Source organism: Narcine bancroftii, chromosome 5 (assembly GCF_036971445.1).
Source record: "Narcine bancroftii isolate sNarBan1 chromosome 5, sNarBan1.hap1, whole genome shotgun sequence".
NCBI classification, from domain to species: domain Eukaryota; kingdom Metazoa; phylum Chordata; class Chondrichthyes; order Torpediniformes; family Narcinidae; genus Narcine; species Narcine bancroftii.
Genome location: NC_091473.1, coordinates 149748447 through 149820535, shown reverse-complemented (window position 1 = coordinate 149820535; position 72089 = coordinate 149748447).

Here is a 72089-nt window from a genome sequence, read left to right as displayed (position 1 = left end):
GGTTGAATTTCATGTGATAGATGCTGTTTATTCAGAGATATCGGTTATAAAAGATTACGGCGCAGAATCAGGCACTTCAGCCTAACATGTCCATAGCAACCAAGTTTTTGCCTGCATCTACCACCAACCTCAAGTTCAAGTTCAAGTTTATTATCATCCAATTTTACAAGAATAACCCAACAAAACAATATTTTCCACTGCTCAGTGCAAAAACACGTAAGCACACATGCAGACATAACGCACCTAGACACAAACAGTTCAAATGCAGCTGTAGATAGATATATAAAAAATAAATAAAAATTGTAAAGACTTGTATGAGCAGTTCATTTCAGTCATTGAGCATTGCTGGTTTTGATGCTCTTGTATCTCTTCCCCGAGGGAGTAGCTAAAAGATGCTGCAAGTCTTCGGCAATTTTGCAGTCCCTCTCCAAACAACAATCCCGGGAGATCGTGTCGATGGGGGAAGAGGGACCTGCACTTGAAGGAGCACAAATTTGGGTTGCTTTCTCTGGATGGCTGACCTGACAGAAGTTTATAAAATTATGAGGGGCATTGATGGAGTGGAGAGTCCCTCATAATCGAGGACATGCATTTAAGATGAAGGTGGGGGGCATGGGGTGGTTGTTTAAAGGAGATGTATTTTACGCAAAGGGTGGTAATGCCTGGAATGGGTTACTACAGATCGTGGTGGCAACAGATACTGTACAATAAAAGTTTTTAAGAGGCTTTCAGAGAGGTATGTGAATAGGGAAGGAATGGAGGTTCATGAGCTTGCAAGGGTTTGGTATGACACCAGATTCATTTCGGTGGTGGAGCATCTAATTTTTTTCCCAGACTCAGACGTGCCACTGTATTGGACAACCATTGGATGTGAGTGGGAGGGACAGCATCTTCCCATCTCATTAATACGGCCCTTCTAGTGATAAGGGAGATTAGGGAAACTCTATGGGATTGTGAAGAAGTCAGTATCAAACTTGGTGGCCAGTTATTCCAAAGAGAGCAAGAAAAGGATTCGGAATCAAAGTAATGTTAAGAACTAAAGACAAGGTACAAAATACCCCTTCCTAAAAATTGGAAAGAGAAGGTCATAACCAAATATGTAGGGATGGTACTTTCCTTATTCTAATATATCCTAATTTCAAAGTATCATCTTCCAAAAGTGTGAGCTACGATATCCCAAATTTCAATCTCTTTAATCTAATAAATCCAACTCTGCAACTGTTTTACATTGTTGAGAAAGCAGATGAACCATTTAAACCATATAAACCATTTACGGAGCGGAAACAGGCCCTGTCGGCCTTTCGAGTCTGTTTCGGTTCACTAGAACAACTCCACTAGCTCAAACCGTCCGCTCTCCGCCAATACCCCTCCAACCCCCTCACCTCCATGTACACATCCAACCTTCTCTTAAATGACAGAAGGGACCCTGACGCAACTATCTCATTCGGAAGATCCTTCCATTCTGCCACCACTCGCTGAGTGAAAAAGCATCCTCTAATATTTCTCCTCAAGTGTTGCCCCCTTACCCTTAACTCATGGCCTCTTGTTCCAACCTCCCCTGCCCTCAGGGGAAAGAGTCTGTTTATGTCTAGTCTATCTATTCCTTTCATAATTTTAAATACCTCTATCAAGTCCCCTCTCAGTTGTCTACGTTCCAATGAATAAAGTCCCAGTCTCCTTAATCTCTCCCTCTAATCTAGATGCTGTAAGCCAGGCAACATCCTTGTAAACCTTCTCTACACCCTCTCCACCTTATTTATAATCCTTTCTATATTTTGGAGACCAGAACTGAACACAATACTCCAAACCTGGCCTCACCAATGCCTTAAACAGCTGCAGCATCACCTCCCTACACTATGATTTATGAAGGCTAGCATACCATATGTCTTCTTAACCACCCTGTCTACATGGGAATCCACCTTCAGTGAACTCTGTACCATAGCCCCCAGGTCCCTCTGCTCCTCTAGATGCCTCAATGTCCTCCCCTTAACTGTATATGTCCTATTCTGGTTATTTTTACCGAAATGCAACACCTCGCACTTGTCCACATTGAATTCCATCTGCCATCTTTCAGCCCACTCTTCCAAACAAATCCTTCTGTAATCCAAGAAAATCTACCTCACTATCTCCACCACTCCCCCTAGTTTCGTATCATCCACATATTTTCTTAGCCAGTTAACCACACCCTCGTCTAAATCATTAATATAAATGATAAGCAAATATAAAGGACACATTAAGAATTTCATAGCTATGAATAACAAAGCATTTGTAATGATACAAAAGAACTGTAGAGATGCTGTCTTAGAGAAATGTCTTAGAGACAAAAAATGCAAAGAAAATTTTCTCGTGCTCACGCTTCCTCTAGATCTTGTTGAACAATGAGCAACCCGTTATTCTGGGCAAATATTACGACATTTTACATTATTGTCACTACGGTAAAACAGAATCCTGTGAACTTCTTTAGTTATACATTAGTAACATTCAGAAGAGGGATTAGGAGAGAATTTAGAAGTAAAACACTTTATTGGAGGAAAACACCTTATTTTCCATCTGAGCAGCCTCCAGGCAGATGGCATGAATATCGACTTCACGGCTCTTCATTAAACCTGCTTGCCTTTCCTTCCCCCTCCCACATTTCCTGTCTCTCACCCACCTAGCCCTGCCTTCCCCCTCAGTGCTGCTGTGCCCTCCCTCCCTTCTCCACCTATCATCTCTTGCCCTGCCACACCCATCCCCCTCTTTCGTTCTGACATTCGCCGGCATTTTCTCAATCTTTGATGAAGGAATCAGCCCAAAATGGCAGTTATGTGTCTTGGCCTTTGCTACATAAAGGACAATGATTGACCTGTTGAGTTTCTCCAGCGTTTTGTGTTTTTACTTAGAATAGAATTTAGCCAATTGGACTTCAGAACAGTGCGCCTGGTCTACTACCTTAAATTGTAATCATGTGTGTTTAGCACAAAGAGGACAAATGTACTCTTTACAAAATAGGTAATGGTTGCATTGTCACCTAATACTACATTTGGAATGTAATATACATGAAATTGTTTAATTTTTTCTACCGCAGTGGTTCTCAACCTTTTTCTTTCCACTCACATACCACTTTAAGTATTCCCTATACCATCGGGGCTCTGTGATTAGTAAGGGATTGCTTAAGGTAGTTTGTGGGTGAATCGAAAAAAGTTTGAAAACCACTGCTTTAATCATCCTTCATTGACTCGTTATGTGCAGGGTTTTCAAACTCCCAAGGAAATGGCCCAATGACAATTTTTCTCAAGCAAAATATTTCAGTAACAATTGGGTCCAGAGCAGTGATTCTCAACCTTCTCTTCCCGCTCACATCCCAGCTTAAGCCATCCCTTACTAACCACAGAGCACTGATGACCTAGGGATTACTTAAAGTGGGATGTGAGTGGCAAGAAAAAGGTTGAGGACCACTGGTCTACCTTAAGGAAAACAGAGCTTTGTCCAGCACACCTCACAGCTATATGGCCCCCAACAAGGAATGAACTCAAAGCTACTAGTTTTACAAGACCAGTGCTCTAACCATTGAGCTATCAGAACCTTGCATGGCTCCATGTTGTTTCAGGGCACAACTGTTCAAAATCCTGTTCCCATAGTTTTTTAACTTCTAACCGGGGAACTGGACACTCTAATATGTTAAATAGTGCCCATGTCATCCCAAGTATTCAGACCAACATCCTGATGTAGATAAAGATAAAGCAGAAAGTATATGGAGAATATTTTGATGCAGGACTGGTGTCAGGGGCTGAGTACCAGGCTGTTTGAGGCTGAAATAGGATATCACGCGAACGTTAGCATCCTAATGAGAAACTGGCAGACTGAGGTGGTGATAGATTCTTTGCTTCACCCTTCCAGGCTCAACTCGACCACCCACTTCCCTTACTCCGCACCTCTAATCGTGAATCACAAATTCCCGATACTTTTTTCAGTCAATTAGAGAATAACATTATCTTGATTAACCTGGGGGACTAAAACTAAAATCTGATGTGCGCATCTTACTTCAAGGGTAAACAACCTGCTGCAGGAACAGCAAAGGGATTAATGAATGAAGAGCCTATTAATTAAAGATTGTACGATAAAATTCAGGTCAAATGTGTGGTCTGGGAACTATTTAAGTACGTTCCATGTTGCCACAGTCATTAATGTAATTATTTTTGTGACATAGATTGGGATTATAATGGTGCTTGGACTTCAATTGAATTGTTTGTTGTCAGGCAATACAGTGACATTTTAATTTAATATGAATTTAGACATACAGTACTGTAACAGGCCCTTTCAGCCCATGCTGCTCAATTGCACCCAGTTGACCTACAGCCCCCAGTATGTTTTTGAATGGTGGGATGAAACGGGAGACATGCAGTGTTAAACCACGCAAACACAGGGAGAACGTACAAACTCTTTACAGACCGCGCGTGATTCAAACCCCGGTCCCGGTCACGACCGCTGTAAACAGCGTTGCGCTAACTCTTAGTTCTGCATATCGTACACTCTAGATCTATTTTGCACCCACAAAAAAAGGTTAAAGAAAATGGGAATCGGACAACATATACCAGTGGTTCTCAACATCCCACTTTAAATCATCCCTATGCCATGGGTGCTCTGAGAAGTAGTAAGGGATTGCTTAAGGTGGGATGTGGGTGGAAAGAAAAAGTTTGAAAAGTACTGTTTTGATCGTCCCTCATTGACTCGTCATGTGCACGGTTTCAGAACTCCAAAGGAAATGGACCAATGACAATTTTTCTTAAGCAAAATATTTAAGTAACAATTGGGTCGAGAGCTGTGATTCTCAACCTTCCCTTCCCACTCACATCCCACCTTAAGCCATCTCTTACTCATCACAGAGCACCCACGGCATAGGGATGACTCAAAGTGGGACGTCAGTGGAAAGAAAAAGGTTGAGGACCACTGATATATAACAATGGAGGCATTTAACCTTAACAGTAGCATTCACACCAATATCAGAGGAAAATTACATTTAATATCTAAACCAAGAATGGGAATCCACCATGGCCTTTGGCCCAGCCCTCGCCTCATACAACCGCATTCATGGGTCAACATTGCAAGAGATGGAACAGGCTCAGAGAAACAGGAAAATTAACATTGTGAATTTCTTGGCACTAAATTTTATTTCATTTATTCACTGACGGGTGGTGGGTGTCACTTTGCACAATTTTTCTGTCCCATCTCCGTATCTTTGAACCAGCTAATGTCCAGAACCGGTCTTAATTTGTTAATTTAAACATGCCACATAGTAAACACACCTCTTCGACACCCGAGCCTGTGCCACCCAGATATGCCAATTAACCTACAATGCCCATACATTTTTGAAGGGCGCGAGGAAACCAGAGCACTCGGCAGACATGGGGAGTTTGTACGAACGCCTTACAGACAGCGACAAATTCAAACCCGGGTCGCTTTGATTGAACTTTGTGCCTGGGGTAAAGTCCCTACTCTCTTTACCGAAGTTGGTGGGGAAGGCTGATGAGTCAGAGATGTTGGATTGCCATCCTTTAAAGTTCACTCGGAAACTGGATTTTTTTTTTGACAACCTGCTCAGTCTCCATCCAGATGGCATTAACATTGACTTCTCGGTCGGTGTCTGTTAGGTCCCTCCCCAACTCTCTCTCTCTCTCTCTCTCGATCCCTATCCCTCGGTCTCCTTTTCTCTGCCTGCCCATCTCCTTCCCTCTCCATTCAGAGCTACTCTCTCCTCCTACCTTCTGCCCTCTCACCCACATCCACCGCTATCACCTGTCCCCTGTGCTCCTCCCCTTGCCCCTCCCCCCCACCTCTCTGATTTTTGTTCATTCCTTGACGAAGGGCTCAGGTCCAAAATGTTAATCATAGCTCCTTGCCTCCTGTAGACGCTGCAAGACCTTCTGAGCTCCAGCAGCACTTTATTGTATTAAACTAAATTTCCTGGCTACTCGTTTTTTATTCCAGATGTATTTGAGCCTATGGCTTGGTGGGACCTGAATTCAGTTCTCCTGATCAATAATCTGGACCTATAGGCTGCAGTGGAGAAAGAACATGAAATACATTCCGGGAAGAGGCCTCTGTGCCATTGTTTGGTCTTTGAACAAGACTTTAAATTTATCCTGCTTCCTTCCTCTGTCCCAAAGCCCTCTACAGTACATCTGAGGCACAACAGGGCAGCACGTTTAGCTCAGATTTCAGATTTATTACATCATGTACAATCCTGAGATCCCTATTCCTGCAGCCCAGGCAGAATTACCATTTCTTGGCAGTGCAAGAAAAACTGTACACTATCTACATCTGTAAACAAATAAAGAAATGTAAACAACCAACTGTACAATTCAGAGAGAGAAAGAAAACCCCACAACCAACAAAATACAAAAGTAAGCGACATTTAATGAGTCCCTGATTGGGTTTGCTTTTGAGGAGCCTGATGGTGGAGGGGGAGCCGCTGTTCATGAACCTCGAGACTTGTGGCACATACACCTCTTTCCCGATGGCAGCAGCGAGATCAGAGCGTGTGCTGCATGCTGTGGGTCTTTGATGACTGCTGCTCCCCTCCGACAGCAGTGTTCCCCGTGGATGTACTCAATAGGGAGGGAAGGTTCTGCCTGGGTTCTGTCCACAACCTTTTGCAGGGCTTTATGCTCGGTGACCCCATATCAAGCCGTGATGCAGCCGATCTGCGCACTTCCCACCACACATCGGTAGAAATTTGCCAGGGTTTCTGGTGTCAGGACAAACCTCCACAAACTCCCGAGGAAGTCGAGGCGCTGGCTTGCTTTCTTCACGATAGATCATTGCGCCAGCAACCTGGGTTTGAATCCGGTGCTCTTTGTTGTATGTTCTTCCCGTGACCTACGTGGGATTTAGCCAGGGGCTCCAGTTTCCTCCAGCCCTCCAAGTTTGGTAGGTTAATTGAGTGCAATTGGGCTGCACAGGTTTCAAAGTGAAATTGGCTTCTATCGTGTGATAGGTGGACAAAGAGAAAGACAAAGAAATAAATTGAGAATTGTCTTGAATGTGACCTCCAAGGCATCACCATCAACACTCTTGGCAATCTGTGTCAAATCATAATGAGTCACGGCGCATAAAAATATTTCTTTACCATCTGTAGCCTGTGGTTACTGACCCTGATGCTAAGTAAAACATAAAAGTCTGAAGACCTCCATGGTTGAAGTAAAAACAAAAACACAACGCTGGAGAAACTCAGCAGGTTGAACTGTGACTGTACTTTATCCTACTTTGGCTTGGCTTCGCGGACGAAGATTTATGGAGGGGGTAAATGTCCACGTCAGCTGCAGGCTCGTTTGTGGCTGACAAGTCCGATGCGGGACAGACAGACACAGATGCAGCGGTTGCAAGGGAAAATTGGTTGGTTGGGGTTGGGTTTTTCCTCTGTCTTTTGTCAGTGAGGTACTTTATAAAACAGAGATAAAGATGCATTACCAACCTCTTGGGCTCGAACCCTTCGCGTAGACCTTGTTGAAGGGCTCAAGCCTGAAACGTTGATAATGTACCGTTATCTTTAATATCTAAAGTACACTCTTTGATCTGCTGAACTTCTCCAGCATTGTGCTTTTACTGACCTTGGTGGTTCCAGGTGACCCTACACTGTTTCGCTTCATCGATCCAGTAGAATCCAACATCCAATCTTCTGAGAGAGGAACAGAGATCGCATTTCAGGTCAGTCTGATTAAAAGTCATTGACCAGAAAGGTTTACTCCACTTTCCTCACAACAGAGGCAACCTGGACCTGTTGAGAATCTCCTGCATTTTGTGTTTTAATGGTTGTGTGGCGGCCCACATCGCGGTGCAGGTGATCCGGCTCCATATGTGACAGCTGCGGTAGCGGAGCAGCCATGTTAAGATGGCACCGTCAGGTTCGTGGATTCCTCGTAGCCTCGGCCATAGTGCGCGCTGTAATGATATAATATTTTGGGAGAATTTGGTAAGATTTAGAGTAGGTTACATACATACACACATTTTAAAACAGATCTTATTTGAAAGATTGAAGAATTCACATTGCAGGATTTCTGGAGAATGTGATGCACCTTTCACAAGTAGGTGTTAATTGAACTGATGTCATAAAATGAATGACCATTGTTTGGAACTGGAGCCAGGATAAATATAAGTACCCTTTCTGCAGAGTGCTCACAGAAAGGTCACTCCTGGGTTTTCTTTATACTTAAGATAACCATTTGAGCAGAAGAAAGAACTCCTGTTGTTTGCTGGAGAAGGTGGGGGTTTGCAAGTCACATGAGTCACATGGGGCTTTCGAGAAGCCAGTTGGAGAGAGAGGGAGGGAGAGAAGAGAAGCCCTCTCAGCTTGTGTGTGTGTGACACAGAGCAAGCCCGGAAGAGCTGGTTGAAACTGATGAAATGTTCCAGAGCAGTGGATAGCTGGAAGTGTTATCTGTCAGATGTTTCTTTTGGAATAAGGGAACAGAAAGGAACTATGTGGTAACTTGAAGAAAGAAGTTATCATCTGGAAAACCCTGATGGGGCAGGTTTCATCAGCGAGACCTTGAGGTGACTAATGGTGGTACCTCAGTTGTGGAAATCCTGGAACAACGCATCTCTCTCTGCAAACCCTACAAGAGCCTTCCTGAGCAGTACACATATACCTTTTGAGCACCAAAGCCTGGTGAACTTTATACATGTTAAATTCTGTGCACAGTATAGTAATTGCCTGCTTCCAGAGAATTTGGAAGAAGAAGTGAGATTGAACTGTGAACCAAAGAAGGGGGTTAATTTGGGTTAGTTAAATATAGAGTTAAGGTTTGATTCTATTTTCATGTTTAAAGTTGATTAAAAATAACTTTTGTTTTGAAAACTACTTGTCTTGGTGAATGTCTGTTGCTGCTGGGTTTTGGGGTCCTTTGGGCCCGTTACAGCACCCTTTTGGCTGCATCATGAAGTCACAGCCAACGTGGCGCAAGCTCGCCCTTAAAGAGCAGCGCGCGAGCTTTCATTTAAACAGTTTAAACTGAAACGCACCTTAGTGTGTGGTTCTTTCTGATTTTGCTCTTTGTAGCTACCCCTACAGTTTCAGCCCCTCCAGCCTGCAACACCTTTCAGTACAATTCTGCTTTCTCTCTACGTGCATAGTAATCACCTCTGTGTAGATCCTAACAAGATGGGAGATCTTAAACAGTTTTTTTTGCATCATTATTTACTCAGTTCTTACTAGCCCAGAGGACTTCAAAAACCAGCAGAAACATAAATTCACCAAGACAATGGTTACTTAAACAAAAATGCTTTGAATTTTCTTCAAACATAAAAACAAGATCAAACTTTAACTTATTAATATTAGCAACCTAACTTAACCCCCTTCTAATTCTAAATGCATGTGTATGTAATGTGTATGTGATCACTGTCCAATCATTCACTTTTCACTTCTCCAAGTTCACTGGGATGAGGAAATTTTCCACACTGTGCGCAGAATTTAACATTTATTATCTTCACCGAGCTCTGGTGCTTTAACTTAGATTGTTACTGCTCAGAGAGATATTCGTTGTTCATTGGACACACACAAACTGATCTCCTTCAATCAGCCACTTCAGTGTCTTGCCAAAGAAACATGCCCCCTCGTGGGTTTTTCAAAAAAATAACCTCTTGTTCCAGCTGACCACAAAGAGTTTTTCTTTCTCCCCTATTTCAGGTGAAACGCATTAACCAGCCACATCCTCTTGTAATTGTCTACAAAGGTTTAGAATAGGTTTAACTCAGAACTCAAAACCTATCTTCAAATGGGGCCTTTACAAAGTCTTCCAATTTTGCAGCCTTCACCACAACCCTGCTGCAATAAAACTGACTCTCTCTCTCTCTCTCTCTCTCTCTCTCTCTCTGTCTCTGACTCTCTCTCTCTCTCTCTCTCTCTCTCTCTCTCTCTCTGACTCTCTCTCTCTCTCTCTCTCCCTCTCTCTCTCTCTCTCTCTCTCTCTCCCTCTCTCTCTGTGTTTGCAAAACCACATAACCCTCTTAGATTAGTCACCTTCTACCAGGAATTTTATCTTCTGGCATCACTCTTAATAGAAAGGATGTATCATTTTCTGAGTCTGGACATCTGTTCCTTTAAGGACAATAGTTCATCTTGATTCCACAGCATCAGTCTAATTAACACCTACTTGTGAAGTCTTCATAAGCAGTCTTCAAAGTCACTGTAGGCTTGAAGTCTCTGCTTAGACATAGCTCTTGCATTGAAAATGAGATGCAGAGGCCGACAGCATCGAATCCACGCTGCTGAAGATCAAACTGCGCTGGGTAGGTCACGTCTCCAGAATGGAGGACAATTGCCTTCCCAAGATCGTGTTATATGGCGAGCTCTCCACTGGCCACCGAGACAGAGGTGCACCAAAGAAGAGGTACAAGGACTGCCTAAAGAAATCTCTTGGTGCCTGCCACATTGACCACCGCCAGTGGGCTGATCTCGCCTCAAACCGTGCATCTTGGCGCCTCACAGTTTGGCGGGCAGCAACCTCCTTCGAAGAAGACCGCAGAGCCCACCTCACTGACAAAAGGCAAAGGAGGAAAAACCCAACACCCAACCCAAACCCACCAATTTTCCCCTGCAACTGCTGCAACCATGTCTGCCTGTCCCGCATCGGACTTGTCAGCCACAAACGAGCCTGCAGCTGACGTGGACATTACCCCTCCATAAATCTTCGTCCGGGAAGCCAAGTCAAAGAAAGAAGAAGAAATGTTTGTTTGTGAAGTGTAAACTAATACCTAATCTAAACCCCCACAATCTAGACCTTTTTAAGATTTATTTTATCATAATTTTATTAACCCATTCTGTGACATCAGGAAACTGGCAATAGTGTATAAGGAAGTACAGTTGGGGGAAGGCGTCCCATATAAAAGGAGAACGGCAAAGAGAAGGTTTGTCAGCAAATAGAGAAGGCTTGTAGACAAAGTTTAGGGGTGGAAAGGCAGGTGATTGAGAAAGAAGAAGATCAATGCCATTGTGTGCAGTTCTGGTCTCCAAATTATAGGAACATCAATAAGGTAGAGATGGTGCAGAGAAGATTTACTAAAATGTTGCCTGGATTGCAGTGTTTAGAATATAGAGAAAGACTGAGTAGACTGGGTCTTTATTCATTGGAGCATAGATGGTTGAGGGGGAATTTGATCAAGGTATATAAAATTATGAGGGGGATAGATAGAGTAGATGTGAATAGGCTCTTCACCTGAAGGTAGGAGAGATTGGAACAAGGGGTCACAAGTTAAGGATTAGGGGGCAAACGTTTAGAAGTAACATGAGAGGGAGCTTCTTCACTCAGAGAGTGGTGGCTGAATGGAATGATCTTCCGGAAGAGGTGGTTGCAGCAGGGTCAATTCTGTTATTTAAGAGAAGGTTGGATAAGTGCATGGATGTGAGGGGACTGGAGGGTTATGGGCAGGGAGCAGGTAGGTGGATCTAGTGGAGTTCAATTAAATCGGTGCGGTCTAGAGGGGCCGAGATGGCTTGTTTCCGTACTGTAATTGTTAAATGGTTATATGGAAACAAGCAATAGTGGCATTGAACATATAGAGATTAAAGAGAAGGAGATGGTTGCTGCCTTACAGGGAATAAAGATAAATAAATCCCTCGGGCCTGATATGGTATTCCTTTGGACCTGGAGGAAGACATGTAGAAATTTAGGAGGCCTGGCAGAAATATTTAAAATGTGCTTATCCTCAGGTGAGGTGCTGGAGGATCAGAAGGTCATTCATGTTGTTCTGTTGATCAATAAAGACTCCAAAAATGAACCAGGAAATTATGGGCTGCTGAGCCTGACATCAGTGGAGGATGTTCTGAGAGATCAGATATTCAAGTATTCAGACAGCCAAGGGCTGATTAGGGATTGTCAACATGGCTTTGTGTGAGGTAGGTTGTGTTTAACCAATCTTATAGAGTTTTTTGAGGAGGTTACCAAGAAAGTAGGTGAAGGAAAGGCTGTGGATGCTGTCTTTGACAAGGTCCCACATGGGAGGTAAGTTTAGAAGGTTCAGATGTCCATGGAGAGAGACTGTAAACTGGATTTAAAATTGGTTGAATGGGTGAAGACAGAGAGTGGTAGTGGATGGTTGCTTCTCAGACTAGAGGCCTGTGATTAGTGGTGCCTTGGGGATTAGCGCTGGGACCATTGTTGTTTGTCATCTATATCAATGATTTGGATGATAATATAGTAAATTGGATCAGAAAGTGTCCTAATGATACTAAGAATGAAGGAGATGTGGACAGCGAGGAAGGCTTTCAAAGCTGCAAAGGGATCTGGACCAACTGGAAAAATGGGCCAGAAAATGGCAGATGGGATTTAATGCAGACAAGTGTGAGGTGTTGCATTTTGGAAGCACAAACCAAGGTAGGACATAGGGCACTGAAGAGTATGAAGGAACAAAGGGATCTGGGAATACAGATACATAATTCCCTGAAAGTGGTGTCACAGGTAGACAGTGTTGTAAAGAAAGCTTTTGGCACCTTGGCCTTTATAGGATAGGAGTTGGGACGTTATGGTGAGGTGGTATAAGACATTGGTGAGGCCAAATTTGGAATATTGTGTGCAGTTCTGGTCACCAAACTACAGGAAAGATATCAGTAAGATTGAAAGAGTGCAGAGAAGGTTTATTAGAATGTTGCTGGGTCTTCAGGAATTGAGTTACAGGGAAAGATTAAACAAGTTAGGATTTTATTCCTTGGAGCATAGAAGAATAAGGGGAGATTTGATAGAGGTTTACAAGAGTATTAAAGGTATAGACAGAGTAAATGCAAGTAGATACTTTCCACTTAGATTAGGAGAGGTAAATGTGAGAGGACATAGCTTTAGGGTGAAAGGGGAAAGGTTTAGGGGGAACATTTGGGGGAACTTCTTCACTCAGAGAGTGGTGCAAGTGTGGAACGAGCTGCCATCTGACATTGTAAATGCGGGCTCAATCTTAAATTTTAAGAATAAATTGGATAGATACATGGATGAGAGAGGTCTGGAGGGTTATGGGCTGGGTGCAGATCAATGAGATGCGGAATAACATCTTAGCATAGACTAGAAGGGCCAAATGGCCTGTTTTCTGTGCTGTAGTGTTCTATGGTTGTAAGGTGTCTTTATCCCTTAAGCCATAAGGGCCGCATCTATTGCGCTTTTAATATATCCAATGAACTGCCCTCAACAACTCTCTGTGGTTGAGAGTTACACAAGTTCACAACTCTTTGAGTGAAAAAGTTTCTTCTCATCTTAGTCGAAAATGGCTTCCCCTTTATCTTTAGACAGTGACACCTTGTTCTAAATTTCCCCATCATCTGCTCCGGTCTGAGTTTTATTGTTTCCTATGAGATTCCCTCTCATTCTCCAAAATATAACCCTATTCCAGAGGATCTCAACCTATTTTTTTCCACTCACATACCATTTTAAGTTATCCCTATGCCATCGGTGCTGTGTGTTTTGAATGGGATTGGTTAAGGTGGGATGTGGGTCAGAAGGGAAGGTTGAGAATCACTGCTCTAGACCCATTTGTTTCTGAAATATTTTGCATGAGAAAAAATTGTCAGTGGCCCATTTCCTTTGGAGTTATGAAACCGTGCACATAACGAGTCAATGAGGTACAATTAAAATAGTGGGTTTCAAACTTTTTCTTTCCACCTACATCCCACCTTAAGCAATCCCTTACTAATCACAGAGCACAAATGGCATAGGGATTAAAGTGGTACATGAGTGGAAAGAAAAAGGTTGAGGACCACTGCCCTAGTCTTTCTTCATCCATCAATCCTGCTGTCCCAGGGATTTGTCTGATGAATCTTTGCTGCACCCCTTCAATGGAAAGAATGTCCTTCTAATGGACTAACAGCTTAATAACTTCCCAAGAGATAGGATCTCTGACACTGCTCCCTTCCCTCTGTTCTGCACTGCCTCCACCTGCAAATTGGAGAAGCAGCACCTCATATTCCATCTGGGCACCCTGCACCCAGATGGCACTAACATTGACTGCTCTGGTGTTTGCTCGGCCCTTCCCCTTCCCCTCTTTCCCTATCACTTTGTCTCCTTTCATCCATCTAAGGGTCTGTCTGTCTCTCTCTCTCCCTTTCCCTCTGTTTCCTTTCCTCCAGCTTTGAATTCACCGATCGATTCTCAGCTTTTATCTCCTGCCCTCTATCCATGTCCACCTATGGCCTCTTAACTGTTGGCCTGTGCTCCTCACCTTGCCCTTGTCTCCCATTCTCCCCCCATCTTTTTATACAGGCATCTGCCTGCCTTTTGCTCAAACCTTGATGAAGGGATTAGGCCTGAAAAGTTGATGGTATACCTTTACCTCTGGTGGATGCTACAAGACCTGCTGAATTTCTCCAGTCTTTGGTGTGTTCTCTGCAATCATGGCATCTGCAGACTTTATTGCTTTGGTTGGCAGGACCCAACCTGATCCAATGTGTTATGCCTCTCTTCTCGTTCTTCAAGCTGAGAATTGTCACTTCTCGTTTCTTCAATTAGAATTCATTTGTCACATGGCATTTCACCATGGGTATTTTGTGTCTTCCTAGTGTCAGAGGTCATGGAACACTAAAGCACACAAACAGCTCCTTCAGCTCAGGAGGTCTGCACCAAAAATGATGCCAAACAAATTAAATTCCTCTTGCTTGCATGTGTTACATATTCCTCCATGCCCTGCATCTCCATATGTCTATCCAGAAGCACCTTAAACCTTGTGATTGTATCTGCTTCCACCACTACTGCTGGTGGCACCTGGCCCTCTCTCTGCTAAAATCATGGCCCTCTCTCACCTTAAAGGCTATGACATTTATTTTATATTACATTTATACACTATTTATATTATTTTCTATATATTTATTATATTTATATAAAATAAAAATAAAATGTTAAATTTATGATATACACATGTATGTATGTATGTGAGTGAGTATATAGAATATGTACACACACACTCACCCACACAACACACACACACACACACACACACACACACACACACACACTCACACACACACACTCACCCACACAACACACACACACACACTCACACACACACACTCACACACACACACACTCACCCACACACACACACACACACACACACACACACACTCATCCACACAACACACACACACACACACTCACACACACACACACACACACACACACACACACACACTCACCCACACACACACACACAATCTATATACATATATACATGAGGGGGGAAAAGATTCTGATTGCCTCACCTATCTATGTCTCTCATAATTTTATAACTGTTTATCAGGTCTCTTTTCAGCCTCCAATGCTTTAGAGAAAACTATCCAACAATCAACTTCTCCTCATGGCTCCTATTCTCGAATCGAGGCAACATCCTTATCAATTTCTTCAATTTCTCTAAAGCCTTCACTTCCTTCCTCTGATAGATGAGACCATACAATAATATAGCACAGAAATAAGCTGTTTGGTCCACTGATTCAACGCTGACCATTACCCATCCATTTAGACTAAACCTTTTCCTTCAGTCATTTCTTCAAAATTTTCAGACTCAAGTATAAATAGAGAAATAATAAAGATCTTTCTGACTTCTGTGAAGTTAGTTCAAAGGTGGATACAGGTTAAAAATAATATATTTTATGGAGCAAAAACCAAAACGTGTTCACTCCATGAGCGCCACCTGGAGACTCCTACACTAAACCTTTTCATTCTCCCCTCATTCCCACTTCCTCCCGCCAATCCACCTCCCAAGCCGCACGTCTTTGGGCTTTGGGAGGACATCTGGCAGAAGCCCACGAGGTCGCCAGGAGAACATGCAAACATCACCCAGACAGCACCTGAGGTCAGGATTGAACCTGGGTCTGCTGAGCGGTGGGGGTAACAGCTGCACCAGCTGGCATCACTGTGTGAGCCTTGTTATTGGAACTTTGACTCCTTTTATATTCTTAAGAGGTGACACACTCAAACAAAAGGGTTGACGCGATTAGCGTGACACTATTTCAGTGCCAAGAGACTATTTCAGTGACAAGAGAAACTTGACCGTGAACTACTCTTTGCAGATGATGCCGCTTTAGTTGCCCATTCAGAGCCAGCTCTTCAGCGCTCGACGTCCTGCTTTGCGGAAACTGCCAAAATGTTTGGCCTGGAAGTCAGCCTGAAGAAAACTGAGGTCCTCCATCAGCCAGCTCCCCACCATGACTACCAGCCCCCCCACATCTCCATCGGGCACACAAAACTCAAAACGGTCAACCAGTTTACCTATCTCGGCTGCACCATTTCATCAGATGCAAGGATCGACAATGAGATAGACAACAGACTCGCCAAGGCAAATAGCGCCTCTGGAAAAACAACCAACTGAAAAACCTCACAAAGATAAGCGTATACAGAGCCGTTGTCATACCCACACTCCTGTTCGGCTCCGAATCATGGGTCCTCTACCGGCACCACCTACGGCTCCTAGAACGCTTCCACCAGCGTTGTCTCCGCTCCATCCTCAACATTCATTGGAGCGCTTACACCCCTAACGTCGAAGTACTCGAGATGGCAGAGGTCGACAGCATCGAGTCCACGCTGCTGAAGATCCAGCTGCGCTGGATGGGTCACGTCTCCAGAATGGAGGACCATCGCCTTCCCGAGATCGTGTTATATGGCGAGCTCTCCACTGGCCACCGTGACAGAGGTGCACCAAAGAAAAGGTACAAGGACTGCCTAAAGAAATCTCTTGGTGCCTGCCACATTGACCACCGCCAGTGGGCTGATAACGCCTCAAACCGTGCATCTTGGCGCCTCACAGTTTGGCGGGCAGCAACCTCCTTTGAAGAAGACCGCAGAGCCCACCTCACTGACAAAAGGCAAAGGAGGAAAAACCCAACACCCAACCCCAACCAACCAATTTTCCCTTGCAACCGCTGCAATCGTGTCTGCCTGTCCCGCATCGGACTTGCCAGCCACAAACGAGCCTGCAGCTGACGTGGACTTTTTACCCCCTCCATAAATCTTCGTCCGCGAAGCCAAGCCAAAGATTTCAGTGCCAGGGACCCGGCTTTGAATCCGGCGCTGACTGTGTCCTCATGTACTCGTGTGTCCTCATGTCTGCGTCAGCTACTCTGGTTTCCTCCCATCCTCTAAAACATACGGGGGTGTTGTAGGTTCATTGAGGTGTGATTGGGCAGTGGAGGTTTAAATCAGCTTCTACTGTGCTGAAGGAGGGAGCAGACAGGAGCCCACTCCACCTTCTCTGCTCAATGCCCCTAATTACAATATACATAAACTAAGGTGAAACAAAATTATTTATTCTTATTCAAACATGCCATATATGTTAGAATGGCTCCAGTGAAAACTTCCCTCACTGACTGACCAGAACTAATCTTTGCCTTTATTCAGCTGCTACCCAGGCAATGCTTTTGTGAAAATATTTATCATATCACATAATCAATCTTTCATAATCCCCTGCATGTTCTCATCACTATTCAAAATAGAAAACTAATTAAAAAATCCCAAAACAGGATCAGTGATGGAATAAAATAAACACCTGAGTATTGTTGATAGGTTATGTGAGCCAGTGGTCGATAAATCCTCTTGCAAGCCGTTCCTGATTTAAATAAACATTTTTTTAAAAATGGACGGAGATATATTTCACTGGGAGTTGGAGAATATAATCATTCTCAGCAAATCCCCGTGTTTAACTCCTTTTCAACCTCTTGACACCTCATTTGGGAGTCTCTTTCAATAGAGGAAAAATAGCAAGCAGGCTGTTTATCAGTTGGGAGGACTTGAGGAGGAGAAGCAAGTTGTCACATCCTGATCCCGGATGAAGCTAATTCAGTTGCGATAGAGCTCTCAAATCGCAACGCCAATCCAATAGTAGTGCATCGCGATCTGGCATGCGGGGTCACCAATCCCCCCAAGGTGTAAAGTCCTCCCAAAGGAGGTGGACACAGCCCAGGACATTATGGACAAACCCCTCCCCATGATCGAGAAAATCTACAGGAAGCGCTGCCGTCAGAAAGCCACAGCAACCATCGAAGGCCCACACCACCCAGCACGTGTTCTGTTTTCGCTGCTGCCGTCAGGAAAGAGGTCCAGGGGCCACAAAACTGGCAGCTCCAGGTTAAAGAATAGCTGCTACCCCTCCCCCATCAGAATGCTCAATGACAAAGTCAAAATCAGAGCTTCATTTAAGGACTCTCGCTTTGCACTTTATTGATTGATTTTCTTTGTTCCCTCTGCATTGCTCAGTTTGTTTACATTTGTTATCTGTTCTCTTGATTGTGTACATGTTCACGCTGTGTGCAGTTTTATTTTTTCACTACCAATTAGTGGTCATTCTGCCTGGCCCGCAGGGAAAGGAATCTCAGGGTTGTCTGTGATGTCATGTGTGGACTCTTACAATAAATCGGAAATCTAAAGTGGAAGCAGAAAGTCTATCCTGACCATTCCCTTAATCCGTACATTTTCTTTACAAATGTAAGTCACCAAGTCAATTCTGTTCTAACTTTCTGGTAAAATTGAGATGTAAACCTGCTTCTGAATTAAATGAATTAAGCCCCAGTGTAGTGTGGATTATGGAGGGTCACGTGACCTCTCCGACTGGAATCTAGTTGGAAGTTGCATCACCTGCCAATCAAGATTGGGCCCAGCCCACCCATTAGTGCACAGCTGACCACTGACCCCCTTAAATTACTAATTAATTACCTGGGCTGCACTTCCCAGCTTCTTTCTTTGGCTTGGCTTCGCGGATGAAGATTTATGGAGGGGGTAAATGTCCACGTCAGCTGCAGGCTCGTTTGTGGCTGACAAGTCCGATGCGGGACAGGCAGACACGGTTGCAGCAGTTGCAGGGGAAAATTGGTGGGTTGGGGTTGGGTGTTGGGTTTTTCCTCCTTTGCCTTTTGTCAGTGAGGTGGGCTCTGCGGTCTTCTTCAAAGGAGGTTGCTGCCCGCCAAACTGTGAGGCGTGAAGATGCATGGTTTGAGGCGATATTAGCCCACTGGTGGGCGATATCAGCCCACCATGTGTCGCAGTACAGTCTCTCTGCTTCGTGGTCCTGACTGCGCACACCGTGAACTGTGGGCGTTGCTGGAGGAGCTGTTGGTAAGGTGTGCACTATACTGAGAGTGGGTCTGTAATATTGTGTGGGAAAACCTAGCATTGAGCCACACCCCATTGGAACAGGGAACTGGGAGAATGTGTAGAAGTCCCAGTCTTGTAAGAGTGTGTTAGTAACTGTATATAATTGCACGAGAGAGACAGACCCCACAGGTATCGGAGATCACTGTATCCAATGTGAATGCCTATGTCGTTTTCTAATTAAGTTGCTTTGCGCCTTCCCTGTTACAATTTCACCATGTGTACAATAAAAATTACTCCTTGTTTGTCAGCTTGTGTCTGTACTCACTTCTCTGTGAACCCTACTGAACCTGAAATGGTCGGGAGTAGAATTCAGGATCCCTGGGTAAACCGACTACAGCTAGTGGCTTGGTGGGTGAGCCATGTGATACCGGTCAACAGGCTTGACCCCCTGCGGTGAGAAGATTGGAAGCCACATGGCATTCCACTTGGAGGAATCAGAATTTCCTGAAGCCGGTTGGTGTCGTGGGTGAGCCCTATGGTTGCTAATATCCCTTCTGAGGCACCATTGGGATATCACTCCGGATTTAACCAAACAGGGTGCTCAGAAGGACAAGGAGATAAACTCCCTCTAAAGCACCACCTTAACTCACTTCAGGGGGCTCAGATGTTCATTGATAGCCTCGAGCCCCAAATATACTGAGGCTGCCTGTCGATTGGTTGAAGTGAGGCAGCTGCAGGAGGCCTGCCAATCTGGCTGGTAGGTTGATCCCATAATAATAATAAAGGCCATTTGGATACATGGAGGAGAAGCCGACATGTGGTCGAAGGTTGTGTGGATGGACAGTGATGACCATGAAGAGACGAAGTCCCATTACATGCACGCCCCATGTACTTCAGACCCTGTAAGCTGGCCAGTGACCAAGTGGTCCTGGGCTAGCCAGGAGGATACCTCATTGTTCCCTCCCAATGCAGAGGTAGTTGAGAATTGAGAAGTGGGTGAGTGGCTTGGCGAGCAATCACGACGAGGTCATAGAGTCCCGTGACTACTTCATGAAGGAGTTAGTTGAGCTTGGAGATCGATATCGCCAGCGGCAGGGCAAGCGCATGGCTGTTAGGCTGAGGGATAAGCAGACTTGCCCCATATCTCCCTCTCCCATCTAGAGGCCAGTGCCCTTGGCAGCCTGACGGCAAGGCAGAAAATACCTGTGGGTGCCGACTTAAGGGACTGATGATGGCACCACCCTGCTGGATCGGGTGCTGGCTGCGGCGGGGGCCAGGTTCTCCACACTCCTTGCACTGCCTGCTCGCAGATGGAGGTGGGACTCCTGCTTTTGCTGGTAGCAAAAGTAGACCTATGATTGCCGGAAAAGTCAGATCGACCAGGTATGCGAGCCAGTGATTGAAAATTTGTTTATCTCCCCTCTCACACTGGGGAACAGCTCCCGCAGCAACCCGCTCCATTGGGAACACAATGACCCTGTTCGGTTGAGGAGGAGAACTGGTAGAGCATTGTCATTTCCAGAAATATCACCTTCCCCTGCTGATGTGCCGTGACCCTCATTTTAAAGGCACTTGTGTTACCTCTGTATTTATAGTATATTTTGATTTGCATGGTTTGAATACACGTCATTTAGAGAAGGTATCATAATCTGACAGTTGAAAATTTCTTTTTATCATCTGTAACCCTTGTATACTATGTTATTGATCATGTTTATAAATGATTGGCGAATGGTGTAGCTTCCGAGGGGTAGAAAGTAGTGTGGATTGTGGAGAGTTGTTAAAGTCAACATGTAATTCAATAAATCAACAGCAGGACAAATGAATGTACAACCAAATTTATTGTATTACACTAGCGGGAGCAAGGGGTACAAAGAATGAGTAGGCAATGTCACTCCTTCCCTGCACTGAGCCTAACTCAATGTATAGCATTTTAGTTAATCTTATATAGACCTTTAGATGGGTGCTACATGCAGTTTTACATGTTTCTTGAAGTTAGTTGTTCTTGCAGCTGATTATTTTTGATTTTGTTACATCTTGATGTTGTCTTGCAGCTTTATCAACTTTAGTTGCGCTACTCTTGCTCCGGACTGGTCAAGCTATCTTTGTCAGGTGGTGCCATGTTCCTGTAGCTTTGATTTCAGTTATGTCATGAGACCTGGTATTTGTGCAACCTTACTCAAATATTTCTTAATCATGGTTCTTCTTCTGCAAGACTAACAAATCTCCATCAGCCTACAACCAACAACTGGATACCCTTTCACAATGTGGCCTCTCCATCTGGAACTTGGTGGAAATGTGGATAGTAGAGGCTCACGTCACAGCTCTATCTAGAATTTAGTCAGAAGTTGCATCTCTTGAACGTTTACACCTTTTGTTTGGTTTTGTGATAAAGTTCATCCTTTCTGGTTTTAAAATTAGGATTTTCAAAATTTCTTTAAAATTCAATTTCATTTCGATCCAAAAATGTTTATGTGAGGTTATTTTACTCTGTTAGTGGACTTGGGGTTGGATAAGTTTCAGACAGCGTTTATTCGTCTAACATTGGCTCGTAAATGTATCGCTATGTCTTGGAAAGATGAAGCGAAGTTAAATGTAGTTCGATGGCAGAATGAGTTGAAGTGATGTATCTATATGGAGAAAATAAAATATAATTTACATAATAATTATGATTTTTTTTGTTAAGATGTGGACACCTTATATGAAGTTAGTAACATTATAAATTACTGAATGTTTTTGTTTATTTTTAATGCTTCCCTTTAGGGATCTGTTGTGGGAGGGGGAGAGGGGATGGGTTTGTTTTATTGTTTTATTATTAGACTACTTATTCTGTAAAAGTCTGTTTATTTTTATTGAAAAAATACTAAAGAAAGTGTTTATTTTTAAAGTTGCATTGCTTGCCAATCAAGGTGTGTCCCTGCCCATTGATTGGTGCACACCTGACCTTTGGCCCCTTTAAATTACTTGCTGATTACCTGGGCTGGACTCGCCAGCTCAGTGGACTTTCAAAGCCTACCATGTGCTACAGCTCATTCTCTCTGCTCCTTGGTCCTGACTATGAACGTTGCTCTACCCCAGGTCATGACCTGTGGTCATTGCTGGAGGAGTTTTTGGCAAGTGTTAGGTCTGCTTTGTTCATGAATGAGTGAGACAAACACCAGGCTGAGTCGAAATCAGGGTTCTTTGTTCTTTATTACCGGATTGTAACACTTGCGACTAACCATGTTAGTCGGAGAATGCATTCTGCCGTTATCAGCAAAATGGTGATTTTTTATACCCTTGGATATGTGCTTAGAACATCATCATATCATTACTTGTCCAATGACTAAAACTGTTGCTATCCTTTCCCTGCTAGCTTCCTGCCTCTCAATCCATCAATGTCTCTCTTATCTTGTAAGTACAAGGATGCATTCACATCTTGTTACAGCCCTGCACATTCCCATCTCATGATGTTTTACCTTACACAAGGAGTGCACTACACTGAGAGTGGGACTGTAGTATTATGTGGGGATACTTAGCACTGGGCCGCCCCTCCTTTGGTCCAGGGAATCAGGAGTGTGTTGAAGTCCCTAACTTGAGTGTACAGCTCGTACCTGGACTTGCTTCTCTGTGAACCAACTGAACCGGACTTAACATGTAACACCCAGTAATAGAATGTTATGGGAGTGGGAAATTTAAGCCCAATTTACCACCATGTACTGCTACCAGCTCCACTCAGGCAAGGGGTTTTCTCTTAAGAGTGACGAAAGGCCGGAGGTGACTTCATAGAGTGAGGAATTTGGGTAGGGTGGACAGCAAGCACCTTTCTCTTAGGGCCACAGAGAGCATGATTTAAGGTGAGTGATGTAAAGTTTAAGGGAGACGTCGGGGGTAATATTTTTACCCAGAGAGTCATGGGTGCCTGGAATGCATTGTCGGGGGTAGAGGTGGAGGCTGGTACAATAGGGTAAAAAGACTCTTGAATGTGATTAACATGCCGCCTATCAAGGTACAAAGAACGACAAAGTAGAAGATACAGATTTTATTAAAGTCACACCAGCAGGAATGTGTAGTATTAATATCAGGTAGACAGAGACCCCTTCATTGATATGCATTTCCTTGCATACAAATCTGATGGACATCTCTTTGAATTTATTGTTACCAGCTCAGGTTTTGCATAAGGCATCGCTTTTTCTAAAGACAGGGAAATGGTTGATATCAATCAGTTATTCATATGTACAAGCCATAATTAAAATATATAATTTCTTGCGTAGGAAATCGGCAGAGATTTGGAAAGATTACTTCCACTGCACAGTAACATCCGCATCCTGTCTGCCTGATATTTAGTCTTTAATGGTCGACCTCTCAATAATATGAAGCCATCAATGGGGAGAGAAGTTTCTAGGCTGGAACTAGATCGAAACCAAACTGGCGCTGTTAGTGTTGCGGTGTGCTCCCTACCGCCATTGACACCTCAAATCGCGGCTGACAGGATGTAAGGCTCAATCAGCTGCCTTTGCATGGGAAGCCATTTATGAAGGGGTTGCTCGTTGACAGGTTGTTGACCGGCAAAGTCAGTTAGCGCTTCTGGATTAAAAGGCATAATGAATACTGTAAGTCTGCCGCAGTGCTGTTTACCCAGGAAATGGCTGAAGTAACTAATTCAGGTGACTTTGGAGGATGAGATGATTGCTTTTAATTGTCCATCTGGGATGAGAATCTGTGGCTCTCTCTGGGCCCAGCTTGGAAGCTAGTGACTTGTGTCCTTAATAAAGACAGATCTGTGGTGCTTCTCTTATAACTATAATTTCTGGATAGCGTAGAAATACAAACTTTAACATTGACAGGCACACAGATTAAGGAAAGTAGAGATGTATGGTTGAGATTGAAAAAATTAGATTGTGGAGCAGGTTTATATTGGGTGGCACAACATTGATCTTCACTGTGTTGTAATGGAGTGAAACATGAAAGTCTGCAGGTGCTGTGATTGTAGTAAAACACGGGCATGTTGGAGGAACTCAGCAGGTCTCACAGCATCCAGAGGAGGAAGGTCTGCTTCTATACATGCTGCGAGACCTGCTGAGTTCTTCCAGCATTCCTGTGTTTTAACTGTGCTATATGTTCCATAACCTAGCCAGTGGAACAGCATCTATGGATAGAGAAACCGAAGGTGCAAATTGGGCTTGTGGGAGCAGCATTCCCCCTCAATAATGGGGAAGAACCTGGAGATCTGGTGCGAGATAATACTGGTACTGCTGTGCTTGGTGCTGGAGTGATCCCCTGCAGTTCTCCGCTGGCAGTCACTCAAGCCTTCTCCCAATTCCTCTGGGGGATCCAGAATGGAAAGGGTCCATGGGGTGTCCAAGAACAAGTCACTTGACAGCAGGGGCAAGTGTGTTGCCAAGGTGACCCTATTCTGAGGACCACCTTCGAGTGTGGCTGCACCAGGCTATGTGTAATTTGCTGGCGTTTGGACCTGTCCCAGATGTTCCAGGGGATGAGACTGGCCCCGTTTCCATTCATCAGGAAGGGCACAGGCACAAGCCTTTTACTTCCAATGGATGCTGTGTAACCTGCTAAGTTTGTTTAGCACATTTGTATATTGTACACGACCCAGCGACTGCAGACCCTCTTAAAATTTTAAATTAGATGTACAGCACAGCAACAGGCCCTCTCGGCCCATGAGCAAGCACCACCCAAATGCACCAATTAACCGAGTGTTTTTGAAGGGTGGAAGGAAACCAGACCACCGGCAGGAAACCCATGCAGACACAGGGAGAAGGTACACGCTCCTTACAGACAGCTGTGGATTTGAATCTGGGTCGCTGGCACTTTAATACTGTTGTACTAACCACTACACTAACTTGCTAAATGGCTCTCGTTGAACCTTCTGACCTGCATCTCTTTAGGAAGACACGCGCACGTCAGGATCGAACCGGGGATGCTGGCACTGTGAGGCAGCGGCTTCTTCAGCTGCCCCTGCTCTCTTTGCTTTCCTACTGCAGAGTGACTTGGTTGACGTTTTGTGAAGGTACTGTGGTCTGGGGATTATCACTTGGCCCTGGGCCAGAGGATGCCTGTTGTGGACAGATGCTTTCCTCATCAAATGGTAGATTCGAGAATCCTGGAGCTGGGGACGGGGAGGGGGGATCTGGAGTTGGGTTAACAGAGCAAGGTCAATATTTATCCTTCAGCAACTATGGCCAAAGCAGTTTAATTAGTTACTTCTCTCGCTGTTTCTAGGGCATTCTGTTCTCTTGACAGGTTGACAGCTTTTCCACATTACAGTGCTGGCTCCAAGTTAAAAGTATGTCATTCGCTGCAAAGCATATCAGTATTTTTATTTTGGACACAAGTATAATAACAGGACCTTCCGGTCCACAAGCCCGTGCCTAAAAATACACCAATTAACCTACCAACCCTGTACATTTTAGAACTTGGGAGGAAATCAGGGCACCTGGAGGAAGCCCATGTAGACACTGGGAGAATTTCCACACTCTTTACAGACCACATCAGATTGCTGGTGTCGTAATAATTCTGCACCAACCACACTAAGCATGCTGCCCAACTGGTCACATAGCATCTCTTCGGGAAATTTGACAGCCAAGATTGCTTGCTTTTATTTGCCAGCTCGTGATGCGACATTTGGCAATGCAGTAACTTTCACCCAAGCTCCCCAGGTAAGCACAGGGAAAATTACAGCAAGGAAGATCATTCAGACCAACCATCTGTGATAGCTCATTAAACTGCTCGATCCCACTCCCCACAATGCAGCTGTACATCTTTTTTGCCTGAGAATTGCGGTGAATATTTATTAACCATCTATTTTCCGACTTTTTTTAGAAGATAGAACATTACCGCCCAGTACAGGTCCTTCAGCCCACAATGTTGTGCCGACCCACAGAGAGCGATCAAGAAACAACTTTACTCTCCCTACCTCACTACTCTCCATTTTCCTTCTGTCCATGTGCCTGTCCAAGAGTCTCGTAAATATACACACATGTGCACGCATGCATATATATAAAATGTACCCCTGATGTCTCTCCTAAACTTTCCTTTCCTCATTTAATCCAATTAAGTTTGTTATTATTTAGTTTTATTTTCCCTCCAAACAACTACTTGTCTGGCTGCAGTGAGAAATAATTTTGTGGCATATGTACACTGCATATGACAATAAACTAATTATCACTATAATGGCCGTCCTTTCCAGCATTCACCTGTTGCTCTTTAGAAGGACATAATTGGATCTGTCTCCAATGGATATTTTGAATCCAATCAACCTGCTGGGCTGCAAAGCATTCTCAAATATTATTTCTCGTTCTCTTGCCAGTCATGAGTCTTCTGGATATCGATCCCTCAGAAGCTGACAGCAGTTTCTCCTTCTTTCACGTAATTGTTCACAAGATGTGAATGTTTTTGGATGTGACGCCACACGCAATCCTCCCTTAATTCATCCTGAATCTAAACACTCCATGAGATCCAGCAGTCTGACTGTATAAATATAATCCTTCACGTCTGAAACTATCAAGTAAATCATTCTTGTGTCCTCCCCAAACCTTCCTAAACTATAATTCCCAGAAATGGTACAAATCTTTTGCTGCTGTATCATAAACCTTTGTCCTTCCAAACATCAGGTTTACATTTATGAAGCCCAAGGACCCATAAGCTTTATTAACTACTTTGTTAACCTGTACTATCACCTTGAACGATTGGTGGAACCCCTCTTGGGGGTTTCTCTTTCCAAAACACTTTTATTTTTAAAAAAAATTACAGAGTTTAATGGACTTGAGTCTCATATTTTCTTAAGGCAGACTCTGTGCTGGCTCTCAATCACATTTCCCCATTTATTAACCTATTCTCTCTTACATCAAATCCTCCTGGATTCTCCTGTTTCCAACCTACACGAGGGATAATTTACAGCAGGCATTTAATTATTCTATATTCTATGATATTTTCTAATTTTTTGTTTGCACTATATACCTCATCACACAGTTAGTCATTTGGTACATTGAGCGCTTGCTAGTTCTCTGAGCTACCCCCTTCATTCTCTCTCCCTAATGTTTAAATGTGTAGGAGATCATGCACGATAGGGTTCACAACTGCTAAACATTTATTTTCCCCACTATTCTAACTCATCCATTCTCATCCTTGCCCTCCATATTCGATCTCCTACTGGAGGCAATTAATTAAAAAAAAACTCTTGAACAATCACAGCATGGTGGAGGCTCTTCTAGTTCAGGATGGCCATGTTGCTCAACTACACCCAATTAACGTACCAAACCCATGCATCTTGGGAGTTTGGGAGGAAGCCGGAGCACCCGGAGGAATCCCGTGCAGGTCACGGGGAGAACTTGTAAACTCCTTACGGGCAGTGCCGGATTCGAACCTAGGTGTTGTGTTGTGCTAGTCGCTGCGCTAACCTTCCACGTCTTCAGCTTGTGGGATGAATTGGAGCATCCAGGATAAACACGCGCAGACACAAAGACAGCATGCAAACTCCACGCAGTGAGATCAGGATGAAATAGCTTCACAACCTGCCACTTCACCTATCCTTCCTATCTATTGTGTGGAGTGGGACAAAGATGTAACCCAGGTTGATCTTCCAGTATACCACCACAGTGTCACATTCATTGAGTCACACAGCATAGGACAGGTTCTTCAGACCAAATTGTCCCTGATGATCTAAAGATTCCATTTATTTTCATGCAAAAATGAAAACAATCAAACCTGCATTAAACACTTTGAGTTTTTTTGCCTGCTGTAAGATAGTCACCATGACCATTGACTGGCAGTCCTAACAGTAAGAGAAAGAGAAGCAAAAGAGAGTTTAATGAGTGCCTGTGGATAGTCCTCCAGTACTCCAGCACCCTTTTCAGCTGGACAGACTACTGTCCAGCCCACTGGCAACCCAAGCTCCAGATCCAAACCTCCAGCATGAGCACGAAACCTTTGGTGCGTAAGGCTCTTCGGGACTCCTTTTTGCCCTGAGCACCCTCTCAAATCATGGGTCCGATACTTAGTTCTCATGTGCCAGTTTCCCACAGCCTGTGTGGGTTGTTCAGCTGCTGAGCCCCTCACTGGTCCACTACTGTAGACACTTTTGAGAATGGTCCTCTCCCAGGCTTCGACTTCTGAACAGAGGGTGTGGGGTGTTCACAAGGCAGGGGGGGCGGGGGGGGGGGGGCGGGGGTGGTCGGGGGAGGGGGCGGGGGTGGGGGCGGGGGTGGGGGGGGCGGGGGCGGGGGCAATGCCGTTACAACACCAGTGATCAGGACCGAGGTTCGAACCCTGTGCTGTCTGTAAGGAGCTGGTGCTTTCCCTCGTGACTACGTGGGTTTTCTCCGGGGGCTCCAGTTTCTTCCCACAACTCAAAACTTACCACGGATGTAGCTTAATTGGGCGGCACGGACTTGTAGGCTGAAATGGCCTGTTACCATGCTGCAAGTCTAAATTTAAATTTATTTCTATTTCTTGCTGTGTTTGAGGGGCTTCCCCTTGGTTTCAGCCTCTCAGTGTTGGAAATGGAATGACTCTAGACTGTTGTCCTTCCTCACTGCGCACTGAGCCTCAGTGCGTCCTTCTGCATGTACTCCTGCAGTCTGGTATTTTGCCAGTCCCCACACTAACATCTGTGCGCTAGAAGATCAACAGGTTTTGGGCAGACCAAAGTGTGTCCTTCACCGCGTGGATGGTCTTCCAGCAGCGCTAAAAGAAACATATAACATTCTGAAAGGGATAGACAAGATAGAGGTAGGAAAATTGTTTCCACTTGGGGGATTAGATTTAGGGCAAAGATGAGAAGGAACTGCTTCTCTCGGGCTGTGGTGAATCGGAAGATGCTGCCACATTGAATATATTGAAGCCATAGTGAGTTAGATGTTCCTATCTTCGGGGAATTGAAGGTTATGGTGAAAAGGCAGGTAGGTGGGGCTGAGTCAACAGCCAGATCAGCCATGATCTGGTGACAGTTCGAGCCAGCTCAATGGGCCAGATGGCCAATTCCTGCTGCAATTTCTTGTATTAATAATAAGAGGTTGTGAGTGTCTTCCTAAATGCCTTTCATAATCTAAGAGCGTAACAAATTGAAGCAGAATTAAGTCACATGATGCATTGTACCCGATCGATCAATCAGTTAAACCCCTGCCCATCCTCACTGCCAAGGCAGTAGGAGTTAGACAGGGAGGCAATGGAGGGGAAACGGATATGTGTGATGAGCTGAGCTACATTCCCAACCTGTTCCATGCAGTGATGAACCCTGGCAGGATGCTTTCAATGGTAGAAGTTGTTGATGGACACATAAGATCATAAAGCATAGGAGCAGAAATTGGTCATTCAGCCCATCACTCAGCTTGGCCATGATCCATTTTCCCATTCATCCCCACTGCCCGGGCCTTCTCCCCGTAACCTTTGATGCCCTGGCTAATCTTATCTCTTTGGCTTGGCTTAGCGGACGAAGATTTATGGAGGGGGTAAAAGTCCACGTCAGCTGCAGGCTCGATTGTGGCTGACAAGTCTGATGCGGGACAGGCAGACATGGTTGCAGCGGTTGCAGGGGAAAATTGGTGGGTTGGGGTTGGGTGTTGGGTTTTTCCTCCTTTGTCTTTTGTCAGTGAGGTGGGCTCTGCGGTCTTCTTCAAAGGAGGTTGCTGCCCGCCGAACTGTGAGGCGCCAAGATGCACGGTTTGAGGCGATATCAGCCCACTGGCGGTGGTCAATGTGGCAGGCACCAAGAGATTTCTTTAGGCAGTCCTTGTACCTCTTCTTTGGTGCACCTCTGTCACGGTGGCCAGTGGAGAGCTCGCCAAATAACACGATTTTGGGAAGGCGACGTGACGTGACCCACCCAGCGCAGTTGGATCTTCAGCAGCGTGGACTCGATGCTGTCAGCCTCTGCCATCTCAAGTACTTCGATGTTGGAGATGAAGTCACTCCAATGAATTTTGAGGATGGAGCAGAGACAACGCTGGTGGAAGCGTTCTAGGAGCCGTAGGTGATGCCGGTAGAGGACCCATGATTCGGAGCCGAACAGGAGTGTGGGTATGACAACGGCTCTGTATGCGCTTATCCTTGTGAGGTTTTTCAGTTGGTTGTTTTTCCAGACTCTTTTGTGTAGGCTTCCAAAGGCGCTATTTGCCTTGGAGAGTCTGTTGTCTATCTCATTGTCGATCCTTGCATCTGATGAGATAGGTAAACTACAAGCCCCCCCACATCTCCATCGGGCACACAAAACTCAAAACGGTCAACCAGTTTACCTATTTCGGCTGCACTAATCTTATCTATCGTTGCCTTAAATACACCCAATGACCTGGCCTCTATGTGGCCAGATTACCACCCAAAAAAAAACACCTCCGCATCTCTGTTCTGAACCGATGGCCTTCAATCCCAAAGTGTGCCCGCTTGTCCTATCCTCTCCCACCATGGGGAAACAACCCCACCCTCTTCATGTCTTCCAACATTCATAAAGTCTCAGGTGACATTTTGAACTTCTTCAGGAAGTGGAGGCATCCATGCAATTTCTTGGTCATTACATCAACGTGGATGGAGCAGGATGAGTCACTGGAGATTTATATCTGATGATATGTTGCCTTCCTGTGAAGCTCAAGTTTCTGGAGATAGATTGGAAGCAAGATCGCAGAAGTAAGATATAAATTGTAAAGCTCCTTTATTGAAGGAGATCAAGTGTCAAACAGAGAAGTACAGTCAAAGTAAATTCCACTTAATTAGCTCCATCTCACTTCACTTTTTGCAAACGAGTGTGTGGGCTAGAAGGAGGGAGGCTGGATATTTGTCATCTTCTGTCAAATTATGCATAATTGCAAAAGCAGATTTTTCGTTTTGGTTTCTCGCTTGAGGCACTGGAATTCATTACAAGATGTGCGCGCATTCGAGATGTAACTTCAACTCATTAAAGGGGGGCCCCCACAGCAAGAGGAAGATTTATAATCGCCTGTTCAAAAACATACCTTGATTTGTTTGCTGCTCGTTTGGGAGAAGGTTTTAAGTATTGGTCATCATTCACTCCCTTCCACCCCCCCACCCCTCCCCACAATCATCTGAACACTCCATCCCACTTTTCATCATTGTGGCTCAGCTTCGCGGATGAAGATCTGGGAAGGATTGTAGACAGGGGCACATCCTTTGAGCCTGCGCAATGGATTTTTTAGGTGGCGTGCAGTACTGACCCCACCTTTTACACCTGGGGTTTATCTACCACGGCTAACCATGCTGGGACGGAACAGCCAGGTCCTCGGGTCATACGTGTTACATCTGAATGTCCTTCTCCTAGATGGATGGACTGATGAGGCTAACAAGGCCCTTCTGCCCAGGTTTGAAAGGTTGGAAATGGAATGACTCTAGACTGTGGTCCTTCCTCATTGTGCACTGAGCCTCGGATTTTCCTTCCCTTAGGCTGGCTGCTAACCAAGGCCAGTTTTACCACCTGATACTCAGTTACGTCATGATGTAACAAACTCTGTGAAAGTGAAGGGCACTGATGAGAAGGTGTTGCTATGGATACAGTAATGGAGGGGAGGCCATTTGCAGTGACCTCCTGCCTGTGAAGCTAGTCAGTGGCCACACGGCTATCACAACACCGAGAATGGACAGGCAATGTATTACGTGTGAACTTTCCCTGGGTAGACTGGACCAGGCCCAGACCTCACTCACCTCCTCCACCCTTAATGTTGCTTAAAGATAAATGAACTATCAATGGAATAATTGGGCCTCATTGTGAAACAATACATTTTCCAAACTGGTTTCGAGGCACAGGCTCAAAACTAGTCACGTTCAGTGAATTTATTCCACTTTAAGGGGCAATCCATCCTAAGTGTCACACGCACACGCACTCTAGGTGGACCTGACCGAGGACAAGATCATTGAGGGGCTTGGAGGCCAAAGGGTTCACACCACGGGGTGGGATGGTGGAGACTGTCTCATGGAAATTAGACCTGGGATCCGTAAGGGTGTGGATGACGACCAGGCTTAGGGCATCAACAGCTTCCTGATCATATCAGAGGCTTGGAGCCGAGAGCTTGGATTCACCGTTGGACAGACAGGAACCCATGCAACTGAAGAAGTTACAGGAGCGCAAAGGCGAATCCATGGACACTTGATGTGTCTCTTTTGTTTCCCTTTCTCTCATTGGTGGAGGTGCTGGCATAATAGCACCTCTTAGTGTTTCCTAATGGCAAACAGTTAACAAAGTTAATGTATTATATACATGATAAAGGAACCTTGTAAATGAAGAGTCCGTGGGGGAAGAAACCATATCCCAACACAAGACAATCTACCTCAAGCGTTTAGATCTCTCAAATCACTCTTGCTGGTAATAAGGCATCAACTTAAAACAGGGACATGGAAGGAATTTCTTTAGTCAGAGGCTGTGGAACTTGTTGCCTCAGGTGGCTGTGAAAGCGAGGTTGTTGGGTGTATTCAAGGCTGGGATTGACAGGTATTTGATTAGTCAGGGCAACAAGGGTTACAGGGATAAACCCAGGGAGAAGGGGCTAATTGGGAGGATGGATCAGCTCATGATAGAATGGCAGAGCAGACTCGATGGGGCAGTGGGCCGACTTCTGCTCCTAGATCTTGTGAAACAATTGGGGGGGGAAACTTGGCTTCTACAAGAATGGAAAATAGAGCATTTGCAAAAGATTCGTTCAAAAGTTATGGCTTTTAAGCATACACGTCTTTTTGCTGTGATTTGATTTTGAAAGGGAAGTTAATTTATTTCAATTTTTGGGGGCAGTAGGTTATTGATGACCTTTCAATTACAGTGACAGCTTTGACAGCTGCCAATCCAGGGGCCAAGATCTAGCTGTTAAAGTCATTTTTTTTTAGTGAAATCTACTGCACAAAAGTGCAGGTCATGCAGCCTGGTTGCCATCCACACCTCTAAGAATCCCGGACCTGATAATTGGGGTGTTTGGTTCAGTGCGGACTAGAAGGGCCTAATGGCCTGTTTCCGTGCTGTAAATTGTTATGTTATGTTATGTTATGAGCGAGTCTCCAGCAGCCCACCCCCGGTGTGAACCCTTTGGCCTCCGAGCCCCTCAATGATCTTGTACTCAGCAGGTCATGCAGCATCTAAAGGAAGTAAAGGGTCACCACACCACAGAATTGAGCCCCCACCTCCACCCCCACCATCAAGGTATGAGTGAAAAGCAGGTAGGTGCCTGAATTAAATGGTAGGGGCGAGAGGCGGAAGGAAGCGACAGGCCAACAGGTGGATATGGATGGGAGGATGGAAGAGAGAAAAAGCTGAGGTGTTGCGGGGGGGAGGGTGTATTATTTCTGAATGGAGATGGCTGGGGTGGGGAGAGGGAGGAGAGAAAACAGAGAAATGGGAAGCGAGAGAGATGTGGGGAAGGTGTAATGTAAACCAGGGAAGTCAATGTTAAAGGTATAAGTGGTGATGTGTATGTATGACTCTGTCTGGGTAGCTGGCCGGCCCACTGATGACTCGCTCCCTAGTAACTCCTCCCCTTGTGACCTGGCCATAAAAGTCGAACTCCCTCCCTCTGTCCATTCATTTGAGCACATAAAATCAGGCCAGCTACAATCTAAAGTGTATTAAAGCCTATCATTTCTCACTCACTGTCTTTGGAGTTATTGATAGAGTGTATCAAGTGCCCAGATGAAATATTGGGTGTCGTTCCTCCAATTTACAGGTAGCCTTGGTTTGGCAGTGTGTGAGGCCATGTTTTTATTTATGGGAATGGAATGTGGAATTGAAATGGTTGGTGTCTGGGAACTCCCTGTTACGGCAGTGGACAGAGCGAAGGGGTGTTGTTGTGTGCTGTTTGTGTCAAGGCAGATGCAGTATTGCATTGCTCCATGGAGAGGTCTTTGGGACCAGCCCGCTCCCCTCCGAGAGGCTGCAATGCGAGTCGTGCTGGAACAGGCAGTCTGCTTCCACAACAGAAGCCTGCCCTGCGAGTTACTTAACTGGGGGTAGATTAGCAAGCAGCAAGATATCCACAAGACTCCATTACGGGCACGGTTGATGCAATCCCATTGCAGCAGTCTGGCTTCAAATTCACCACTGTTGGTAAAGAATTTGTGTATTTTTTTTCCCAGTTTCCTCTGGGTGCTCTGGTTTCCTCCCACCCTCCAAAACCATGGAAGTTAGCAGATTAATTGGTCACATGGGTGTATTTGTGCAGTGTGGGTTCATGCGCCGGAAGGGCATATTACTGTGCTGTATCTCGAAATACAGTTAGCATAGTGGCTGACCCGACGTTGTTACAGCCAGCAATCGGGACGGAGGTTGGAATCCCGCACTGACTGTAAGGAGTTTGTACCTTCTCCATGGGTCAATGTGGGCTTTCCCCAGTTTCCTCCGGGGGTATAAATTGGGCGGCACGGAGTCTTAGCTGAAAGGGCTTGTTACTGTGCTGTTGTCATACCCACGCTCCCGTTCGGCTCCGAATCATGGGTCCTCTACCGGCATCACCTACAGCTCCTAGAACGCTTCCATCAGCGCTGTCTCTGCTCCATCCTCAAAATTCATTGGAATGATTTCATCACCAACATCGAAGTACTCGAGCTGGCAGAGTCTGCAAGCATCGAATCCACACTGCTGAAGACCCAACTGCGCTGGGTGGGTCACGTCTCCAGAATGGAGAACCATCGCCTTCCCAAGATCGTGTTCTATGGTGAGCTCTCCACTGGCCACCGAGACAGAGGTGCACCAAAGAAGAGGTACAAGGACTGCTTAAAGAAATCTCTTGTTGCCTGCCCCATTGACCTCAGCCAGTGGGCTGATCTCGCCTCCAACCGTGAATCTTGGCGCCTCACAGTTCGGCGGGCAGCAACCTCCTTTGAAGAAGACTGCAGAGCCCACCTCACTGACAAAAGGCAAAGGAGGAAAAACCCAACACCCAACCCCAACCAACCAATTTTCCCCTGCAACCATGTCTGCCTGTCCCGCATTGGACTTGTCAGCCACAAATGAGCCTGCAGCTGACATGGACATTACCTCTCCATAAATCTTCGTCCGCAAAGCCAAGCCAAAGAAAGAAATGTGTAAATTAAAAATTAAATGAAAACAAAAAAGAAAAGTGGCTGGGATGAGCAAAATAAAGATGTTTTTTGCAGCAAAACCTGATTTTTATACAAGTATATGCCAAACAACATGTTGGTTAACACCTCATTATAAACATTTCAGCTGTCTCAATAACCTTGAATGTGCTCAATGTTCAAAGACTCTAGCAAGAGGATGTAAATAGGCAGAAGATTCAACACTGCAGGGGAGGGTTTAACTGTTGATCAGTAACTCCTAATGACACCCAAAGCAATCACTGATGTCTGATGAAAAGTAACAAGTGCCAAACGCCCAGGGAGATGGAACGACAGTCATATTTCATTTTCGTCTGCCTCGGTGATTGAGCTCTCAATCAAAATCTGTGCTGGAACTCAGGGTCAAGGGTGTCGTACTCCTGGAGACGTAATAGGCTGCAGATCCTGAAATCTGGAGCAAGAGCGAGTCATCGGAGGGGCTCAGCATCTGGGGAGGGAAATGGAGAATCGATGGATTAGGTCGCAGAGCACAGAACTTCAACAAGTGAGACAAAAGGGAACAGGCCTGGGGACCCACAATGTCTGCACTGAACTTGATCCCAAATTAAACTAACTAGCTCCTTCCTGCACCTGACCTTCTGTTCCTATATCTTGCTTGACGTCACTTCAATACGCCAATTGTAGCTGCTTCCACCAGTATTCTCTGTCAAAATAACTTGACCTTCACATCTCCTTTCAATTTTTCCCTTCCTCCCCCCACCCCCCCAAGAGAGCAGCTTCAAGGACTCTCACCAACTAGGCTGTGCTACCATAATGAAGGATGAAAAGGGACTGGAAGACAAACTCAACATTACAAAAACAGAATCTTCCCCTTCGCCATCGGATTTCTGAACCGACAGTGAATCTATGGGCCCTACCTCGCTTTTTCTCTTTTTTGCAGGAACTATTTAAAAAAAAACTCTTGTCTTCAGGAATTGTAAATGGCAGCATGGTTAGCAGTTAATTCTGTTAAAGCGGCAGTGATCGGGACCAGGGTTCAAATCCCGCCCTGTCTCTAAGGAGTTTGAACATACTTGCCGTTACTGTGTGGGGTACCCTTCCACCATTTAAAATGTACAAAGGGTGGAGGTTAATTGGGTGTAAATTAGCGGCACAGACTCGTGGGATAAAATGGCATGTTACCGTACTGTGTCTAAAGGATATTGTGGTGGATGTGTATATACTGTACAGTGCTGTTCTGTGTAGAAGTGGCTGGCCCGCCAACTGATGACCTGATCCCCTATAACCCCCTCCCCCTGTGATCCGGCCATAAAGGTTGACCTCCCCGCCCCCTTCCATTCATTCGAGTACATGGGGTTGGGCCAGCCGAAATCTAATATGTATTAAAGCCCATCTTTCCTCACTCATCCTTTGGAGTCATTGATAATGCCTATCAGATATTTTTGCCATGAGAAAAATATTCTAACTACCCTTTCTCTGCCTCCTGTAGTTTTATAAACATCTTGCAGTGAACTGAGATTCACTGGTGAAGGGTTGTGCATCAGGCTGGCTCCTCCCCAGACTCCCATCTACCCATCTATAACCTAGGTTTTCCATTGCAAGACCCTATCCTTTGTTATAAGCTAATAAAAGTGTATGTTCTCCCTCCAGTTGTGAGAGCTTTTATTCACGCCACACATCTAACACATCGCTCCTCAACCTTCCACACTTCGGAATTGGAGCAGGAGTCAGCTATCTGGCCTGTTGACCCTGCTCCGCCATTCAAAAAGATCGTGGCTGAAAAGAGCCCAACCTCTCTCCATGATTCATACCCTTGAATTCATCCTGGTAAATCTCTTCTGCACCTTTTTCCAAAGTCTCCATGTCCTTTCCGTAATGGGGCAACCAGAACTGCACGCAATATTCCCAGTGAGGCCTGAAGAAAGCCCATTCATCAAGGTTCACTTGAAGGGTCTCAACCCAAAACGCTGACTCTCTACATCCTTCCTCAGATGCTGTCTGGCCTGCTGAGTGCCTCCAGCAACCTGTTCTTCAGCACCTCCTTTCTCCCTGCTCAATTTATACTTCCCACCTACAGTGTTTTGATTTAAGTTCACCTCATTTGTCTGGACGGTGCAGCCGTGCCTAGACTTCCTAAGGAAGCTGAGAAGAATAAGGCTACTGGTCCCCATCTTTGACAACATTTAACAGGAGTACAACTGAGAGGATCCTGTCTGGCAGTATCATTGTGCTGTACAGTAGCATCAGGCCATACGTCAATATCAAAACAGCCGAGGAGGTCACTTTCCTCTATTGACAACATTTACCCAGAAGCGTTGCTTAACAATTAATGAGGACCCTTACCATCCAGCACATAGGATCTTTCACCCACTACCGTCAGGTAGGAGATTTAACAGCATCAAAATCAGGACTGCCAGGCTGGGGAATGACTTCTTCTTGCAGCCTGAGATTGATGAACAGTATCCTCTAACTGAGTAAATCATTTCAAAATATTTATTCAGGTACACAGTCTTTTATCTGGACATCTAAGATCCAGAAAGCTCCAAAAACCGGAATTTTTTTTCCTGGTGCTGTTACAGCAAAGGGGGGAGGGAGAGAGAGAGAGAGAGAGAGAGAGAGACACACACGCACACATGTGACTCGGGAGGGCGGGGTGGAGAAGAGAGAGATGGCAGCGCGACTCGGGTGGGCGAGGGGGAGAGAGACACCAGTGCGACTGGAAGGGGGCGAATACGGTAGCACAATCTGGGTGGGCTTAAATCTGGGGCAGATTTTGTTCTGAAATCCAGAAAAATCCAAAATTCGGAATACACTTTCCCCCAAGGGTTCCGGATAAAGGAGTGGGTCCTCGTATATATTTATTTCAAATTATATGTTAATATGGTTATTATATGACGTGTATTTTCTGTGCATGTATGTGCATCGTGTCCGGAGAAAAGCTGTCTCGTGGGACTACATGTGTACAGTCGGATGATCATAAACTCGAACTCTCCAGACCATTTATACAGATTAAACTGAGCAATTTAATCACTATTCCAAAGAATACTTTTATGTCCCTGTGGTTCCGGTTTCCTCCCGCCATTCAAAACCCGATGTGTAGGTTAATTGGTGTAAATTGGATGTCATGAACCTGTGGCTGAAATGCCCTGTAACCGTGCTGTATGTCCAAATTAAATTTTAATGTAGCCAGGAACCTGAATAAAATGGCAGGGGCGTGAGGCGGAAGGGAGGAGCACGGTCCCACAGGTAGGAGGTAATAGGTGGATATGGGAGGGAGGGCACACCAGCAGGCATAGACATGGCCGATGGCTCTGTGAATGGAGAGGGAAGGGGGCGGAGAGCTGAAGGGAAGAAGACAGGGGGTTAGTGGTTAAAATTATAAACAGCAGAGATGAAGTGAATAGTTCCTGTCTCTCTTCCCAGGTCAGGGGAGTCTAAAATTGGGGAGGGAGGGGCATAGATTTCAGGTGAGAGGGGAAAGATTTAAGTGTCCTAAGCAGTTCTTTCTTCACCAAGAGAGCAACAGTTAGGTGAAATGTGACGGAGGTGTCTACAGTTGCAATGTTTAACAGACATTCGGGCAGGTAAATGGATAGGGAAGATTTCGGAGGGTGATGGGCCAAATGCAGGCAACTGGGCAGGCCTCAGGTAGACAACAAGGATGAGATTGGCCAAAGGGCCTGTTCCCGCGCTACGGTTAGCTCAGCGATGTTACAGCAGCAACAAACCCGGGTTCATATCCGGCATTGCCTGCAAGTAGTTTGTCCGTTCTCCCCGTGACCCGCGCGGGTTTCTTCAAAAATGTACAGGGGTTGGAGTATTTGGACAGCACAGGCTCAAGGGGCGGAGAGGCCTGTTACCACACTAAATTTAGAAAAATAAAGACTCCATGACTCTGAGGCACAAAGCCATCGCTGAGGTCACTCAATGAGGCATCTTAACATGAATGGCTGGTGTCCTATTTTATAGTTGATGTGGAGTCGTGTGATCATTCTACACTGACTTTTCTTAGTGAGTGTAAAAATATGTTCACAGTTTCAGTGTGTGATTGAATGTGAATATAACAGAGCGAGTTTTTTTTTAATATAAAGCACTTGTAACATTCACAGAAACATTGAGTTATACAGCAGATGGAGGTCACGTCAATCCCTTGAAGCTTGAGAAAGAGCTATCTAATTTAATCATATTTCCCAGGTCTTGATTGACACCCTAAGTACTCATCCAACGACTTCATCTTTTCAACATTTTCTGAGGAATTGCGTAATCCAACAGGATTACATTGAAGTTCCACAGGGACTCGATGGGACAAAGGACGTTTAGGTGCTTTATGGCGAAGTCATAATGGAACTGGAGCAATTACTTGTGTATATAAATGTATTGGTAACAGTTTCACAGTCTGAAATAATGTGTTTCAAGTTCAATGACTCATTTTTATTAATTCCAACAGCACACTTCTATCTAAAGCAAATACTAAAATCAGTAGGTAAATGTTACACAAATCTTCTCTGACAACAAAGCATGAGGAACACTCATCCAGTAAAACCTCTGGTAGCCAGAATTAAAGCAACCGGCAGCCTTACGCCACTCACCAAAACAAAAAAATCGAGGACAGTAAATTTCAAAAATTAAATAAGAAGGAAATAATAGGTAAAAATTACATACGTTTAAAATTGTAAGTTCTCAGAAGTAACACATAAACCTTTGGTGAAGATGGGAGCAAATATCCAGCCGGCGGAGGGGCCTTGGACGGGCTTTGCTCGTAGCAGCTGTTTGAACAAAGTTGTGAGAAGCAGAAACGGCGTCGCCCAGGATGCCACTCGCCCTTGGCGTTACTCTCTCGAAGTGTCTCCTTATCCCTGAGTAGTTGCCCCGGTCAGAGGCTTTATCTGTAAACGTGGGGGAGGAGGGGGGTTAAATATCTATTTAGTAAAACAGTTGAAAGGTTCCACTTGGGCGGTAAGTCAGGAAAGACCAGCTTGGTATTCATGGTGAGGTAGTAAACCGGATTTGACATTGTCAGTGCGGAAGAAGTCAGATGGTAGTGGTGGATGGATGCTTCTCAGACTGGAGGCCTGCGACTAAGTGGTGGGCCTCAGGGATCGGTGCTGGGACCATTGTTATTTGTCATCTATATCAATGATTGTGATGATAATGTGGTAAATTGGAAGTGTTGTGGATGGCAAAGAAGGTTTTCAAAGTTTGCAGAGGGATCTGGACCAGTTGGAAAAATGGGCTGAGAAATGGCGAATGGAATTTAATGCAGACAAGTGTGAGGTGAAAGGACAAACCAAGAAAGGACAGACACGGTGAATGGTAGGAATGTGGTGGTACACCACCGGCCTACTGCAGGGGGAAACACCTGTACCTTCAGGAGTGTACTGCCGGCCTACTGCAGGGGCAATCTCTGTACCTGCAGGAGTGTAAGGGGACAGGACAACACCTGGCCGGCTGCAAATCAGTCGGCCTGAAAGGATCAAGCCCCACCCGTCGGGTGTCAATCACCCTCCGGGATATAAGCCTGCGCCGGCCTCCTGAAGCTCACTCAGAGATACTGCAGCTACAGCCAGCCTGGCTCTGTGGAAGTCTTTGTGGATTAAAGCTACAGTCTTTACCTTGTGTGTGTCTGATTTTGGCTAACAGCGCACCACAAGGGCACTGGGGAGTGTGGGAGAACAGAGGGACCTGGGAATACAAATATATAATTCCCTGAATGCGGTGTCACAGGTGGAGAGGGCTATAAAGGAAGCTTTTAGCATATTGGCCTTCATAAATCAAAGTACTGAGTACAGGAGTTGGTATAAGACATTGGTGAGGCCAAATTTGCAGTATTGTGTACAGTTTTGATTACCTTGCTATAGGGAAGATATCAATAAGATTGAAAGAGGGCAGAGAAGATTTACTAAGATGTTTCCTTGACTTCAGGGGCTGCGTGTTAGGGAAAAGTTAAACAAATAAAGGTTAAAGGTTATTAAAATATTCCCTGGAGTGTAGAAGAATGAGGGCAGATTTGATAGTTATTTAAAATTATGAGGGGAAAAGAGAGATTAAATGTAGATCGGCTTTTTTCTTCCAACAGAGGGTAGGTGAGATACAAACCAGAGGACATGGATTAAGAGTGAAGGAGAGAAGTTTAGGGGAACATGAGGGGAATTTTTTCTGCACAGTGAGTGGTGGAAGGTTGGAACGAGCTGCCAGATGAACTGGTGAATGCGGACTCAATTTTAGCATTTAAGAAGAATTTGGACAGGTACAGTACATGGATGGGTGAGGTATGGAGGGATATGGACTGGATGCAGGTCAGTGGGACTATTTAAAAACAATATTTTGGCACAGACTAGAAGGGCCGAAGGGGCTTGTTTCTGTGTTGTAGTTTTCTATGGTTCTCTGGATTGACAGCAGGTACCCAATGGGCACAGAGGTCTTTTCCCATGTTTTAGACATACAGCATGGTAGCAGACCCTTCTGGTCAGCAAGCCAAATACAGCCAATTAACCTACAACCACACCCCCCCTCCACCCCGTACATTTTGAAAGGTGGGAGGAAACCAGAGCAGCTGGAGGTAACCCACGCAGTAATGGGGAGAATGTACAAATTCTTTACAGACAGCACCGAATTTCGAACCCAGGTTGCTGCCGCTTTAATAGCGTGTTGTGTGACCTTCTGGTTTACTAACGTCTTGTGGAAGTGAAGATGTGCCATATTATCCCAGTCTATATGGCCCTAAACCCATCAATGAGGCTGATTCTTAAATTCAGGGATAATCAGGAATGAGGAATAAGCTGTGGCATTTCCACTAATGGCATATCTTGTAAACAATAATAAAGGAAATGACCCAGAAATATGGATCTAAACAGGAGCTCTGGATTTTAATAAATCTGTCTCATATTAGTAAAAGTATTGGGGGAACAAAAGAGAAGGTAGAACTGGAATCTAGAGCAAAACCAAACAATCTGCTGAGCAGCTCAGAGGTGAAGGATTCCGACTGGAAATATCGACCACTGATGCTGCCCAACCCACTTCGTTCCTCCGGAAGATTGTTTTTAGAAATAGCACTGATGTTAATGGTGACTAAACCTTCCTTTTCAGGAAGCCTTTGGGAGAGGTAATAGTTACTGAGCATGGAAATGACACCACACCACAGTGAGAAAGATGGAGATGACCTCCCATCTACACTAGTGGTTCTCAACATTTTGGTTTCCACCAACATCCCACTTTAAGTAATCTCTATGCCATTGGTGATCTGTGATTACTCAGTGATTGACTGAGGTGGGATATGAGTGGGAAGAAAAAAGTTGAGAACTACTGAGCTACACAAATAATGTATTAGGTGGGCAACGTCATAAAGGACCCCCGACCACCTTACTCACAATCTCTTCTCATTGTTCCCTTTGGGCAGAAGGTACAGAAGCCTGAAGACCAGCACTGTTAGGTTCAAGAACAATCCAACAGCCATCAGGCTCTTGAATCTCCCCTTGTTCCACGAATTATAAAACTTCTTCAATATCATTTAAAATGACTGGTGGCACAATTGTAATATCGTTCTTTTCTTGCCTTGCGGTAAGTGAATATTTATCATCTACCAAACTTTTGTATTTATTATCCATTCTCATTTAATTTAAGGTATGCTGTTGTAGTTTTATTTTTCTGAAATACCTGTGGCTGCAACAAATAAGGATTTTGGTATATGTTTGCATTGTACAATTTGTATGGCATCTGCAATACGTCACAGGTCCCATCTTCATCACTTCAATGACTTCCAATTCCCTGAAAGTGACAGTCTCGATTTCACTATGGCTGTCCAATACCTTTACACCTCCATCCCCCATACAGAAGGTCTCAAAGCCCTCCGTTTCTTTCTTGGCCTGAGACATAACTCAATGGATTTCAACCTTTTCCTTTCCACTCACATACCACTTTAAGTATTACCTATACCATAGGTGCTCTGTGATTAGTAAGGGATTGCTTAAGGTGGTATGTGGGTGGAAAGAAAAAAGTTTGAAAACCACTGTTTTAATCGTACTTAATTGACTCGTTATGTGCATGGTTTCAGAACTCCAAAGGAAATGGGCCAATGACAATTTTTCTCAATCAAAATATTTCCATAATAATTGAGTCTAGAGCAGTGGTTTTCAACCTTCCCTTCCCATCCACATCCCACCTTAAGCAATCCCTTATTAATTACAGAGCACCAATGGCATAGGGATTATTTAAAGTGGGATGTGAGTGGAAAGAAAAAGGTTGAGAACCACTGATCTAACCAGCCACTCTCCACCACCCTCCCCCTGCTTGCAGAAATTATTCTTAATCATTTCTCTCTTGACTCATCTCAATTTCTCCAAATAAAAGGCGTAGCCATGGGTACCCACATGGATTCAAGATTCACCTGGCCGTTTACAGGCTTTGTGGAGCAATCCATGCTGCAAGCCTACACAGGCAAGACCCCTCAACTCCTCCTCCACTATATTGATGACTAAATTGGGGCTGCCTCATGCACCCGTGATAAGCTTGTCAATTTGCTGCCAACTTCCGCCCCGATCTCACCTGGTTGATCACCGGCAACACTTTCCCCTTTCTTGATCTCCCTGTCCCCATCTAGGGAGAAGAGGTTTCTACAGATATAGTTTACAAACCCACTAACTCCCACAATAACCTCAAATACATTTCTTCATACCCAGTCCCCTGCAAGGATTCCCTTCTTGCAATTTCTCTATCTCCGCCACATCTGTTCCCAAGATGAGGTCTTCCAGTCCAGATCATCTTCTTCCACAAACATGACTTCCTCTGCACTACCATTATTACAGCCCTCACCCACCTCTCCTCCATTTCCCGCTCATCTGCCTTGCCCCTCTCTGCCCCCCTCTGCTCCTTGATGCAACAAACATAGGATTCCCCTTGTCCTCACCTACAACCCCACCAGCCTCCACATCCTACACATTTGCACTTGCCCCAAACCTTTTTTTCCAAATATAAAATTAATTCACAATAAATTTATACATTACACGACTGTACATTGTTACATTAATCCTCCGTAATTTCCGCCACCTATTAGACACATCTTCCCCTCCGTGACTCCCTCATCTCTCCCCACCAATCGCTCCCCCGCCCTCCTCCCCCACCCCAGACCTTTCCCTGTGGCCGCAGGAAGTGCTACACTTGAGGCCACACCTCCTCCCTCATCACCATTCGGCTCCCAGATAGTCCTTTCAAGTGAAGCAACACTACACTTGGGTTTCCGCTGGGGTTAAGGGAGTTATCTGCTGCATCCAGTGCTCACTTTGTGGCCCTCTCTACATCGGAGGGACTGGACACAGGGTGGGAGATCACTTGGCTGCACACCTTTGCTCTGTCCGCATCAGTGACATGGATTTCCCAGTGTCCAACCATTTCAATTCTGTGCCCCACACCCATGCTCACATGTCCATCCATGGCCTCACCAAAACCACCCATCAATGAGAGGAACAAAACTTGATTTTTCGTCTGTGCACTCCCTAACCGGATGGCATTAACATTGACTTCTCCGGTTTCTGCTAACCTGCACTCTGCTTTCCCTTCCCTTTGCTCCAGCTCTCCACCCCCTTCCCCCTCCGTTCACAGAGCCTCTGCTTGTTGATATGCCCTCTCTCCCTGATCCATCTATTGCCTCCTTCCATTGGGACCGTCGTCCTCCCCCCACTCTGCCAGCATTTTGTTCGGGCACCTGCCTACAGTTTTTCATTCCTTGATGAAAGTCTCAGGCCCGAAATGCTGGTAATGTAACTTTACCTTTGCCACATAAAGTCCACTATTGCTGAGTTTCTCTGCATTGTGTTTTACCTTCAACCACAGTGTTCATGTATTACTTCATGACCATTATTGTTGCCTTGCAGCTCTTCGTGTCTGACCAACTGAAGGTATCCATTCTTTTCTATCTTGAAGCAGATCAGTGAAAATCTAAGGTTGGTTTGTTCCCATTCTTGGGATTACAGTAATTTTGGAGCTCAGACCCGGTGGTGTTTTAGTGAAGCTTTTTATCCCAACAATCATATTCTCCAGGATTCATCTCCATGGAAACAGCAGGTTGCTGGCAGGCACCAGTCAGTTGTGAGGGAAGATTCAACTGACTGGGATTTCAGTCAAGGAGGAAGATGGTTGGACTTGGTTTAGGGTGAATAGATGCAAAGGGCAAAATCAGTGTCTTGGCGAGTAGGGTCATGTTCTCCTGCACCTTAGCTGAACATGAGCCTTGAGGGAGGTCAATGGACAGGAAATCCTTCAATTAAGATGATGGAGAAGATTCAATGCATGGGGCACTTGCCCCAAACCTTTCTTTCCAAAAAATAAACATTATTCACAATAAATTTATACATTCCATGACTGTATATTTCATATTAATTCTTTAATTAATATGTATAACCCATCACCACCACTCTCCCCCCCCCCCCCACCCCGGTCAAGTGAAGAGCTTCCCCTCTGATCTCAGTCCCTCAATACCTGGCAATGGAAGGACTCTGCACTGTGGTCCTTCCACCCCGATGCTGGCTACGCCAAACCTCAGTGCATGCCTTAGCACACATTCTTGCAACCTGGAATGTGCCAGTCAGTAGCATTCCTTCACCGACTTAAGGACCAACAATTTTCGAGCAGACCAAAAGGGCGTCCTTCACCAAGTTGATCATCTTCCATTGGCACTGGATGTCTTAATCCTGTGCCGCATCCCTAGGAATAGCCCGTAAGCCAGAGAGCCCTCTGTCACGTAGCTGCTGGGGATGAACCGCGACAAGGACCTTTGCATCCCTCTCCACACACTCTTAGCAAAGAGGTGGGCGGCTGTCCCCTTCCCACCACAATCTTTACTCGAGGGCGACCTGCATTGTAGGAGATGATCCGGCTGTGCGGTCAGGCTCTGACCAGGAGGGCCCCTCTCACTGTCAGCCAGGCCAAGTCCTGGTGTTTGTTTGTGAAGCGTTCAGCCAGATGACTGTACGGTTCGCTCAGGGAAGCGCTCCACCATGCCCACGAATCCTTGAGGATGCTCCATGCTGACCAGTGTTCGATGTCCTTGTGGACAAAGGTGTTTTCCTGGAAAATCCTTTCCATGAAGGATAGGTGGTGCAGCGAAGTCCAGTTGACTGGGACATTGTGCAGCCATGGGGCCACCATCTGAGTCAAATAGAACCTCAGCACATGGAAGCACTTGGCAACTTTGGTTACTTGCTCAGCCTGATGCAGCTGCACGAATCCCAGACCTCTGTGCCGACATCCCTCATGTGCATCATGTTTGAAACGTTGTGTGCGATGGAGATCGTAACCCTGGCCCTTCTACATCTCAGAACTAGTGGAAGCCTGACACAAGTAGGGCATCTTCCTCACAGCTCCAGGGAGCAAGGTTCGATCCCGACATGTGGGGTTCGCACATGCTCTCTGCTGACAATGTAATGTTCCGGTGTATGTCTGGCTCTGTGAATCGCCCCCGATTTTCACAGTGGACAGAATAAAATGAGGTTACATTAGGATTAGTGCAAATGAGTGCTTAATGGTTGTCACAGAATCAATGGCTTGACGGATGCATGCTGAATGATTGCATGACTCATTGGCATGTGAAACATGGATTGAATTTAAGCAAGAGGATTTTCTTTTACCTGGTCACAAATAACAAGTGGATAAAAGACAGTGAATTGAGACTTTGCCACAGGACATCTCGGACAATGTCTGTGCTGAGACTATAACCCTCAGTCTGGTTTCCAAGTGAAATAAATTGCAAAAACAGGCTCTTTCCTCTGACATTGGGTGAGAGATGAACTAGTGTGCATGGGTAAAAAGTGAAATATTTAAGTGAAACATAGGAGGGAACTTCTTCATTCAGAGGGTGGTGTGGAATGACCGGCCAGCAGAGGTGGTGGATGTGGCCTTGATTTAAGGGAAGGATGGGAGCACTCTGGTCCACAAGATATAGGAGCAGATGTAGGCCAATCGGCCCATTGAGTCTGCTTCACCATTTTAATCATCCTCCCACTCAGTGCCACTCCCCGGCTTTCTCCCTGTAACCCCTGAAACATTGACTGATCAATCTTTGCCTTAAATACATCCAATGGCCTCACTTCCACAGCTGCCTGTGGCAACAAGTTCCGCAAACTTCTGCAACTGTGGTTTAAATTGACGCCATTTTATCCTGCTGTTGTGCCCTCTTGTCTGAGAATCCACTACCATGGGGGACTCTGTCCAGGCCTTCAAAATGCCTCTATGAGGTTCCCCCCCCATCCTTATTTACTCCAACGAGAACAATCTAAGAACCGATGAATGTTCATCATTCATTAACCCTTTCATTCCTTGTGTAAATCTCCACAGAACCCTTTCCAAAGCTATCACTTCTTTTCTCAAATATGTCGCCCAAATCTGTACACAGTTCAGAATGATGGGACTTGGTGGAATAAATAGTTTAGCATGGACTAAATGGGCTGAAGGTCCCATTTCTGTAGTGTTCTGTGGTTCTAACAAAAGAATTGTCAAATTAGTATAAATGCATGGCCGATAGACAGCAGATATTCAGTGGGCACAGAGGGTTGTCCCCACGTAACCTTCTGGTTACCAGCAATGCAAGAGGCTTGTGAAAACACAGAAGTGTTGAAGGAAATCAGCAGGTCTCATAGGGCCCACTGGAGTTAAAGGTATATAACTGACATGTTGGCATAGCGGTTAGAGAAACAACGCCTTTACAGCACCAGCGATCGGAACTGGACAGGAATTCAAATCCTGTGCTGTCTGTAAGTAGTTTGTATGTTCTCCCCGTGTCTGCATGGGCCTTCACCAGGGGCTCCATTTTTCTCCCACTATTTTAAAAAAATAAACGTACTGGGGTGTCAGTTAATGGGGTGTAAATTGGGCAGCGCAGACTTGTGCGCCGAAATGGCCTGTTACCGTGCTGCATGTTTAAATTAAATTAAAATTTCGGGCCCGAGCCCTTCGCCAATGTAAGACTCTTGACCTTGATGTATTCCACCAAAAATTAGACTGCACTGCTGGATAAACAGGTCGCTTTATTTGAATGTTAGGTAATGACATTTAAATGGTGGATTTGATTGTGGTATTCAGAGGATAAAAGGCAAAGCTAATCGGCAGATTATTTTCAGTGGTGACTGTAATGAAGACACAATCTCAGGAGGAGGACTTTGACATGCAAACGAGGGATTAGAGGAAATCAACTCTGGCCGTGTTATCGAATTGTGCGATGCTCAGTTGCAAGGGGGAGATTGATTGCAGCCTTCTTTAATGGATCGGATAATTACTTCAAAAATATATATACATCAGGAAAGCGGGACTGCGTGTAGCCTGCTCCTGTGGGGCTGAAAGGCACCAAAGGCAAGTTTTTAACTAACAGTAAAGGTTATAGGGCATCTGACTGTATGAATATCTTTCTGTTTCTGCCTTCATTTGGAACAAAGTGTTCCGGCCAAAGTGACTATCTTTTGTAACTTTCATGTCAGTTGGAGGATGTCCTTCAAGGAGGGAATGGAGAGATGTGGAGTGGACCACGCTGCATGGTCCGCACTGACGGAGTGGGCTGATGGGCCTGTGATTGTGCTATACAAGGTTTTATGTTCAATGGCTTGACAGTGCACAGGGTGTGATAGTACAGATCTATCACCAATGTATATAGTGTATATAGTTACGGTATCTAGACTGTGCTTACAGCGATTGGCTGAGAGCTAAGCCACGCCTACTGTCTGGGCCTTAAAGGGTTGTGTCCCTAGCCAGGTCGGATCATTCCGGACTGGTCGGCCACCTCTGAAGAGCTCCTGTCTTTTGCTAATAAAAGCCTTGGTTTGAATCAACAAGTCTTTGGTTCTTTCGACGAGCTCGACACAGGGTCAACGCAATTCTTTGTGAGGTGTTGGTGGGGTAATTTCCCGTTCCTCAGCTCTGACTGAGGATGGTGGCCTGTGGTGCCAAGGTGACATTTAAAGCCACAGGCCTAGAGCAGCTGTTATGTCCCTGAAGTTACTTGGGAGGCTTCTTAAATAATATAGAGATGCAAGATTCAAATAACAAAAGAGTTTTTACTAACTGATGCCTTCCATCATCTCAGAAAACTGTTCACACATTCACATAAACATGCACCCCAGACTGGTGAACTACAGTTTCTACAGTGAGGAGGATGTATTCTTACGTGGTTACAAAATAGCTCACATTATCCTGTGACATTCACAGCCAAAGGCCTAGAGCAGCCACTCACAGCCAAAGGCCTAGAGCAGCCACTCACAGCCAAAGGCCTAGAGCAGCCACTCACAGCCAAAGGCCTAGAGCAGCCACTCACAGCCAAAGGCCTAGAGCAGCCACTCACAGCCAAAGGCCTAGAGCAGCCACTCACAGCCAAAGGCCTAGAGCAGCCACTCACAGCCAAAGGCCTAGAGCAGCCACTCACAGCCAAAGGCCTAGAGCAGCCACTCACAGCCAAAGGCCTAGAGCAGCCACTCACAGCCAAAGGCCTAGAGCAGCCACTCACAGCCAAAGGCCTAGAGCAGCCACTCACAACCGTTCTTTAGCTTTCACCCACCTTGGACTCTGCTCGGTTTGTGGGCCCCCTTCACTGTGAATCTGCCAAGTTTTGATTTCTTCTCTCCTACTGACTACATTTAAAAAAAATCAAAATACACTTGTTACATGAGATGAGAAAAAAAAATCAAGGCTTTTTCTTGAATGTACCATGGGCCCCTCTAATATGATCTGCTTTGGGAATGGCTAGTCTAGACCACTGATCTGCAGTTAATCCTGGAGTTGCAATTAAATCCAAGTGAAATAATTAAGTTTGGAAAATGAACCACGGAAAATTGTAATACTGTAGTTACTGCTACTAAAATAGTTAGCTGAATAGCCAATGGTGGGGAGGAGGAGGGAGGGAGTTGGGAACCTGTTGACCTTGAGGGATTAAATAAAAGGTGGAGGGACTCCGTGGGCCAGGGAGCATCCGTGGGGAGAAATGAACAGTCTGCAGCTGGTTGTGCAGTGAAAAGACGGAGACAACAGGCTGGGAGTTCAAGTAACACAACTGCTTCACTTTGAATTCCACACTGCAGCCTTTAAGGCTGTGTCTGGCCCACCCCTCATGTTCCAGAGCCTAGGAGTCATTCTGACACAAGCCCGCACGCGCTCTTCTGGTCTGGACCAGAAGAGAAGGACTCGCGGCTCCATCTTTGCCGCGGCTGCCCCGCTGACCACCCGTGACAAGCGGGGCTGGTTCTCTGCTACAACTAAGTATGTTGCTACAACTCCACATTACGGATCACGTCTCTCAATCATGAACGTTGACTGAGCATTTCTCTGCACGGATGTTGCCTGACCCATTGAGTTCCTCCAGTTACTGTTTACTTGGTCACTGTTCTCATGTTTCTCTATATCACTTGAACGTACCTGGTCAGACTTTATAAGCTTCAATAGCAGAATAAGAATCGGAATTTATTGTCATGAACGTATCACGAAATTCATTGTTTTGTGGAGTGTCACAGTGCAAACATTTATATATAAACCACCCTCCAAAATAAATAAAATTTGTGCAAGAAAAAGTTAGTGCCTGTGGTTCATTGATCATTCAAGAATCTGATGGCAGTGGGGACAAAGCTGTCCTGTGCTTCTGGGCGCTCGTCTTCAGGCTCCTGTACCTTTTTCCTGATGGTAGCAGAATGAAGAGGGTGGTGGCGGTCCTTGAGGATAAAGGCTGCCTTCTTGTGGCAATGCATCTTATAGATGTCCATAATGGAGTGAAGACTAACGCCCATAGAAACATAGAACCATAGAATGCTACAGCACAAAATCAGCCATTCCGACCTTCTAGTCTGTGCCGACCATCATTCCACTGCCCCATTGACGTAGTCCCATTCTATAACCCTCCAGACTCCTCCCATCCACGTACCTATCCAATTTATTCTTAAAACTTAAGATCGAGCCCGCATTCACCACATCACTTGCAACTCATTCCAGACTCCCATCATTCTCTGAGTGAAGAACCGTCCCATAATGTTCCCTCTAAACCTTTCCCCTTTCACCTTCAAACTAAGACCTCTCATATTTTTCTCCCCCAATCTGTGGAAAAAGCCGACTCTCATCCAACCTTTCTATACCTCTCATAATCTTGTAAATCTCTATCAAATCTCCCCTCATTCTTCTTTACTCCAATGAATGGTCCTAAACTGTTTAATCTTTCACTCCAACTCAACTCCTGAAGACCTGGAAACATCCTAGAAAATCTTCTCTGCACTCTTTCAATCTTATTGATATCCTTCCTATAGGTAGGTGCCCAGAACTGCACACGATATTCCAAATTTGGTCTCACCAATGTTTTAAACAACTTCAACATCCCAATACCTATACACAATACTTTGATTTATAAAGGCCAAGATGCCAAAAGCTTTCTTTACAACCCTGTCCACCTGCGGCGCCACCTTCAGGGAACAATGTATCTGTATTCCCAGTTCTCTCTGTTCCTCTGCACTCCTCAGTACCCTATTATTTACCATATATCTCCTACCTGGGTTTGCTCTTCCAAAATGCAACACCACACACTTGTCTGCATTAAATGCCATCTGCCATGTTTTGCCAATTCTCTCAGTTGGTCCAGATCCCTCTGCAAGCTTTGAGGATCTTCCTCACTGTTCACGACGCCTCGAATCTTAGTGTCATCTGCAAACTTCCTGATCCAATTGACCACATTATCATCCAGATCATTGATATAGACAACAAACAACAATGGTCCCAACACCAATCCCTGAGGCCCACCACAAGTCACAGGCCTCCATTCGGTTTTCTCCCACACAGCCAAATTCGAATCAAGTTTACAACCTCTTCTGAATTAACCTCCCACGTGGGAGGTTCATCCAACTACTTGGTAACCTCTTCATAAAACTCTAAAAGTTTCGTTAAACACAACCTACCACACACAAAGCCATGCTGACTGTCCTTAATCTGCCCATGGCTGTCCAAATATCTATATATCCTGTCTCTCAGAACTCCTTCCAATAATTTATCCACTACTGATATCAGGATGACTGCCCTATAATTACCTAGTTTAATTTTGGAGTTTTTTTTAAACAAGAGGTCATAATGAGCTACCCTCCAATCTACTGGCTCTTAACCCATGGGTAAAGACGTTTTGAATACATCTGCCAAGGACCCTGCAATTTCTACACTTCGCCTCCGTCAAGATCCGAGGGAATATCATATCCGGCCCAAAGGATATTCTTTATTCACTGTAAGACAGCAAGAACTACCTCCTCCTTAATCTCCATCTGTTCCATGACACTTTTGTTTGTTCCCCTTCCTTCCTTCAGCACTGTGCCAATTTGTTGTGAGTGGGCAAAGAGGTTTGGTAGATCTCCAAGGCAAGGACTCTGAACACGATTTTGGTAGGGAAGGATTTTATTTACATAAGGCAAGTGTGGGAAATGGTAACTGATGCAGCAGGCACACATACATGGACTTTACAGCAGCCGTGGGAAAGAAATAGTGGACAATTAACAATGAACGTGGGAAAAGTAGCATGGGAACAAAATACTCACATACTCACACACAACTGGTACATACATTGATCAGGGAAACATCCCTCCAATGCCCCACCACCCCTCGACTCAGTGCAGGCACGGCTCTATGCTACAAGGGACACTAATTAAATGCACCAAACCCTTTTAACAGTGCACATCTTATCAACAGTTTCTCCAGCACCCTTCTAGGTTTCTAGGCCTGGAGTGAAGCAGGGTGGTCCCAAGAACTGCTATGCAATCCCTGTTGTACTGGATCAGTAGGTTAATTAGTCACATGGTTGTATATGGGTGGCATGGGCTTGTGGGGTGGAAGGGCCTTCTCACCGTGCTTTATCCCCAAACTTATATAAAGAAATATATTTGCCACACCAGAAATGCGGTGACAACTTCCATAAAATAAACACCCCCTCCTATTAAAATTACCTGGGGTCACGGGGATTGAAAAGGAACCTCAGGAAACTACACGAGGTTGTGAGTGGAGTTCCATCCAAATGCTCCTCCCCATGGCCTTGGAAAAGCAGCTAACATACTAAAGGACCTTTCCCATCCCTGCCACACTCTCTTCTCCCTGCTCCTTTCCATGTGTTGGAATACCATTCACCACCAGCGTGGCGATTAGTGCAATGATGTTACAGCCAGCGAGCAGGACCGGGGTTCGGATCCACCACTCTCTGTAAGGAGTTTGTACATCCTTCCACTGTCTGTGTGGGTTTTCCTTTTCCTCCCACCATTGGAAATGTAGCATGGATTGCAGGCTAATTGGGTGTCAATAGGGCAGCATGAGATCGTCAGTCAAAATGGCCTGTTATTGTGCTATATCTACACAAAAGTAGAATCATGGCAAATGGGTACAGGAGAATGTTCAGAACTTCAAGCCTGCACTGCTATTCAATAGGATCATGTGATTTCAGTCTATTATTACTGCTTGCTCTGCACTTCCCTTGATCCTTTAAACCATAAAGGCCACATCCACATCCAGGGTCATTATCAAAACCTTGTAAGTGTCAATCAGGCACAGTTTAAATTAAACACCTGAGAGATTGTTGCATGAAGCAGAAGAAGGGGATTGGATGTCTTTTCTGTCAATGTGGACCTGGTTGAAGAGACAGACTTACTCCACAGCGTTGTGATCAGCAGGGGCAGGTATAGGCTGGCGCGGCTAGCGCCGCGCAGTTACGCCGGTGGCCAGGGTTCGAATCCCCCACTGTCTGCAAGGAGTCTGTCCGTCCTCCCCGTGCCTGGGTGGGTTTCCTCCACATGCTCCATTTCACTCCCACCCTTCTAAAAATATGGGGGTTAGAGGTTAATTGGGTGGTATGGTCTCGTGGGCCAGAAGGGCCCTGCTTAAATATTTTTTAAAATTAAAATTTAAGACAATTAAAACAGAAATATCCCATGGAGTTGGTGTTCGAAATAATGGGTGATTTATTAAAACTGATGCGCATCAGGAGACTAGAATTGATCTCCTGAGCCTGACTCTGGTACAAGTTTTCTACTCCAAATGGACATGATTACGGAAACGTGATTACAGAATGGGAGGGACAAAAATCTACTTACTGGCAAGATAAAGGTTGATTACAGAATACGATGCTTTATTATCTACAAGTTTAGCTTAGTTAACAATGGGTCTAAGTTTCCGTTCACAATAATGGCTGCACGTTATGAATGCAACTTAACAAAACATCCAATTTCTTGTATAGCAAAGGTTCTACGTTGTTCCTTTTATTGTCACATCATATAACCATATAGCAATTACAGTATGGAAACAGTCAACTCGGCCCCTCTAGTGGGCACTGATTTAAGTGAACTCCACTAGTTTCACCTACCTGCTCCCTGCCCATAACCCTCCAATCCCCTCACATCCATGCACTCATCCAACCTTCTCTTAAATGACAAAATTAACCCTGCTGCAACCACCTCTTCCGGAAGGTCATTCCACTCAGCCACCACTCTCTGAGTGAAGAAGCTCCCTCTCTTGTTACTTCTAAACGTTTGCCCCCTAACCCTTAATCTATGATCCCTTGTTCCAACCTCACCTGCCCTCAAGGCAAAGAGCCTATTCACATCTACACTATCTATTCCCCTCATAATTTTAAATACCTCTATCAAATCCCCCCCCTCAACCTTCTACGCTCCAATGAATAAAGACCCAGTCTACTCAATCTTTCTCCATATTCTAGATACTGTAATCCAGGCAGCATTTTAGTAAATCTTCCCTGCACCCTCTCTACCTTATTGATATCCTTCCTATAATTTGGAGACCAGAACTGCACACAATATTCCAAACCTGGGCTCACCAATGCCTTGAACAGTCTCAACATCACCTCCCGGCTCCTATATTCTATGCTATGATTTATAAAGGCTAGCATACCAAAAGCTGCCTACATGAGAATCCACTTTCAAAAAATGCTGAACCATTATTCCAAGATCTCTCTGCATTCTTCAATACCCTCCCCCCCTTCACCGCATACGTCATATTTTGGTTATTCTTCCCAAAATGAAGCTCTTCACACTTATCTACATTAAACTCCATCTGCCACCTTTTAGCCCACTCTTCTAAGCAGTCCAAATCCTTCTGCAGTTCACAAAAACCCTCCTCACTATCCACATCTCCCCTTATTTTTGTATAATCCGCATATTTACTCACCCAATTTACCACCCCATCATTCAAATAATTAATGTAATACATAAAAATGTAATATACATGATGCACTTCACCTTTTGTCAGCCATAAGACAACCAAAGAGTCGGTAGGATAATTTCCCAGCACCCCTAATAACAGGAGGAAGAGAAGCAAAAAGAGAGTCGCTTCAGAGACATTGGGCCTTTTTATCGTGTTTAACGAAAAGCAAATGTAATTGTGGATATTTTCCACCTTTACATCGTTTACCTTGTTGAAAGCCCCGAGGGCAGATTCAGGAGGTAGATGCTGATGCGCCTGGTGTGACTCTCCTCCTCCCTGAAGGTGATGCCGCTGAAAGTGGCTGAGAAGAGGGCGGGCTGACAATGCCGTGATGCCCACGACCCAGGAGCGGGATCTTTTTTTAAAAATTGTGTATGCCATAATAAAGCTCACTACGTTGTGCAAGAGATCTGCCCGAGTCCTAAAACTACTCCAACAGTTCTCCACCGGCACTCTTACCTGCTCCCCGGTCACCATTTCGGGTGTAGACTACTTTCCCTTCTCAGTGCATGTGGATGATGAGATCACGGGGACGGGCTGCTGCACCACTTGCCACACCTCCCTCAGCTCCGGAACACGGTTCGAAATGCTGCTCAGTAAAAAGCAATGCTGGATCTGCCTAATCGGCCTTTGTTGAGCCACCTTCAAGGCGGTGTTGCATCATAAAAATGCCTACTGACGGATTTACCTCTCGCACGTCCTCAGCCTCTGCAACTGCACAGATTCCAGTTCAAACCAAAGGCAGTCCGAACTCCAGATCTAAACCTCGAACACGATCAGGGAGACTTCAGCACTCAAGGTCCTTCATCCCCCCAGCACCCTCTACAAATTCTGGCTCCGATACCTGGTTCCCATGAGACAATCTCCAGCAGCCTAAGGTCTGCGTGGATCCTTCAGTGCTGAAACCCTCATTGGTCTCCTTTTGGGTCTTCTTCTGTGCTTATCCTTCTCAACAGGCGGCGATTTCCCCATTTCTATTGCCCATTCCTATAACCCATTTTACGATGTTCTTGAAACTTGGGAGTCGTCACTACTGTATTCCATGGCTCTACTCTGGGGCCTGTCTTCAGTGCTCTGTTACCACATCAGCATAATCCACAGCCCTCTTTATGAGTTTTAGCCTTCATTATCCATCTGTGAGAGGTCCAGTGGGATTGGACCTTTCAGAGAATCCTCCCTTCTAAGATTGCCTTCCCAGCAACCCCTCCAAAATGTCCCTCTGAGAGCTTTCGCCTGACATTCCAAATGTACCTGGCAGGCTGAGCAAATCTCCTCCCTGAGCATCCTTTTCCTGAGCATCTTTCCCAAGCATTTCCTCCAAACACATTGACGAGGTTTCTTCACGCATTCCCACATACTGTTCCCTCTGTGTTCTCCACTGGGGAATCACACACGGCAACCTCCCCATTGTGTTACATGGTCAAACATTCATATGGAGTGAAGCAGGATTGGCTGCAGGTGTTGGGATTGGAGTATTAGCCCAATTTAGTAATTTTTCGGGATATAAACTGAACTTAAATAAAAGTGAATTATTCCCTTTTAATGGATGGGTTCCTATTTATGATAGTTTGCCTTTTAAAATAGCTAGAGACCATTTTATATATTTAGGGATTAAGATTACTAAAAAACATAAAGATTTGTTTAGGACTAATTTTTTCCCTCTATTGGACCTGATCGGCAGTTTACTTACCAATTGGTCACCATTATCCCTATCCATGATAGGCCGAATTAATGCTATTAAGATGATGATCTTACCTAAATTTTTATATATATTCCAAGCTATCCCTATTTTTGTTCCTAAATCTTTTTTTGATAAGGTCGATTCTAAATTGTCCTCGTATATCTGTCAAAACAAGAATCCTAGATTGGGGAAAAAATATTTACAGAAATCTAAACTAGAGGGAGGGTTGGCATTATCCAACTTTAGAATTTATTACTGGGCAATTAATATTAGTTACTTAAGGTATTGGTTGAATTATTCAGAATTATCTCTAAATCCCCATTGGGTAAATTTAGAAATTAAACCGATACAAAATTTTTCAATTAGCTCTATTTTGGGAGCTGCTCTCCCTTTTACTTTTACTAAATTATATAAACAAATTGATAATCCAATGGCTAAACATACACTACGTATGTGGTTTCAATTCCGGAGATTTTTTGGCCTAAGTCATTTTATCTTGGAAACTCCTATTGTACTAAATTTCCTTTTTCATCCCTCTCTAATTGATCAAGCTTATTTACTCTGGAAAGTTAAAGGTATAACATGCTTTTCGGATTTATTCTTGGATAACTCTTTCATGTCATTTGAACAATTATCCATGAAATATGATTTACCTCGATCTCATTTCTTCTTAGTTTCAACTTTACCCTCTTTTCCCAATCGGGAGACTACGACTGTTTTAGAGGATATACTATATTCAAAATTCCCTCCAAAAGGTGTGATATCTAAATTATATAATATAATTACAAAAATAAATTCTGGGACTTTTGAAAAGTTTAAAAATGATTGGGAAAGAGAACTCAACCTTCATATTTCCAATGAAAATTGGAATAAAATTCTGCGACTGGTAAACTCTTCTTCTCTATGTGCAAAACATTCACTAATACAGTTTAAAGTTGTTCATAGAGCTCATATGTCTAAAGATAAACTCCATCGCTTTTATTCTCATATTGATCCTATATGTGATAAATGTCAATTGGAAATAGCTTCCCTTACACATATGTTTTGGTCCTGTCCCTCTTTACAGAATTATTGGAAGGAAATTTTTTCCATTATATCTACTGTTTTGAATATTGATTTACAACCACATCCCATTACTGCAATTTTTGGATTACCTATGATAGATTTGACTTATTTATCTCTTCCTGCGGATCGTATGATTGCTTTTCTTACACTAATGGCTAGAAGATCTATACTATTGAATTGGAAAGAGGTTAATCCTCCCACTGTTTTCCAATGGGATTGGAGTAGACACACCCAAACCCGAAGAGATATTGCTGATGTTTCGGGCCTGAGCCCTTCTTCAAGGAAGAATTAGAAAAGGTAGAAGCAGGAGATATCAGAACATCTCAGAATTCAAATAATGGGGGAGGAATCCAGACCAACAAAAGGTGTTCACTGGATGTGATGAGGGACAAGGTAGAATTGATCATGTCTGTGTTAAAGGAGACAGAGAATGGAGAGACGATGGGGGAAGAAAGGATGGGGGGAATTAACAAAAGCTGGAGAAGTCATTATTAATGCCATCTGGTTGGAGGAGGCCCAGTCGGAAGATGAGGTGTTTTTCTCCAATTTCAGGGTGGTCTCTGTCTGGCAGAGCATGAGATTCATCCAGCACGTCCATTGGCCTTTGAGTCCTCAGTGGCCATCAAGCAGCCATTTACACTGTTCCAATTCTAATCCGATGATCTTCACCCATCCCCCATCCACTCTCCCCAGATCCTCTCATTCATCCATAAAGAAGAATAGAACCACAGAAACTTGGGATTAAGCTCTGCAGATGCCATGATTGTAGTTCATTACACAAAGTGCTCAGAAACACAGCTCAGAAACACTTTTTTTATTGGAGCAAAAGTACATAACCTGAGCCCTTTGTCAAGGTCTGAGAAAAAATCCAGTAGAGGCCTGAATAATATGGTGGAAGGAGGGGCAGCAGGAGGAACACAGGGTCACAGGCAAGAGGTCATGGGTGGATGTGGGGAGGGGGGTAGGGCGGAAGAAACAAAAGCTGGGAAGTGATGGGGGGAGGAGATAGCTCTATGATTGGAGAGGGAAGGGAGCAGAGAGAGAGAGAGAGAGAGAGAGAGAGAGAGAGAGAGAGAGAGAGAGAGAGAGAGAGAGAGAGAGGGGAATGGCCTAACAGAAACCAGAGAAGTTGATGTTAATGCCATCTGGTTGGAGGTTGCCCAGGCAAATATTAAATGTTATTCCTCCAATTTGTGGATGGCCTCAATTTGGTAGTGCACGAGGCCATGGATGGACATGTCAGTGTGGGAGTGGGGCGCAGAATAAAATGGGTGGATACTAGGAGGGCTCTGCTATTGCAGTCGACAGAATGAACATGCTCAACAAAGTGATCTCCCATCCCTCCAGTGTACAGGAGGCCACAATGGGAGCACCGAATGCAGTAGATGCAGCGCAATAACAAGCTCTTGAGTCCATCCAGACCAGTTATTTTTAAACTGCTCCCCCTCAATTCACATTCCACCGTAAGCAATCCCCATACCATCAGTGCTCTGTGATTAGTAAGGGATTGCTTACGGTGGGATGTGAGTGGGAAGGGAAGGTTGAGAATCACTGAATTGTTACTGAAAAATTGCCTTTGACCCATTTCCTTTGGAGTTATGAAACCGTGCACATAACGAGTCAATGAGGTACGATTTAAACAGTGGTTTTCAAACTTTTTCTTCCCACCCACATCCCACCTTAAGTAATCCCTTGCTAATCACAGAGCACCAATGGCATAGGGAATATTTAAAGTGGTTTGTGAGTGGAAAGAAAAACGTTGAGGACCAATGAGTTAACCTGTTAAAGCTGGACTTGAGAACTCCAAATGAACATTTAAAGAACTAACTTTCTATTAATAATAACATCACACAATCCCTGAACAGCAAGAACCAGTGTAATTCAATGTTGCAAAAGAAGACATTTAATTTTGTTAAATAATGCATTTACTATAATGTATTACTTATGAAGTAATTGCAATCTTCATCTGCCTTAAAGAACATTTAATATTTATATTTAATTAAATTATTTAGTCCTGGTAAAGCCATTGAAAATATGCAATATCAATATTTTCATTAAAAGTGTCATATTTAATGGGTTAATAAGGGAACTCTAACAGTACACACAAGTGCTGGAGAAACTCAGCAGGTCGGGCAGCATCCAAGAGGCAGTCGACGTTTCGGGCCTGAGCCCTTCATTAGCGATACCATCTTTAGCACAAGGCAGTCAACATCATAAAGGACCCCATCACTCTGGTCACAGCTTTGTCTCATTGAAATGTACCGGGAAGGGGGGGGTGTAGGTTAATTGGGTGTAAATTGGGTGAAACGGACTCATGGGCTGAAATAGCCTGTTACCATTCTGTATGTCTAAATTTTTTATAAAAATGGATTTGACAATTGAAGAGACAGTAAATTATCAGTGATGATTATTTAGGGAGATCCAGCCCGAAACATTGCTTTATCTTTGGTGTGTAAAGTCCACTGTTTGACCTGCTGTGTTTCTCCAGCCTTGCGTTTTTACTTCAACTGCTGTGTCTTCAGACCTTCGTGTTTTACTTTGGTAAAGAATGAGTTTATTTTTTCTTAAATCCAATCTCTTACTCCAGTCCTGATGTCTCTTCCCATTACGAGGAGTCAACAACTTTTAACAATCATCGCCTTCCCAAGTTGCCTTGAGGTGCTTTTGCAATGTTGCAGGAATGTTACTTCTACCACCTTCTTAAAGGCAGTTAGACGTGGGGCATTAAAAGCTGCCCTGCACTGCCTGGATCTCACGGAAGAATAAATACAATGCAAGTTGTTGTAGACTTTGTGTCCTGGAGCTCAGCTAAATTAACAGTAATATCACTCAAATGGTATATTAGCAGCTGAAAACAATTTAGCTAACATCTCCAGCAGGCAAAGTTCGATTTAATGTGTTCGCAGTCAACTTGCCTTGATGATTAAAGTTAGCAGATACAACTTCTCGAGCTCCATAAGGGCTCCAACTAGGTTGAAAACTTCCTCTTAAACATGAACAGATCCACTAACAGTTTCTGACTAGCTGCTTGCCTTGTTCGGATTCCTCATTACGGATGACTGGATTGAAAATAATTGGATGCCACAAGTTCAGCTGAAACAGCTAGGCAGTCTTGTTCATTCGGATAGGTTGAATCCCCTTTCACTTGGCTGGTTGAGTCAAATCTTCATTTGGAGATGACCTCAGGGATTTTACACCCAGTGATTACATTGACAGTAATTCCTGGTAAACTGTAAAACTAGACAAGTTTGTCACAAAAAGGTCATTGATACAGTCACCAAAAGACAAGAATTGGCATAAAGAGCTGGAGAGGAGATTCAGTTCTTCAGTGAGGTGAGGTAAGCTATCGTGCACTGGAATCTATTCCTTGACATTGAAGCGGCAACAAATGCAACCATAATTTGAATAGAGAATAAAGAAACTTTGCATAACTTGCTTGGTCAATAAGAAAGAACAGGAAAATAGAAACTAATTGGACAACTTGTTCATTTATCGAGCTTGATATATCATTCCATAAGTCTGTAAAGTGGATAGATCTTATCATGGAGCACAGAAGATGTGACTTTTCCGTTCATTAGCTGAAATAAGGACTTAGCTGTTGCAATAGAGTAAAAAAATTATCTCCCTCCTCTGAGTGGTTGCAAGAAGGATCGGATGTATCCTGCGCTGACATGCTGATGTCAGAGCGCATTCAGAGAAGGTATGCAAAGGGTGATTCCAGGAATGCAAGGGTTATCATCTGAGGAATCTTAATGGCTTTTGGCCTGTAATTATTGGAATTTAAGAGAATTTAGGGGATCTCAGTGGCACACATTCAGAATTAGAGTTTACTGCCATGAACATGTCTCAAAAGTTGTTGTTTTGGGGCAGCATTGCAATTATGGGCGGATCGCGCCATTTTATTCTCGAACCATCGCTCAGTCTCTGGCTCTCATGAGAGTGGAAGCCCTTGGTGTGAGGGGGGTCGAGGCAGCGGACTGGCAGCGTGAGGATGGGTGCTTTCTTTTTCCTCTCTCTGATCAAGCAGGTCGGCTCATGTCTTTGAGCTGGGCTGTCGAATTATTGAACTTAATGTTTGACCCTAATTGTATGTACAACTCACAAATGACTACACTATAAAATTTAATTAAAAAATAAATAAATCTGTCCAAAGATAAGAGAAAGTGAGGTAGTATCTGTGGTTCATTGTCCATTCAGAAATCTGATGGCAGAGGGGAAGGAGCTGTCCTGTGCTGATGTGTGTTTACCTTTAGGCTCCTGTACCTCCTTCTTGATGGTAGCAGAGTGAAGAGGCCATGGCTTGGGAGGTGGAGACGTTTGAAGATCTCTTGAGACAGTACCTCTTGTAGATGTCCTCAATGGACTGAAGACTGGTGTCTGTGATGTTGCTGGCCGAGTTAACAACTCTCTTGAATTTTTTTCCTGTCCTGCGCATTGGCACCTCTGTACCAGACAGCGAAGCAAACAATCAGAATGGTCTCCATGGTACACATTTTGAAATTTGCAAGAGTCTTTAGTGATGTCGAAAATCTCAAATTCCTCATGATATTCTGAATTTTGAAAGGCATGGACAGAGAAGATGTAGTGGGAGAGTCCAGAACAAGAGGGCACAACTTCAGGATTAAAGGTTAACTGCTTAGAGCAGAGATGTGAGGAATTTATTTAGCCAGAGAGTGGTGAATTTGTGGAATTTATTCTGTGAATAAAATGGTCTGTGGATAAAGTGAAAGGAGGAATGTTTAGGGGAGACATCAGGGGTAAGATATTTTTACACAGAAAGTCGTGGGTTTCTGGAATGCCTTGCAGGGGCAATGGTGAAGGCTGAAGCTTTAGGACCATTTAAGAGACTCCTAACCCCCTTCACACTGTCAAGTACATGTGCGTTGAACCAGGTAATTTAGCAGGTCCATACCCAGTAATCGCGCGGTGGAAAATGCCCCAACCAGGCAGGGTGATTTAAAATCAACCCAGCTAAGTTAACTCGTGACGGTATGAATGGCCTATTTGAATTACCGGGTACCGTTAGTACCTGTGTGCTTGTGTCAGTCTGTCAGAGTGTGACCAGCGGGACTGTCTGAACATGGTCGATGCGCTGTGAAATAGAATTGTGCACCTGGCGAGGCTTTCAGAGGGCGGCGGGAGGAACCGCCAGTCGATACCTGTGCTTTAAATCATTGCAAGGTTTAATTTAATATCTAATAGTTAACTATGGAAATAGTTGTTGTACTCTATTGTTTAGAGAATAATGACAAGCTGGTCTGTGGTTTTGTCCTAAGTATGAACAGGGTGAAGCCCCACTGCAATAGATTTTCCCACGGTTTTTTATACATTGAGCGCATAAGTCTTATTAAACTGTGTGCATTTTTTCAGTACATGAGTTGGGACCCTCCTTAAATTCCCAGGTTCGTAATGAACCAGGTAGATCATGGTGCAGCGTGCCCATTCAGTTCACCCGCTTCCCTGGAGCGCTGGCAGTGGGAAAGGGCAAAGGGGTTTTAGACAGGGACATGGATGAAAGAAAAATGGAGGGTTAAGAGGAAAGAAGGATTTAGAATTTTAGTAGATTTTGATTGTAGGAATATATAAGTCCACATAACATCGAGGGCCGAATGTCCTGAATTGAGCTGTGATGTTCTGCTTGTGTGTGTGTGTGTGTGTGTGTGTGTGTGTGTGTGTGTGTGTGTGTGTGTGTGTGTGTGTGGGTTTCTGTATGTGTGTGTGTGTGGGTTTCTGTATGTGTGTGTGTGTGGGTGGGTGTATGTGGGTGTGTGTGTTTGTGTGTGGGTGTGTGTGTGGGTGTGTGGGTGTGTGTGGGTGTGTGTGTGTGGGTGTGTGTATGTGTGTGGGTGTGTGTTTGTGTGTGTGGGTGTGTGTGTATGTGGGTTTGTGTATGTGTGTGTGTGTGTGGTGTGTGTGTGGGTGTGTGTGTGGGTGTGTGGGTGTGTGTGGGTGTGTGTGTGGGTGTTAGTGTGGGTATGGGTGTGTGTATGTGGGTGTGTGGGGGGCTGTATGTGGGCGTGTGTGTGAGTTTGTGTATGTGGGTGTGTGTATGTGTGTGTGTGGGTGTGTGGGTGTGTGTGTGGGTGAGTGTGTGTTTATGTGTGTGTACGGGTCTGTGCGTGTGTGTGTGTGTGCGTGTGCATGTGTGGGTGTGTGTGTGGGTGTGTGGGTGTGTGTGAGTGTGTGTGAGTGTGTGTGGGTGTGTGTATATGTGTGTGTGCATGCATGTGTGGGTGTGCGCGTGTTTGTGCATGCATGTATGTGTGAGTGTGTGTGTGCGCACGTGTGTGTGTATATGTGTGTGGGTGTGTGTGTAGGGGTGTGTGGGTGTGTGTGTGGATGTGTGTGTGTGGGTGCATGTGTGTGTGTGTGGGTGTGTGTGTGGGTGTGTGTGTGGGTGTGTGGGTGTGTATGTGTGTGGGTGTGTGTGTGTGTGGATGTGTGTGTGTGTGAGTGTGTGTGTGTGGGTGTGTGTGTGGATGTGTGTGGGTGTGTGTGTGTGTGTGGGTGTGTGTGTGGGTGTGTGTGTGGATGTGTGTGGGTGTGTGTGTGTGGGTGTGTGTGTGTGGGTGTGTGTGTGGGTGTGTGGGTGTGTATGTGTGTGGGTGTGTGTGTGTGGATGTGTGTGTGTGTGGGTGTGTGGGTGTGTGGGTGTGTATGTGTGTGGGTGTGGGTGTGTGTGTGTGTGTGTGGATGTGTGTGGATGTGTGTGTGGGTGTGTGGGTGTGCGTGTGTATTTATGTGCGTGTGTGTGCGAGTGAGTATGCATTTACATGTTTGTGTGTGTATACGTGAGGGGTAAGGGAGAGAGTCAGAAAGAGACAGAGAAGCTCCTGGACTATGGATTACATGAAAATGGAATATTCAAAGCTCCTACCATTTTGGTTGTAAGTTTCCAACTTGCATTTGAGATCTCAGTAGAAATGGAGAAGATCGAGGACAGAGGTCAGTGTAGCAATGTGAAGCAGAATTAATGTGGCTGGAGCTAGATGCTTCAAGTCCGTTATTATCTGACTTCTCTCTGCTGTCCTTGAATTGCGGGAACACATTCATCATCCGCCAGTCACCTGATAACTCACACGTGGCTGTTGAAGTCTCAGTCAGAGCCCCAGCCATCTCCTCCTTTGCCTTCCATAGTAGCTTGGGATAAATGTATTCTGACCCCTAGGGATTATCCTCCTTTAAGCATGTTAAGGCATGGAGAACCTCCTCTTTATTGATGGCGACTTGAACAAGGATTTCACCTTCCCTCTTGCTGAACCTTTCAACCACAAAGTCACCTTCCTTTGTGAGCACTGATTGAAAGTATTCATTTGGGACCTCATCTAATATCTCTGGCTCCATTCACAGATTGCCCCTGTTGTCCACAGCAGGCTCTACTCTTTTCCTAGTTATATTTTTGAACATAAATCATGAAATGCAATGCCGCTGGAAAAACATTAATCATTGCAGCTACTTTCTGCTTTGCAAAGTTTCGTCGAACTAATCCTTGCACCGATCCCTCTCTGACCCAGAAGAAAGAACCCAGTAAGAAGTTTTAAAATTACATTTGTGATGTGATTGTCTCAGTATAGAGGAAACTGTTTATCGACACAGGACCTCTCTTCTGCAGAGGGTCAAGGTCCCAGTTGTTTACAGAATTCTTTTGGCACTGGAGTTATGGCAAGAAACCTAATCCAATGATACAGAATTATGCATTTGAATCCACATTTCATTGTTAATTAAGTAGCTCTGGAATGAAAAGGTGGTGTCACTCATGGGACCAGTGTAAAAAAACTGCAGTGGCCCATTCAACCATCTGGTTCACAAATGTGTCTCAAGAAAGGATAGTGTTTAGCACAACACAGTGACATTGACCCAGGTTTCAATCCCGCGCTGTCTGTAAGGAGATTGTACGTTCCTTCCATGTCTACATGGGTTTTCTCTGGGTGTTCCAAGTTTCCTCACTCCCACTGTGCGGGGTTTAGGCCAATTAGAGTATCTGCGGGGCACGGACTCTTGGGGCTGAAGGGGCTGGTACCCCCACGTGCTGTATGTCTACATTTTAAAAAATTGAAGGAAACAAGCCCAGCTTACCCAGTCTGTCCTGCGACAGACCGACGAAGAGCACAGGCCCGAAAGGCTTGTTCGGGGCAGGACAGTCGGCGTAGTAGTTAGCGCGATGCCGCTGCAGCGCTGGCAATCTGGACTGGGGTTCGAATCCCGCGTTGTCTGCAAGGAGCTTTACGTTCTCCCCCTGTCCGTGTGGGTTTACTCTGGGGGCTCCGGTTTCCTCCCACTATTCGAAACCACTTGGGGGTGTAGGTTAATGGGGTGTAAACGGGCCGGCACGGACTCGTGGGCCAAAATAGCCAGTCACCGTGCTGTAGGTCTATATTTTAAAATTTCGCTTGGCATGACATGCTGAGTTTCTCAAGCACAAATATGTATTGCACTAACCTCAGCAAGCACAAATTTTCCAGCGTGTCCCATGTGTGAAAGGAAAAGAGAACTTGGCAAAAGTTCTCAGCAGTCACCCGATGGAATAATCTGTGTGGAAAAGGAAACAGAGTTCATGTCTCAGTTCATCAAATAATTTACTCTCTCAAAGAATGAAAAACATGTAGCATTAGGAAAGGAATAGAGTCATAAGCCCTTTCTCCAATGGCACCTTGTCCAAGGTATTAATGGGAAATTAACCGGTTATGGAAAAGGAAAACAATCAGCATGAGAGCGTCAAATCACCCCGGGGATTGACAGCCTCTACCCCTCACTCTTATCCCTGGCGTCAGCTGGCACCAGTGTGCTGATTAAACTCATGGGTAAAGGACAACTTCCATCCATTCCAAACCATTCAAAAGTCGACTCTCTGATCCCCGGGGATGAGTTGTGATCATTGGAAAAGCAGGTCAGTGACACGGTCAGTGGGAAACAGCACTATCCCAGGACACTGCACGGTCAGTGAAATGGGATGCCAGTGGAAAAAGGGATATCGAGTCAGATTTAGATTTCCGATTTATTCTCACATCACATACAGCCCTGAGTTTGTTTACATTCATTATCCGTTTACACTGGTGTAGTTTTTTTGCACTACCAATTAGTGGTAATTCTGCCGTGCCCACAGAAAAAAAAGAATCTCAGGGTTGTATGTGATGTCATGTATTTACTCTGACAATAAATCTGAAATCTGAGATTATTGTTCCTGCGGGCGCGGTAGAATGACCTTCTATTGTAATGGAAAAACTGTACACAACATACAAATAAAGAAATATAAGCAAACTGTGCAAAACAGAGAGGAAGAAGGACCAATAAAGTGCAAAAGTAGGAGTTATTAAACGAGTTTGCCATTGAGGAGTCTGATGGTGGAAAGGGAGCAGCTGTTCCTGAGCCTGGTGGGTGTGCGTCTTGTGGCTCCTTCCTGATGGCAGCAGCGAGAACAGAGCACGTGCTAGGTGGTGGGGATCCTTGATGATCGCTGCTGCTCTCCGACGGCACCGTTCCCCGTGGATGTTCTCGATAGTGGGAAGGATAAACCTGTGATGTCCTGGGCTGGGTCCTTCCACCCAACTTGCCCGCATCAACAAAAATGTTACCGCTCTCATCTGCCTGTGTTTGGCCCTTCCTGAAATAGATAAGTGAGAAGCAGGGAAATGTCTCCACTGGCAGGTGAAACCATGATGAAAGGATTCAGGGGAGAAGGTTTAAGATGGAGATGAGGAAGAAACGTTTCATCCAGAAAGTGGTGAATCTTCTGTCCAATAAAAGCCTCATTGAATATATTTAAGGCAAAAATAGATAGCCTTTTGAAGAAAAGGGGTATTAAGGGTTAAGGCGGAGCAGATTGGATGGGATGAATGGGCTACTTCTGCTCCCGTATCTTATAATCTTTTAAGAGATAGGCAGGTAAGTGGAGCTCCATCTACAGCCAGAGAAACCATGATATCATTGAATGGGGACGATGGTCCAGATGTTCTGCTCCTATTTCTTATAGTCTTATATTTAAAATAAAACTTGATAGAAAGTTGAACTGCAAAACAGCCAAGATGGAAGAAGACAGCACGGTGTAATGCTGAGACCAAGATCAAATCAACCAAGATCTTACTGTAGGCCCTCTCATACTTTTTCCCTCCACCTGCACACAACTTTAGGGAATCCCTTACTAACCACAGAGCACCTCTCTCATCTGTTTAGGGAAAGGGAGATGCAGAGAGACTTGAGTGTTGCTGAGCATCAGTCATTGAAAGTGGGCCTGTAGGTGCAGCAGGCGGTGAGGAGGGCGAATGGTATGTTGGCGTTCATAGCGAGAGGATTTGAGTACAGGAGTAGGTATATCCTGCTCCAACTGTACAGGACCTTGGTGAGACCATACCTGGAGTACTGCGTGCAGTACTGAGGAAGGACATCCTTGCCATGGAGGGGGTTCAGGGAAGGTTCACTAGACTGATACCAGGGATGGAAGGACTTGCATATGAAGAAAGGATGGATAGTCTAGGCTGGTATTCTCTGGAATTTAGAAGACTGAGGGGGGATCTTATGGAAACATATAAAATTCTTAAGGTTTTAGACAGACTAGACATAGGTAGATTGATTCCAATGCTGGGGAAAAAAAAAATAGAACCAGGGGTCACAGTTTAAGGATAAGGGGGAAGTTTTTTAGGGCTGAGATGAGGAAAAATTTCTTCTCTCAGAGGGTAGTGGATCTGTGAAATTCTTTGCCACAGGAAGTAGTTGAGGGCAGTTCCTTGTCAATATTTAAGAGTAGGCTAGCTTTGGCCCTTGTGGCTAAGGGGATCAAGGAGTATGGGGAGAAAGCAGGAACCGGGTACTGATCAGCCATGATCATATTGAATGGCACTGCAGACTTGAAGAGGCAAATGGCCTACTCCTGTATCTATGTTTCTATGTTTCTATCCGAGCCATAGATGCTCCGTGGTTAGTAAGGGTATACTTAAGGTGGTATGTGAGTGGAAAAACAAAAGTTGAGAACCACTGTCTTACGGAAAAGCAGAGCATACTCAAGTGACTGATATGGTGTCTCCTGTCAATGACCTTACATGCAATGATTTCCAATTTCAGAGCATGCCATAGGTGCTTTATGGTTACCAAGGGATTACTTAAGGTGGCATGTGAGTGGTAAATAAAAGGTTAATAACCACTGGCCTAAAGCACTGGGATGTGGGACTCAATCTTGAAATAAGCTCTTCCGCTCTAGATCACCCTTTGAGTTCATCAGTTCCCCTGGCCACATCTCAGATCTCGACATTGCATATGTAAACCAGAACGGATATTAGCGATGATTACACCGTTTTGTAACCAAATATCATAGACTACAGAAGGAAATTGATCCAGGACTTGTTGGCAGTCTTTGGAGAAAGAAACATTGAAAACACATGTGGTTTTGATTGATGAAAATACCTATGTCACTGTAATATTACTAATCCGTTGCGAAGTCTAAACCATTATAAGACTTAATTCCAAAATTACGAGATTAAAGCTCCAACATCGCTCAATTGGATTGTTGTGTAACTTTCAACCACTCCAGATTTTTATGTGATACTTATTTATTCTTTTAGAACCTTTGCATCACCAAAAAGGCCAACATTTATTGACCATCCCTGACTGCATAGAATAAGTGGAAGAGAATGGCCTTCTTGAAGAACAACAATCCTCCATTAGTGCGTCAGAGATGGGAGAAGGATTCGACCATCTGGTCTATCGAGCCTGCTCCACCCTTCAAGATCACGGCTGATCTGGCCGTGGACTCAGCTCCACTTACCCACCTGTTTCCCAGAACCTTTCATTTCCCCTCATATTGAGTGGAAAAGCAAATTGCGTCGAGGATACGGAAAGTCTACAGAGAGATATAGATAGGTCAAGGGAGTGGGCGAGGGTCTGGCAGGTGGAGTGCAATGTTGGCATATGTGAGGCTATCCATGTTGGAAGGAGGAATGGAAGATCAGAATGTAATTTAAGGGGTGAGCGATGGCAACATGCTGCCGTGCAGTCGGACTTGGGAGGGCTTGTGCATGAATCGCGAAAGGTTGGTTTGCAGGTGCAGCGGGCTGTCAAGAAGGCAAATGGAATGTTGTCCTTTATTGCTAAAGGGATTGATTTCAAGAGCATGGAGGTTTTACTGCAACTGTACAAGGTACTAGTGAGGCTGCATCTGGAGTACTGCATGTAGTTCTGGTCTCCTAACTTGAGGAAGGATATACTAGACTTGGAGGTGGTGCAGAGGAGGTTCACCATGTTGATTCCAGGGATGAAGTGTTTGGCCCTATAAAGGGAGATTAAGTCATTTGGGACTGTACTCACTAGAATTTAGAAGAATGAGAGGTGATTTTATAGAATTGTATAAAAATTATTAAAGGCATAGATCAGATGGAGGGAGGCAAGTTGTTTCTATTGATGGGGGGAAATCATAACTAGGGTTCATGGACTCAAAATCCAGGGGAGTAGATTTAGGACAAAGATGAGGAGGAACAGCTTTTCCCAGAAGGTGGTGAATCTATGGTATTCACTGCCCATTGAAGCAGCGGAGACGACCTCAGTAAATATATATGACTAAATTGGATAGATTTCTTCCTTGTAAGAGAATTAAGGGACATGGGGAAAAGGCAGGTAAATGGAGTTGAGTCAATGAATTTATTGGAGCAGGCCCGACGGGCCGGATGGCCGACTCCTGCTCCTATTTCTTATGTCCTTATGTATTCTGCATCTTGGAGACTCTCAAAGAGGCAGCCTCTACTGCTTAGTTGGCCAGAAAATTCTACAGATTCAGTGCACTCTGGGTGAAGCAGTTCCTCCTCACCTTTGCCTTAAATCTACTGCCCCAAATCTTGAGGGATTGGCCCTGACATCTCGCCTCACCAAAACTGTTTTTCCCTAGGGTGGAAATATCACATGCTGGAGGGCATGGAGTTAAGGTCAGAGGGGAAAGTTTCTAGCAGATTTACAAAGCAAGTGTTTTAACATGCTCAGTGCCTGGGTGGTGGAAACAGGTGGTGAAAGCAGATACAGCAGCAATATTTGAGACGTATTTCAAACAGGCACATGAACGTACAGGCAGATGAGATCAGGTTCAATCGGCGTCATGGTCACATAACCTGAAGGGCCTATTCTTGTGCTGCTCTTCCATATGTATGACGTTGTCTGGCATTGAGAATAAGCGCAGGAGCAGACAGGCGTCCTGAATAAACAGGAGAAGGACTGGTCCACAGCGCAAACTGCCCATCATTTCACGCGAACTGGTGAACTCTTCCTGCTTGAACTGAGGAAGACTGAATGGTTTCCACTCTGGCCTCAGAGGGTCAAGGTGTTTGATAGCACAGAAGCCCATCTGGAGTTAAACATGATAGTCTGCAGGCACTGTGACTGAAGTAAAAACACAAGGCTGGGAAAAATCTGCAGATCAAACAGTGTACTTTATACGAGATAGACCCCCGACATACGATGTTCCGACTTAAGATATTTCGAAGCTCCGATGATCAGAATCTATTTTGAATAATGGTAACTCGTGGTCTCCCTGTACGAACGTGGTTCCTCCTCAAGGAATCGCGTGATGACAGACGATCGTCCAATGCCGTTTTTTCAAAAGACGGTGATTTGAAATGAGTGTGCAGATTGCTGTCGCTGGGCATGCACTTCCTGGCGTAGGTTGCGAGATGACGCCGCTGCCCCTAGTTTCCTGGCGCCATGAGGAGAAGGTGGTGAGTGAGGGATGGGACGGCGGGGGGGGGGGGGGGGGGGTTGCTGAGAGAGGGGTCATCTTCCTCACCTCATTCCATTCATTTAATTATTGTTTCTACACTTGCCTCAAGATTGGGTCTATTTGTGTAGCTCTTGTTATTTCCACTGCTTACAGACAGACCCCAACTTATGATATTTTCTACTTCTGATGGAAATCCTTGAACCGAACAGGGTCTACCTATATAGCAAATCAGATACGATAGCAGTTGTGAGGCATTTAACAAAGACCAAACAGCAGAGTCTCGAGGGACATCGCCTTTGTGCGCGCATTTGCAAAAGGTTTAGATTGGTGTCCTGTTCAGAACGGAGATGTGGGGCGAAGGGCCTGCTCCTACTGTTCAATGCTCCACATTCTATGCTCTACGTTCCTGTACAGGGCAGCAAGCACAGGGTGAAGA